Source organism: Leptidea sinapis, chromosome 34, assembly GCF_905404315.1.
Source record: "Leptidea sinapis chromosome 34, ilLepSina1.1, whole genome shotgun sequence".
NCBI lineage: Eukaryota > Metazoa > Arthropoda > Insecta > Lepidoptera > Pieridae > Leptidea > Leptidea sinapis.
In genome coordinates this window covers 11,277,112-11,349,200 of record NC_066298.1, presented here as the reverse complement: position 1 = coordinate 11,349,200, position 72,089 = coordinate 11,277,112, and the positions used below count along the sequence as shown (strand labels likewise).

The window sequence follows — 72,089 nt, the reverse complement described above, 5'->3', positions numbered from 1 at the left end:
CAAATGTCCACCTGAAGAACCATCGTGATAAGCTCTCACGATCTCGTTCACCTTCTCCCTGGGAACGACCAGTTGCAGATGGCAATCCTTTCCTTGCGGGGTTTCCCATTTCCGGCAGAGCAACCCGTCATGCATCACCAAACTGTTCCATTGTGCCCAGAGACTCTTGGTAGCCGTACTGTGTCTAGCCACTTCAGACCATTTTGGTTTAAGTGATCCACTTGCTAGCCAATGTAAAAGTGGTTGAAGATCCTTATCATTTTCCTGAGCTCTCTTCATTGCATCGTTGCTCCAGTTCTCGTCGATCGAATCTGTTCTGATCAGCCGGATCATAAAATTCTCTTTCTCCTCCTGACGAATGCAATGTTTGCATTCCATCGGACAAGGTCTTCTCGATAACGCATCTGCATTTCCATGACTTTTTCCTCCTCGATGCTCGATTTCAAAGTCATACTCTTGAAGTTGCTCAATTCATCTGGCCACGTGTCCTTCCGGATTCTTGAATTCTAGTAACCACTTCAAGGCGGCATGCTCAGTCCTTATTATTATTATTATTATTTGAAGAGGGTGGCTATTTCCTGGTCCTAGAAGGTTCCTAGTAACACCGCGTCCAGAATTGGACTATTGTGTTCGCCACTCATACTAGAGCTCATCGTCAAGCCCTACCGCCTTTACGAACCGCAGTAGTTCCTTGACGCGAGTGTTGCAAACACAATCTGGAGGTACGAAGTAGTTGCCAAAGATTGTGTTACGCTTATGCATTAGTGGGCCGCAGTCGCAGAGTAGATGAATAGGTGTTTCATCATCCTCAAGGCAGAACCTGCAAGCCTTGTCGCTTCTGATGCCGACCACACTGAGGTGCTTGTTTAGGCGACAGTGCCCGGTTAGCATCCTAGTGAGTATGCATAGATTTTTCCTGTTCAATGATAGGGCTTCATTCGCATAGCTGCTGTTGAATGCCCTTATCAGTGCTTTAGAGTGGTTTAAACCTGAAGAGTTGTTCCAGCGTTTAAGTGCTTCTTGTTTACATTGGTTACTCAGGGTGTGTCGGATGGCGCTCTTTGGCAGTCCACAAATGGGTTCCGGACCATATCGGACTGCTTTAGCCCCAGCTCTTGCGAGCTCATCGGCCATTTCATTGCCTATGATTCCGGCGTGCCCTGGGACCCATCTGAGAATCACTCTGTTTTTCATGCCTAATGAATTCAGGCATTCGACGCAATTATTGACTAACTTAGACGACGTCAAGTCAGCGTCTAAAGCCAACAATGCTGCCTGACTATCAGAGTGAATGTATATGTTATGATTGAAGTAGCCTTTTTGGTTATTGGTTTCCGCGCATTCCAGGATGGCGTACACCTCTGCTTGAAATATGGAGGTAAAGCTTCCCAGGTTTGTGCTGGATTTAAACCTGGGGCGTTCTCCATAGACCCCACAGCCGACTTCATTTTCCATTTTGGACCCATCGGTGAACCACATGAGGCTCCCGTCCTTCCACGTGACTTTGTTGTTCATCCAGTCGTCCCTGGAAGGTAATTCCACGATATAGTGTTTAACAGAGATTAATTGTGGAATCATCTGATCAGGTAACATGCCTAATATGTGGTCTCGCATAACTGAGTCCTCTAAGGTCCTAAGCGTTTGCGACATCCAGTTACATGAACCCCCCTGGGCGATTGCCCTCAGCATGCTTGCCTTCGCCTCTTGCTGTATGAACAGTGGAAGAGGCGGTAGGTTTAGCATTGCTTCAATGGCCGCACCAGGAGAAGACGTCATGGCTCCGGTTACCAACATACAGGCAAGTCTCTGCAGGCTATTTAGTCTGTCTGCAGTTGTTTTTGGTTGACTTTGTTCCACCACACAATGGAGGCGTATGTGATTGTTGGTCTCACAATTGCTTTGAATAGCCATAGGAGGATCTTGGGGCGCATTCCCCAATGTCTCCCTACCAGACGTCGACATACACCCAAGGTTGTTTTAGCCTTTTTCACGGCTTTGTCGATGTGAGAATTCCATGTGAGTTTCTGGTCGAATGTGACTCCCAGATACTTAACCTCAGCTGAGAATTCCAAAGTAGAGCCGTTCAAGGTGGGAGACTTCAGTTTGTTAAGTCTCCGTTTCCTCGTGAATGGCACAATAACAGTCTTTCCTGCGTTGACTGACAGTTTGTTGGCTGTACACCACTGTGAGATGGTGTTTAGCGCCTTTTGCAGTATAGAGCTTAGTAAGCTTTGGCAGAAACCTCTGACGATAATAACTAGGTCGTCTGCGTACCCTAGTGCATCAATTCTGAGTTCTGCCAGCTTACTAAGTAGTTCGTCTACTGCTAGTGTCCATAGAAGTGGCGAAAGAACGCCACCTTGTGGGCAACCTCGCGTAGTGTATAGCTCCAGTGATGTCCCATGGAGGGAGATTAGAGCTTTGCGATTTGAGAGCATTGACCTTACCCATTTGACAGTGGTGGAGTCTACATTTTTGTTAATTAGTCCCTTCACCAGCGTGTCTGTCGGGGTATTGTCAAAGGCGCCCTCAATGTCTAGGAACGCACAAAGTGCAATCTGTTTGTCTTGTAACGCCTTCTCGACTCTATCCACAAGTTGTAGAAGGGCCGTTTCTGTAGACCTGCCTCTACAGTAGGCGTGTTGAGAACTATGAATGGGCTTTAGGCTTAGAGCATGCTCTCTTATGTGTCTGTCCAAGACTTTCTCAATAACCTTCAGGAGAAAGGAGGTTAGGCTAATGGGTCTGAAGGAGCTTGGCAGGGAGTAGTCCTTTCTGCCTGCCTTAGGTATAAATAGTACTTTAGCCCTAGTCCATTGCTCTGGAAGATAGCCCCAGGCAAAGCTTACCCGGTATATCTTGACTAGTAGCGGTACTAGGATATCCAGGCCTTTTTGAAGAAGCGCTGGAAAAATGTTGTCTAGACCGCTTGACTTGTAGGGTTTCAGAGTCTTGATGGCGCACCTTATATCCCGGGGTCTGATTATCTTTGCCGCTCTACGCCAGGCCTCGTCAAGAGGCCGTTGTGTAGGCGTTGCTACAGTTGGTTGATAGGTAGCCCCCGGAAAGTGGTGGGCCATCAGTACTCTTACGTTTTCTACGTCGTCGGCTGTAAAAGATCCATCTGGTCTCTTAAGCAGGCCGATTTGGCTAGGTTTGTCCTTGGCGAGCAGTTTGTGTACTCGGGATCCTTGGGGAATTTTTGTTATATCCTCGCAGAACCTCTTCCAAGATGCTCGTTTGGCCTTCCTAACTTCTCTGTTGTAATCTGTTAGGGCTTCTTTGTAAGGTTCCCATTCTTGGGTTTTTTTAGCCCTGTTAAACAGCCTTCTGGATTTCTGCCTTAGTTTGTTCAAGTTTGAATTCCACCAAGGCACTTTCCTGTTTGAGTGTTGTAAGGAGAGAGGGCAGCTAGCCTCGTAGGCGTCAGTGATGCCATCCGTGGTTATTTTCACTGCCAACTATAGCTCATCCAGGGTTCTGATGCGCTTAGGGATATTCTCCAAATTACTCCTGAGTTTCTCTTTATAGACAGTCCAGTTTGTTTTCTTTGGATCCCTAAACATATATAGTTGTTTTTCGAGGCAAGTCAAGATGTCGTATGCTATGTGACGGTGATCCGATAGCGAAATTTCATCACTGACTCGCCAGTTTGATATTCGCCTGGCAATGTTGTCGGTAGCGAAAGTGATATCTAGAACTTCCTGCCTGTTTGAGGTAACGAAGGTTGGCTTATTACCTCTGTTTAGTACCTGTAGGCCGTTAGTGTCTAAGAAATTAAGAAGTTGCTCACCTCTGTGGTTGACGTCGCTGCTTCCCCAAGTTGTGTGGTGCGCATTGACGTCGGCCCCGACAATCAGTTCGGCGTTGTTGCGTCGTGCATACTCGACCACTCTCGCCAATTCTGTTGTCGGGTCTCTTTCTTCATATGCAAGGTACGCCGAGCAAACGATCACTTTGGTGCCTTCCCAACCTTCGAAACAGAAATACGCCGCAACAAGGTCGTCGGTGCAGACCTCTGTAACAGGTAAGAAATTAGTGTTCTTGTTGAAGACTATACAAGCTCTGGGTTTTGATCCGCTGGTATTGTAGATTAACTTACCAGCGGTGTTCAGTCCCAGTATTTTGCCGGTATTGACCCACGGCTCTTGTAGTAGGGCAAAGAGGATTTCACCACTCGCAAGGCATTTCTCCATTACTGCAGTAGCAGCTTTGGCGTGGTGGAGGTTTGCCTGGAGTATCCTCGCCCTATTTCTGCGGAGCGTCATTGGATCCCACCGGAGGTGGAAGGCTTAGGTCGGTCTGTCTTCTGGTATGGGTGTTTCCGCCCGCGGCCAGAATTAGCCCGACTCTGATCCTTCCCTCCCCTGAGGGGACCTGAGACGTTCCTCGACATCGGCCCTTTGCCCCGGAACGTAGTTGTGGGGGCAGCCGGCCGTAGCGGGGTCTTTGAGATCCCGGATGTTCCCGGTCGCACAGGCCCGCTGGTCTGGGTGGGTTGCTGTCCACTCGCTGCTGCGGAACCCTTAGAGACGCCCTTGATCTTAAAATTGATCTTTCTAAAACCAAGGGCAGCTCTGCACTCGGACTCTTTCAGAGTCTCCGCGGAGGGATCGTCCAAGGAAAAAGTGACCACTTGGCCTCCCTTGTCCTCCCTCGCGTGGAGCACCTTCCAGTGTTCCGTGTTCAGTCCCGCATTTTGCGCTCGGATCAGCTTCAGTGCCTCTTCGACTGTGTCAGCCTCAGTATTCGGCAGAAAAGTCGTGGCTATGGAGGGTTTGGGCAGTTGTTCCTCCGACATGCATGAGAGCTCTGCCTCCGGCCACGGCTTCAGATCCTTGACTTTGTCCACAAGCCACTCTCGGCTGAAGTCATTTTCGCAAGTCACTAGAATCCAGCCAGGCTTGTGGGCAAAGCCCAAAAATGTCGGCCCGGTACCTTGTTCAGCCCCGGTGATCAAGGCAAGAAGTGCGCGGCGCACTTTCCGCATTTCGTCCTCGCTCATAGTATGGGTATGTCGAATGCCCACACGTGAGGACCCGGTTACCTCCTTGAAGCTAGGTCTTCCCGAGGTTGACTGAGTGTCATCTAGCCTGGGTAACTTCTTCGGCTGGGTTTTCGGAGAAATCTCCTCTGACCTGCCACGTTTTTCAGCTTTCGCTTCAGGTGGTGGAGGGTTGTGACCTGCTTTCTGTAGGTCATTCCAAGGCATTTTGGCTAACGCCTTGGCTTCCTCTACAGGCATGTCCGTTTGGAGAAGCTTTCTGAATCTTTTCCGGGCTGCACCGGACAGCTTCTTTGGCTTCGTCTTTATATTTCTCAGTTTCGAGTCTGTTTCCGTAGGCATTGTGGTTTCCTTAACGGTTGCCAGCTCGCCTGGGATTAGTCTTTCGGCCTGAGGTAAGTTTTCGGTTCCCTTGGGGGCGTCTTGCCGCTCACCCTCGGGTTCCGAGATAGATAGGTTTGCACCTATGGTCGACAAAATAGAATTTAAAACGTTATTTTCCTCCACTTTGTTCCCACGAGAAGCTAGGGAAATAAAGGTCACGAACCCACAGAGCCCCGCTTACTGGCCGAAGGGCATAAAATAACACTCCGAGGTGCCCAGGTATCGGAGGTACACCGTTAAAGTCTGAGCTCTCCCCCAGACACGCAGCCCTCGTCACGGTACGTCTCACAACTTGGCTTGGATTCCCTCCTCCTTTATCCGGGCTTGGGACCGGCACCATACCAACCCTTTGATATAGGGTATTGATATTGCTCAGTCCTTACGAGGTATTTGCGACCCAACAAGTACTTTTTGAAATTTTGTAATGTCTTGACCACGGCCAGTAACTCCCTACGAGTTACACAGTAGTTTCTCTCCGGCTTTGATAAAGATTTGTTAAAGTATGCAATTACAACTTCTTGATCTCCTCTCTTCTGAGATAGTACTCCACCAATTCCGGTGTTGCTAGCATCAGCATCCACTATGAATCTTCCCTCTGTGTCAGGATGTCCGAGGATAGGTGATTCACATAGTCTTTTCTTCAACTCTAAGAAAGCTTGTTCGCATTCTTCATCCCAGGAAAAGGCTCTTTTCTCCTCCGTCAGTCGATGTAAGGGCTTAGCAAAGTCGGAAAACCCTTTCACAAAGCGTCGATAATAAGAGCATAATCCTAGAAATGCTCTCACATGTGTCTTTTCTTTCGGCGTCGGCTAGTCTTGGACAGCATTTATCTTGGCAGAATCCGTCGCAACGCCTTGCTCCGAGATAACGTGCCCCAAGTAATTCACCTGACGTTGAAAGAAGGAACATTTCTTTGGACTCAACTTCAAGTTGGCACCCTGCAGTTTTGCGAAGACTTTTTCGAGCTTCTTAAGATGATCTTCAAAACTTCGTCCCATAATGATTATGTAATCCAAGTAGACAAGGCAGGTTTCTCCCAACATACCTGCCAGCACATGCTCCATCAACCTTTCGAAAGTAGCTGGGGCGTTGCATAATCCGAAGGGCATTGTTTTGAACTGCCATAACCCTTTTCCGGTTGAAAAAGCCGTCTTCGCTTTGTCCTTAGGGTCCAGATCGACTTGCCAGTAGCCACTTTTCAAATCCAGTGTAAAGAGACACGTCATGTCACAAAGTGAATCTAAGGTGTCATCGATTCTTGGCAATGGATAACTGTATTTCTTAGTTACATCGTTCAAACGCCGATAGTCCACACAAAATCTAGTTGATCCATCCTTCTTCTTTACCAGAACCACTGGAGAACACCACGGACTCGATGACGGTTCTATCACACCATTTTCTTTCATATCCCGAATCATGTCTTCCACTTCTTGTTCGCGTGCAAACGGAATACGTCTTGGTCTTTGCCGTATCGGAACAGTGTCAGCGCGCTTGTTCCTCTTGCAAGCCCCGCAGGTGCTCCTCCTGTCGGCGCGCTTTCACCTCTTGTCGGCGCGCTTGTTCCCCTTGCAAGGCCCGCAGCTGCTCCTCTTGCATCATGGCGGCCATCTGCTGAATGATCGCGCTGATGTCTACGGCAGGAGCCTGCGGTGCTGACACGGTCTCAGTGAGGCCAGAGTCGCTGCAGCTGCTCCCGCTCGCATGGTCACTCCCTTCTCGTTCCTGGGCACTAATGGCATCTTTCCAATCCCACTTCTGACACCAATTGACACGAGAGTGGGTCAGGGATTGGAAATAATACTCCGCTTATAGGAACGAGTCTTTATTTGCGTTTACTTTTTCTCTGAACTTGCACTTCGCCGGTCTGCCGCTGTTCCTCTTGTGGTACCTTCAACGCGCCACACTGCACCGAACACTAAGTCTCTTCTGTCTTCTTCTTCTTAGAACACTTCCACTTTTCACTACTTCTTCTTTTCTTCTTCTTCTTCTTCTTTACACTTCCGAGTCAGAACTAGAACTGCCGTAGGCCACGCTTAGTACGGCTTATATACCCCCCGGATCTGTTCCATTTTCAAATTGATTCTCCCATTCCATCTTTAAATTTAAATTGTACTAGAAAATTCTTTTAACTATTTTTATCCTGCTTACACATTTTCCATCCCTTTTTTTCTGTTCGATTTGATCCTGAACTTACTAGAAATTTCCATTAACTTTACAAAAGCCAAAAAAATTCCATACACTGGTAGGTGTATCGAACCAGGGTCTACTGCGTCTAACACACTTTTACGCCAAAGCTACGAGTATTGCTGACGGAGCTGTAGAAATTATAATTGTCTTGAAGTTTGACAACTCTTGTCATGTACGTTGCTGCACGATATGAAGACAACTCTCGTCGTATACTTCGAAGCGTTGCTACGCAACAATACCTTGTGTTGGTGTGCGTGAATTGCTCAAAATAGAGGTTAGTTCTATACTCAATTGTTTCGATGTTTTCACAGTTGTCATATTTTCTATTATTAAGGATCTCAATGGTTCTGTTTTAAGGTTAAATTATTAAAGAAAAAAACAATAAAATTCTAAACTAAATAAAAAATAACATGTTCATTATATACAAATGATTTAAGTTTTCTTTAGTGTTAATTCCGCCAATATTTGTTTTTAAAACGATTCGAAAAAATAAACAAAAACATTTAATTAATTCAGAACTCTATCCCGTCCCACCACAATCAAATACCAAATATGTGGGTAGTTTGACATATATTGGTCCAATATCAGCTAAAATAGCTAAAATATTTAGGAAAAACAATATTAATTTGTCCTTCCGCACGAATCACATTGTCAGTCGAATATGTAATGGCAAAGATCGATTAAATAATTCCGAAAAATCCGGCCGAAAAAAAAAACAGGTCGAAATTTCGAAATTAGATTAAAGGAACATATTGCCGCATTTAGGAATAATCATCCCGAAAAATCACACTTCGCGAAACATTTAATTGATACAGGTCACTCACTCGGAAACAATAATAATTTTAATAATTTACATACATGTGAAAAAGGATTTCGATTAAATGTTGGATATTGGATATGGCCGGATATTTGAGTCACCTATGGTAACGTCATGGTCAAGTAATTGTTGTAGAAAATAATGGTGAACGCCTTAATGACTTACAGTAAGGGTGCGATCTGTGGCCGAACTGTCTGTAATAAAATTGCAATGCGTTTACGTTCATTGCTACATTGCAAAATTTAGTAGATCTACACAAATTTTGACAAATTATTTACATCGCAAATATGTAAAAGCTAATATTTTTAGCTTTCTCGTACACGAGATAATGAAAGAATTAGCGCCAGTTGGTAGATAGTTATAGTTCACCACTTTAAGTGGATTTAGTTTTTTGGATTTAACCACATTTAAAATTTGAGAAAAGCTGTCATACAAATATATGTCGATGTCCACTTACACTACATATACCAAAACTATATCTTGGAAAAGATATCTAAGTCTTAAAGACTAATTTTACTTAATTCAAGGAACTTAACATTTAAATAGCCAATTTAGCTAATTATTTTATGTAAATAAAAATAATATATTAGAGTATCAGTTTCTCTTAACTTATTAAATTCAAATCCCTTTAGAACGTAAAGAAGTAACAAATATAAACTCAAGCCAAAAAATAAACATACAAACATTCCCCTTTATAATATTATGAGTGTGATTTTTTTGTAAAAACCCTCGTACTGAACAGATCTTGATTGGAAAATAGGGACAGACTGACGAACGTAAAAGTTATAGCAACCCTCTTTTTCGTCTGGGTTTAAAAAAATACCTAACTGCTACTCCACTGATGTCACTGTCCAAATCGGGTTTTAAATTCAAAATACGCAGCTGAAACTATAGTGTTTACATTGCTGCCTATTGACCAATAATATTTTAAAAAACTGGACTAAACGCAGAAATGTATATAAGCAGATATGTACGACGACGTCTCATTTGTTGCATGTGCCATGTGTCGGCTTAATTTTGTATGAGGTGCATTGTCTATATGTATAGAAAGTCATTGTATTCACTTCAAAATTGGTACCATGTTTAATATACCACAACAATATAAGCTAGTAGTTGGAGATACTTTATATCTTCTCGTTGATTTTTTTTATGGAAAAGAGGAAGAAAACGAGCGTACGGGTCAACTGATTTTAAGTGATCACCGCCGCCCACAATCTCCTGCAATACCAAAGGAATTACAAGAGCGTTGCCGGCCCTTTAAAAGAGTGAAGGTGCCTACGCGCTTTTTTTGAAGGTACCCATGTCGTATCGTCCTGGAAACACCGCACAAGAAAGCTAATTCTACAGCTTCGTCGTACGTGGAAGAAAATTCCTTGAAAACCGCACTGTGGAGGAACGCCACAGAGTACTGGGTCCAAGACAATTAGAGCTCATCAGAACATTCTTCGAAACACGCTGCATCTAATGGTACAAGTATTTCTCAGTATAACCGAAGGAAAATACTGGCCACACATTTATTAGTCCAATATAGATTGTTGATATACTCTGACGTCGCAGAAACCCCGTCGCAAATGTATTGCCCGAAAAGAATATTTACTTTTTAATTGTGATATTTTGTCGATATTATAGTGGCAAGCCTTATCTTACTGGCATAAAAAACGGCTACATATGGATTTCAATTGTAGTTGATCGCCGCATGTCGTCTCTTTTTATCATACTCTTAGGTGTATTTGATAAAAGAGTGCAACTACTTAATAACTGTTCAAATAAATGCGCACTCTCCAGGCTTTATATTATTGCTCCGAGTATAGAACTATTAAGAACAAAAGTCAAAACAATGAAAACTTCAAAAACAAAGCAAACGAAAATATCACGACATGTACCTAACGGTAATGAAACTGCAAACCGTAACTGACGCAACAGGACAAGCGCGAGGGGTGTAAAGGGAACTGGAGGGGGCTTCACGTTCCACCGATGACATCATTAAACTACAAGCAATTTTGGAGCTAACTGTATTTATTAGAAGAGCTAAGTCAATAAGATAATGAAATACATAATATGTAGGTAGATTATGCGATAGTAAATTCACGTTTGAACACGATAAACTCAAGGAAAACAATTATTAATACTACCTATTTTACAATCAAACCACAACAAACAGATAACGAACCTTGCAAACGTTATATTTAATCCTTATTTCTTCAGGTAATAATTAGGTAAATACCTGCACACATTTATAATTATTCAAACGTCTGTCATTTGTAGGCGTACGCATAGTCGTTTAAAGAATACTTAAATAGGTACTTAGTATAGCATTGTTCACTCATATAGTCACCATTCATCCATCATCCATTCAAGAATTCCATAATTATAGGCCTAAGGAGTACTTAAATTTAAGTATCGTTGGACCCTTAGAATAATCACGCTCAAAGCGTGAGTAGGCCCAAGCGAAATGAAGCAATTTCAATGTGGCCTTTTAAGGCTACATACGTTTCCCGCTGCCTGAGTGTCACGCTGTCAAGTTCCTTAACAATCAACGCGCGAAATTTAATTGAAAAATGACTTACTGTGCAGTGAAAGGGTGTCACAACGCATCTCATAATAAAAATAACGATAAGAAAATCACATTTCACATCTAACTACGTTTACAACTTATAATTTAAGCTATTACATTCGTCAAAACAGCAAAATATTTTGTAAACAAAACAGACGCCATTACAAAAATATGTAGCCAGCTATGAAAGTCAATTTCAATTATAAAATATCTTTATTATCAAGTAAATTAAGTTATGTACAAAACCAGTGTAGGTAGATCCTAGTAGTACAGTATCGTGATTTTAGGTATTGTTTTGTGGGTACTTAGGCCTAATAAAAACATATAGAATAAGTTCATTACATGGTAAGAAAACGTTGTTAAGTATAATAATTATTAATTCAGCATGGTTTTTTAGTCTATGTAAGCCTTAGACACAGCATTACATTTTATATCACTGACAATTATTTGTAGTTGGAACTTAGTAATAAAAGCAATTGCGTTTTATTAGAGGATAGGAAAGTTACAGCACTTGGTGTAATAAAAGCAATTGCGTTTTATAAGAGGATAGGAAAGTTACAGCACTTGGTATGATAACATATTAATGTTTTTCCAGCTAGCAACAAGAACTCGTCACGTATTATGTCGCGTGTAGTTCACAGCATACAACCCGTAGAACACTATTACTCTAACGAGGTGCAACCGCTCGCTCCAGCGCGGTAGCCGTGAATGAGTCACGAATGCAGTGCATAGAAACAAACGCGGCCTATTCGAATTCAAGGAAATGGTGATGCGGTAACCGATATCGATGATACTTATCGATAAATGTAAGATTTTTACTGCGGGTTTTGCATAGATTTCTAATAAGTGTTTTTGCTTTTAGGATTTTTATATAAGTAAAATTTTGTTGCTAATTTATAAATGAAAGCATCGATTTTAGGAAGGCCTATGTTGTTATGCAGTTTATGTAAGTTTGTCCGAAATTTAGTACTTTGTTTTGTATTACAGTGGAGCGTCGATTATCCGAACGTCGCTCAACCGAACGACCGCTTATCCGAACAGTAGTAACGCGCGGATCAACACTCCCCCCCGCCCCGCGAGCGCCTTGCACGCCTCGCGGGCGCCATACTCGCGCCTCAGTTACTTTTGGAAAAAGAAGAGGATGGAGAAGAAAGCCTGATAAGAAATCGTAAAGATATTGATTTAAAAGACGCGTCCTATATGATCGGAGCAGCATGGGACAGTGTAAAAGTACAGAACCTGAAAAAAGCGTGGAATAAAGTTTTGGGTATTGGGGAAAATCCTCAAAATGGATGTGTAAATGAGAAACAGGAAGATAATATGTCTGAAATGATAGATATGCTAAAAAATCTCGATTGCCACAAATGTAATGAAGAACAGGTTCAAGAATGGATGGATATCGACGATGAATATCCCGGGTACCAAATTATGCAGGATAGCGAAATTTTAGACCTTATGACCAATAAGGCTGACGACACCGCTAGCACCACATCAACTACAAGTTCAGATAATGAAGATGAAAACATAGTTAGTGCTTCTGAAGCGTTTTCTTGCTTAGATAATATTGCCTTGCGCTGGCTTGAAACACAGGCCGAGAGCGACCAGTATAAAATATCTGTTCTCAAAAAAGTACGTGATCTAGCCGCTCGTAAGCTGGTAGGTTTGCTTTGGCAGACGAAGATTAAAGATTTTTTAAATCGTTTATTGTAATTAGTAAAGACAAGTTTTACTACAAGATTGTCTGCACTTTTTTTTTGTTTATTTCCTATTTATCATTAAAGATGTAAAATGTAATATGGTTTTCATTTACAGTATGTATGTAAATATATATGGCTGAATCAATATACAATAGGTAGTTCGATTATCCGAAAATACCGGTTTTCCGAACACCCACGTCCCCAATTAGTTCGGATAATCGACGCTCTACTGTATTTGTAATTTGTTTAAATTGGTTTGGCATGTACTGCTCCAAACCGGACAAGCAGCTATGCAGGGTCGGACCAAGGTGCAGTATATTCGCAGTTTGGTGTGGCTACTGAGACGAGAACGCCTGTTTAAGATGGGACTGAGTGCGTTGAGTGCCTTCACTCCTTTGATGCAGAGCTTGGAAGTATTTTCAGACCAGTTGAGTTTTGTGTCGAGGATTGTGCCCAGATATTTTACTGTGCAACTCCAAGGCATATTGAGATTATCTATTTTCAAGGTTCTTTTAGGAGGATTTCGTTATCTGGAAAATAGTGTCAAAAGCTTTTTCGATATCGAGTAGGAACATTCCTGTAGACTGCTTTAGATTAAGATTGTAAGACACGGTTTCTGCAACTCGGACAAGCTGTTGCACTGTAGAATGGGAATCCAAATTGTTCGTCAATCAGGAGGTTTTCTGAGGCTCTCGTTAAGCGCTTCTATATAATTTTTTCGAAAAGTTTCCCAATGCATGGGAGTAGACTAATGGGGTGATATGAATATGGGTCTGATAGATCTTTGCCGGGCTTAGGTATAGCTATTACTTTCGCTGTTTTCCACGGCGATGGAAAATAGCAAATAGTAAGGCATGCATTAAAAAATTTTACCAATAAAATTATACATTTTCTGGGGAGATTTTTGATTTGTAAATTTGAAATTTCGTCCGATCCTGGAGACTTTCGAATTTTTAAGGTTGAAATAAATTTTTTCACTTCCTTCGGGCAAACTAGCACGAAGTTGCTATCGGAACTGGTTTGGTTATTAGCGTTAGTAGCGATTAGTCAGTAGCGATATAGATCGTCAATAGCATGTTGTTCGAGAAAGCATTAGCTAAGACATTACACTGTTCTTGTGGGTTAGTGGTATGGGACAAATCATCCGCCTTGAGAGGAGGAATAGTGGATTGCTTGGGGTTCAAATTTTTTACAAGACGCCAAAGGTCGTCCAGGGTTGTCAACTTTATTAAGTTTATTATTCCATACTTTGTCATTGTGCCGACTGATAGCGTCATTGATCCGTACTTTTAAGTGGTTAATTTTGCTGAGTAAGATTCTGCGAAGGTAATAGTTTGGTTCTTTGGATACAGTTCTACGTAAATAGTTTTTTTGATTAATCATCATTTTAATAGATCTATGTAAATGACAACTGTTCCTAGGCTTAAGAGTTAAAAATGGGCACACTAATGTCTCTTGCCTCTAACATTGAACGTTGCAAGTCTATAATAGAAGAGTCAATATCGTTTATAGATTCGTAGACTTTGGAAGAAATTGTGAAATTGTCGTTAAGAAAACTCCGATAGTTCGTCCAATCGGGTTTTGTATAAATAATTTTTTGCATAAAATCACGGGAGGGATTACTATCAAATTTAACGGGGAAATGGTTAGAGGATAGAGCGGACTTGGTTTCAATGTCGCTAGGTGGAAAGTTTTTGCTTAAAAGTATATCTGGAATGGATGATCTGTAATCTGCACAATAATGCACTAAAGTTGGGACCTGGGGGGCGTGGAGAGTATACTCGTTGCCAAGCATGTGAGTATATAGTTTTCTGCCGTGGTTATTGCTAGGACAGGTGACCATAAAGGATGTTTGGAATTCAAGTCGCCCATGGCAAGTACCTTGGTACCAGCTGACATGATATTATCTATATCTTTAGTGATAAGTGGAAGGTTTGGGGAAAGATAAATTGAAAATATTGTGATCGTCTCGTTGGAGATATTTAGAGAGATACCAATGGTTTCTAGGTTTTCCGTGTTTGGTGTCTGGATCAGGTTGTGAACTAGATCAGAACGAATCATTAACGCTACACCCTGGCCAAAACCATTGCGATGCTTTTCTTGTCGGTAAGAAATATAGCCAGGAATATTGAGTTTTAATCGATTTGTAAGTCTTGTTTCGCAAAGTGCTATGACATCGACCTTTAATTTACTCACCGCGAGGTCTGCGAGTTCTTGTTGCTTTCTGTGAATACCATCGGCGTTCCAGTAGAGTATGCGTAGTTCGTGGTGATTAAACATAATGACCGAGCTTAGTTATTATTAGTATCACTTTCTCCATGAATGTGTTGCACTTGGCAAAATCTTTCTTTAGTGATTGAATAGTTGAAAGGATTTCAAGCATTTCAATCGTTTCTTGGTCTTGAGGGATCTTTTCAGTGTTAGCATCTATACAGTACTGAGTCGGAAAAACTTGAGGCTTCGTGAGAGGGTGTTCAGTTGGTTGTAGTGAATTGCCTATTTTATCAGCTAGGCTATGGTTAGCTGGAGTAATATCCTCAATTTGGAAGTCGGACATTTTCTTATTTTTAGTACCAGTTCGGGATGCTTCAGTAGCTAATAGCCCTACGCAGTGTTTCGCGTCTGGTCTCAATACGGGATATTTATTTTACTCTCTCACTACACTGGCCATAGTTTTCTGGGTGGTCTTGTTGGCAGTTGCAGCAGCGAGCAGGTTCTTGTCTGTCTTTATTTGGTGCATTCCCAGGCGGGGTGATTTTGTGCACACTTGACACAGCGTGGTGTACGATTGCAGTTGCGAGCAGCATGCCCGAAGCCTTGGCATCTAAAGCACTGAGTGCCTGTCTTGATACGGGGCTTGTAACGTTCGATCTGTACAGCGCAGTTGGACAGGTATTTAATTTTCTTGAATTTTGTCATGTCTGTGCCACTCGGTAGCTGGACTAAGATAGACGTACATTCGGTGGAACGAACAGTTCTTAATTCAGAAATGACGGCTCCTGCAAATCCTAGAGTCTCCAGTTCTTCAGGTAGATCACTTTGAACCAAATTAGGTAGTCCTTTGATAACCACTTTGGGTAACTTTTCGTCTTTGCGGCTGTAAGTGTAAAATTCGACTTTTTCATTTCATCGAAAATTAGTAGCACTGTACTTTTATTAGTTTGCGGCCACTGTTCTGTATATGGTAGTCTTTGCAGTGTTTCTCCATCGCTTGTTTTGTTTTTTGGAGGGTCCAAACGCCGACTAGTTCTATCGTGATTGGAGGAATATTGTTTGTTTTTTTCTTCTTACTAGCATGTTGAAATAGGCTTGCTTGCTTCAACAGCGTCAACAGGGAGTCCCTTGAACTGGTTGTGGGTAGGTGTTTCCTTGTTCTCGGAGTTGGGCGGAGCTTTAGTAAATTTGTCCATGTTGGACTAAGGTGTAATCAATCGACAAATTGTCGATAACCTTAGTCCAACCCTATTTGTGTTGAAACGGTTTAAAAGAATACGGAGTACAACTAAATACGTGCGGTCGTCGTGGCAATGGAGCACGAATGATGCTATGAAAGTACTATTTACCACGAGTTCCTCCGTTGGGATTTTTTTTGTGTTTATTGGTAGATACCTATTGATAGGAGGCTATAATGTTCGACCCCATAAATGATGTTGTAAGTATTCAAAGTCAAACAAATTTTATTCAATTTTGTTTAAACTATGCGCTTTGAATAGTCACTATAAATATTTCTTTTAAATTACTGAATTTATCATAATATGTTCGGAAAGCTATAGAAAAATTTAATAGAGTTGTACACATAGCAGCTTATGAATCGACCCCGAAACATAAATCAAGAGTTCCCAAAGAACATATCTATCCAATTTATATAAAAAATAAAATATTAGAGAGACGGGAGCTGAGAAAGGTGTGGCATAAATCCAAATACATCAGAGACAAAGCAGCATTTAACAAATCCTCAAAAGAACTGAAACGACTAATCAGAGACCTTAATAATAGTAACTTCCAGGAATATCTAAGTAATCTCAGCCCTGGCAGCGACACAAACTATTCGCTTTGGAAGGCGACGTCAAAACTAAAACGTCCTACAATGCAAATAGCCCCTTTAAGAAATCAAGCTGGAACATGCGTCAGATCGAACTTGGACAAAGCCAACGCATTTGCAAAGCACCTAGAGCAAGTATTCCAACCTTTACCTAGCACGAGTACGGAGTATGACGATGAAATACAAAGCTATATTAAATCAGCTAACCAAATGTGCCTACCAATGAAAAGTGTATCACCGAAAGAAGTCTTAAGTGAAATCAGTAAACTTAAAGACAAAAAAGCTCCCGGCCACGATCAAATAGATGCAACTCTTTTAAAAAAACTCCCGCAAAAAGGAATAGTCTTTCTGGTCTTAATTTTCAACGCATGCTTAAGACTTTCGTGTTTTCCAAGTCAATGGAAAATAGCTCAAAATTATTGTGATATTAAAACCTGGAAATCCGGCACAAGAACTTTCCTCCCATAGGCCTATAAGTCTGCTACCAATAGTAGGTAAATTACTCGAAAAAATCATATTATCCAGATTGACAAATCATCTTGAGAAGGTGCTGCCTCAGCACCAATTTGGCTTCAGAGCCGGTCATGGCACGATCGAGCAAGTCCACCGCCTGGTTGAAATAATCAACAGAACTTTGGAGAACAAACAATACTGCTCTGCCATATTTCTAGACATCAGTCAAGCATTTGACAAAGTCTGGCATGATGGTCTTCTTTATAAAATCAAGCGAAATTTTCCTCATTGCTTCTTCCAAATCATCAAATCATACTTGGGAAAAAGATGCTTTGAGGTTAAATACAACGACGAAGTATCACCAATGCATGAGATTAAGTCAGGTGTACCCCAGGGCAGCATTCTGGGACCAGTGCTTTATCTTATTTTCATAGCAGACTTACCAACCCTTGATGGAGTTACCACAATAGCTACATATGCAGACGACACAGCGCTCCTATCTGTACATGAGAAATCGCAGACAGCATCTGAAAACCTACAAAGACATCTTTCTTTAGTTCAGGAATGGTTTGATAAATGGCGCATTAAAGCAAACAAGGATAAATCCATACCGCCATTGCACATGAGGAATGACACCCTGGCCCATACGGCAAAAGAGAAAGCCGATCTCCTGTGCACTCTTTTTGCCTCCATCTCGACTCTTGACGACAACGGAAAAACACCACCGACCATCCCGCGGTGTCAGAGCTCCATGCCTGAAGTACAGTTCCGACAGAAAACTGTTAGGCGAGCTCTGTTTTCGTTGGACGTCAGGAAGTCGAGCGGTCCGGATGGCATTTCTCCAGTCGTGCTTAGAACGTGTGCCCCTGAGTTGACGCCGGTGCTAACGAGTTTATTCCGGCACTCTTATTCAAAAGGCGTAGTCCCTGATTCATGGAAGTCAGCCCTTGTCCATCCGATCCCAAAAAAAGGAGACAGTTCGGATCCGGCAAACTACAGGCCTATTGCTATTACCTCCCTACTCTCCAAAATCATGGAGAGCATAATTAACCGCCAGCTCTTGGTATACCTTGAGGGTCACCAGTTGATCAACGACCGGCAGTACGGCTTTCGCCATGGTCGGTCGACTGGCGATCTTCTGGTATACCTAACACATAGATGGGCGGCGGCTATTGAAAGCAAGGGGGAAGGCCTGGCAGTTGGTCTGGATATAGCGAAGGCCTTTGATCGTGTATGGCACAAGGCGCTCCTCGCAAAACTTCCATCATTTGGGCTTCCCGAGAGCTTATGCAAGTGGACCTCCAGCTTCCTCACTGGGCGCAGCATACAGGTCGTTATCGACGGTTATTGCTCGAATCCCAAGCCCGTGAACGCTGGAGTGCCCCAAGGCTGTGTGCTATCTCCCACGCTGTTTCTTCTGCATATCAATGATATGTTGGACACCGCCAACATGCATTGCTATGCAGACGACAGCACTGGTGATGCCGTATACACGGGCCATGCAGGTCTCTCTCGGGAAAACGTCGACCAGTGCCGGGAGAAACTTGTGTCTTCTATCGATTCCTCTCTCGAGAAGGTCGCGGAATGGGGTAAGTTGAACCTTGTCCAATTTAACCCCCCGAAGACTCAAGTTTGCGCGTTTACCACTAAAAAAAACCCCATTTGCCGTATCACCGCTCTTCGAGAACACTTCCCTTAAAGCCTCGCCTAGTATCGGAATACTGGGTCTCGAAATCTCGAGCAATTGCCAATTCCGTGGCCATCTGGAGGGCAAAGCCAAACTGGCTTCAAAGAAACTGGGCGTCATAAATAGAGCACGGCAATACTTCAAGCCGGCCCACATTCTAGCGCTCTACAAAGCGCAGGTCCGGCCTCACATGGAGTATTGCTGTCATCTCTGGTCTGGCGCTCTGTGAACGGCTGGATCACTTGGCGTTGCGTAGAGACGTTGCTTCATTGTGTGTCTTCTACCGCATTTATCACGGGGAGTGTTCCGAAGAGCTGTTCAACCTGATTCCTGCCACCGAATTTCACCTTCGCACGACACGCCACAAGTTACGATATCATCCCCAACATCTGGATGTGTGGCGGTCCTCCACAGTGCGGTTTTCAAGGAGCTTTCTTCCTCGTACCACGAAGCTGTGGAATGAGCTTCCTTGTGCGGTGTTTCCGGGACGATACGACATGGGTACCTTCAAGAAAAGCGCGTACACCTTCCTTAAAGGCCGGCAACGCTCTTGTGATTCCTCTGGTGTTGCAGGAGAGTGTGGGCGGCGGTGATCACTTAACACCAGGTGACCCGTACGCTCGTTTGTCCTCCTATTCCATAAAAAAAAAACATGTAACTTATACACTCAGGCGAGAAACATGTCCACCAGTTTTCATCTACAATGAGCCAGTGCCGCAGGCGGATGCAAAATATCTAGGGATGCACCTGGATAGACGACTTACGTGGCAGAAACATATCTGGACCAAACGCAAACAGTTAGATACCAAAGTCCTCAATCTATACTGGCTGCTAGGTCGAAAATCCAAACTCACATATGAAGGCAAAATGGCTGTTTACTAAGCCATTCTAAAACCGATTTAGACATATGGAATTCAGCTCTGGGGATCGGCAAACACAAGTAACATAGAAATACTGGAGAGATTCCAAAGCAAAACAATCAGAAACATGCTTAATATTCCTTGGCATGTGAACAACAAACTGATGTACGCAGACATAAAACTGGAAACCATTAAGCAAGAAATAGAAAAGTACAGTAAGAGCTACCAGTTTAGACTTAACAGGCATAGAAACAAACTTGCTTTTCAACTTCAGGGTCCTGACAGCCTTAAATTCACCAGGCTGAAGCGCCACTGCATTCAGGGACTAGCAGCAAGATTTGTGGACAAGAATTGAGAGACTTCTCACCGGAAAAGCCTCTCCTAAACACAACGCCAAAATACAATCATTTTCAGACAGCTTAATGGATCATTGTTGAAAGACAGATTGCCAAGACGCAGAATACAAATAGAAAAAAAAAATATGTTCGGAAAAAGTTGAGCTCGTGAAAAGAACATACAAGAAACTCAACGGCCACTCTTTTTAATCCAATCGAGTATTTTATAAGACTGTAGTGTACATAACAAATTAGTTTGTAAGGTGCTGCATCCAATATCTGAGTCTTTTTTGCTGCAATCGCTTATTTATCTGCAATTAATTATTGCACGCACACTTTTCAAATGCAAGTTCACCTCTATTTCTGCCGTGAAATGTTAAACATTAAATTAATTATTACTTACCAACTAGATATTTCACAAATACAAAAAAAAATGAATAGGAAAGTTTTTTGTCCACAAATATTTTACAACGTTATACAACACTGTAACAATTATAAATTTCATACAATGAATCAAGTCGGCCACTAGAAGGAGCAACAATTTTTCCTCCTACCCGCGATATTCTCGGTCGTAGCGATCCGCTGTACTGCGAACCGGTACTCGTATTAAGCCATGGCAAACAAGTTGAATGTTTTTGTGATCTCGTGCCACAACACGATTTTAGTACTAAATTATACTTTTATCAAATTAGTACTTTTGAAGTGATACCTACATATGGGAGGGTAAACCACTTTGTAACGTAACGCGTTACGACGCTATTCTGAAGTTAAACAATTTCAATATTAAATAGTTCAACTTAGATTTGTTTAAGTTATCACTTCTGTCGGGCGTTCCGTGAAGCACACGTTTTTTTATTTAATATAAATATACGTGGGATCTGTGCTGTAAATGCTCTCCGTAAACATGAAGTTTTTGTGACATGTACAATATGTTTTGCAACTATACGTCGTGACGGCGTTGTACGTATTTAGCGATAGAACAAAGGAACATTAAACGCTTCATTTAATAGTAGAAAAGTAAAGAAAAATTATAAAATGTTTACTTTAAATGATAAACAACAAATTCATACTAACATTTAATTGGCATTATTCAAAATGGTGTTCAATTCGAAGTACATGTATTACTAAAAGGCTAAAATGCAAGGTGTGGAAATTGTACGTTGCGAATCAAGTAAGAGTAGTTACCTAGGTATAGTAAAAATACTTATTCATAATGATACTGATTATGTTAAGAGTTATATCTACATACTACAAAGTAAGTACTTAACACAATAAAATGCAAATAGCACCTACAGCTTATTAAGAATCCACGTCAAAATAAACTTTCAAAATTCAACTACAACAGTGCAAAGGCTCAAGGCCATACAGCCAAACAATTCCACACTAATATACTGGTCCATAGAGTATGTAGGGGTAGGGGGGATTCAAGGACTCTGAAACACTGTGGAGATGTCCTTGAAAACCTCTCGCTATGGTCGCTTAAAATACTGCTCGTCGATTCGCTTAGCTAAAGCGACGAGGCTTTCATGTCGACGGACTGTGTCTGCGAGTTTTCGACACGGAAGTCGTGTTGTAATTATGGTGAACACGTGGCCAAACACCAAGGCGTCGAGCTCAGTTGGTCTGAAAAAAAAATCAGTTTTTAAATTAACACTGTCGTAACAACCATGTGTATGTCGGATCTAACTTGTACATTTAACTAGCTGTTAAAATCATCAAAATAAATATATACATATTTTGTAAGCCAATCAATATACTACAGTAATCTTCTATTGAAATAAAAAGCTGAAAAGTATTGTTTACTAATTATTTAGGTATATTCAACCGTTTGCCGGGCTATAAACTACTAGTTTTTATGCCATATAAATAAAGTACTGCGCGCCCGCTCATTGTATGAATTGTCATATTATGACATTGACTGAATTATTTGTATTGCGTAATATATCCTCTTAATACTATAATATCATCACCTTAAATATATTCTTTATTTATCTATGCCTGCCGCCATAACAAAATCCTAGCTACGCCCTTGCAGATCAGTTTGTCGTGTCAAGTTATCTTTTAATACAATATGCACCTTTTAGTCGTACTCAGTTCGCACACAATATAGTAAAACGCCAGTACTTTAACTTAATACTAGAGCGCCCGAATAGACGCACGCACATATACATGCGATTTACACGACTGCTAGCAATCTTGGGAAAACAAAAGTATTGAGTGGCACGCCGTACGCCGCCGAGAGTGGTCGCTGTCCGAGATAAATTTGCTGCACCGCGTCGTCAATCTTTTCGTATGTACCAACCCTAGATCTCCACCCAAACGTAGGCATAAATTACAATAAGAGCGCTGAGTTACGCTACTGTTCTATTACTTGTATTGTGGTTCTCATCTACGGTGGACTCCCGATACATTGATAAATCGTTTAGGCACACTACTTACTACTCTACTCATACTTACATACTTTTAGCTATAAACCGCATATTACATTTAACTGAATTTAGACAAGTAAAATCGCATTCAGCTACCTAGCTCCCTAAATTCAGAAGTAAGGATGGCTTCTGAATGACTGAATCATTTAGAAGCCTAATTAGAAACGCATTTAGGAAAGTTTAATCGCATTTAGTTACCGATTTCAGTCGCTAGTGGCATCTTCGTGCGTGGAGGACGTATTTAAGTTTTATGTTCCCGAATAATAGTAATTGAGCCAACGGCCAGGGCTCGGCAAAGACCAATTTTATGATGCCTGGACAACACTGGAGCTAGCCTCGTACTTATACGACACGTCCGAATTCGTCGCACTTTAAGTGGTGACTGATTCAGTAACGAAATTTAGGACAGTATGATCAGAAGTTTCTAATGTGTTCCTTAATTTGCTTCTGAATTTAGATGACTAAATTCAGTCAAGTGTAATAACCGTATAAGTTCTAGACATCAAAAACTTTGACAAAGCCAAATCTACCTTACAACACGCACATTGATATAAACTCGCACCAGCTTCGGATCTTGAATTTTCCGACTCAAAATATGAAGCACCACGCTAGCAAATATTTATACTTTTACCATATAACACGCCCACAGACAGGCCTCCCCCAAAAAACGCCGTCTTTGGAAAAGGTGTCGACCGGTCTAATGCTGCTCTTTCTCTGTTAAGATTATATTTTCTCAGAAAATACATCGATGTGTATGACATATTTTTTAATTAGTATTATTAGTACGAGACCATAAGTTCTTGGCTCATCAATCGTAGATAATTTTTCATCAATTTGAGTTTACTAATACTTCACTCGCAGCTTGCGTATGTTGTAAATAGTTTAGACTTTAGAGTAGTTGTGCATATCGATCTGTTGCAAGAGATTGAAAGGGTTAGCATTTTTTGCGCAATTAAAACAAGTCTGAAATCTGTGTGTGTGCATGTGGGTTTTGAGTTTGGACCTCTAATTAAGTTGCATCTTTAGGCTGCGTGTGCTTGTCATGTCAGTCTGATCAAAAGGTTTTCCACTTTATAATAAGCAAGACAAGTTAGCCAATCATTTAAAGCTTTTTTGCAAAGATGTCATTTAATATATTTTAGGTCACGATTTATTTTATGAAATAAGTAAGTACACTGATTGACAGCCAAACCATCGTTCAGCAAAAGAGTGCGGATAGTAATAGTGGGAGCTACTTATACGGAAATAGTAACAATGATGTTGTAGCTGTACCTACAACCAATAATATCAATTAATACAAATGTCTCATATCTAAATTGTAACGTAGCATTATGGATCGTAGAAATAGTAATCGTGCATAATAACTGTAATAAGCGTATGCCGAAAGATTCGTTCTGACAAAAACATTTTATTTTATAATATAACGTAATATTAGCTCTGACAAGAACATTTTATTTTATATAACGTAATATTAGCTCTGATAAGAACCATTTCATAATGCTGTACATCAACTCATAGAATCATACAGATCACCAGTAGTCATCTCAGTGAAGTTTCAAGCATCGTACTTTCTCTCGACGATCGCAGACATACTCACGTGATCAGTCATATGCTCCGCGTTACACAACCGCACAGCAAGGCCGAGCGTCCTCGAATGACGCGTCGGGACTCGGGCGTCGATCGCTATTCATGCAATTTTAATCAATGAGCAATAGCGTAGGTACGGAATGCTCATTGACATCGTATCATCGGGGTTCGACGCGAGTTTACACAAACTGCGATAGCATTAGTTTTAGAGCGTGATAGAACACATAATATTATTCTCAAATCTTATTGAATGAAACGTTTTACTATTGGTTAAAATGTAAGCTCTAGTATTGGTGTGTATTTTCTGAACTTGTAAATATTTTTTAAGTAACGATTGTAATTGGGTAACTAGTTTTAAGGATTTTGTATATATATCGTGTAACTTTTTAATAAATCATATCTTCCATATATCTTCCACATACTCCTCACAGTCAAGCAGTTGTTTTATTTAATCGCCAAACGCTCAGTCTCTAAAATGTCATTATTTCCGACATAGTGTAATGTAAAAAATATATTCTTATAAGCCATAATTAAAGTAATACATTTTCTCAAATTAATATGAATGAATATATGAAATCATTTACTTCCTTTGCATTTTATTATCTTAATATATGTATATAAATTACGTGACACGTTGTTTGTCCGATGGACTCCTAAACTAATGAACGGATTTTAATGGGGATTACTTCATGGAGTGCAGTTTAGTCCAATTTGAGAGATAGGTAGTTTTTATTTCGATTTGGGACCCACAATTATTTTAATTTCCAATATTTTTTTTTGTATGGACATATTTTCCGTGAGAGAATTTATTGACGCACGGTTTGACAGTTCTGCTGTGAAAGAATTTTGATTATAGTTAACAACAGGGAGAAATGACGTTCTATACATAATATAGAACGTCAGGGAGTATACTTTACAAAATAATTCTTGGTATTATGAAATATTATTGACAAATTCATAAAAACAGTATTTTATTTATTATGCACAGAACAACGTTTGTCGAGTCAGCTAGTAATATATATTTTAAGATAATCGTTCTAAAGGAGTAAATTCAGGCACGCGTCGTAGCTTACACGCATATTTTTTTTCTATACGAGGGGTACACTGAAATGATCGGGAATAAGAAAAACCACATGCACGGTACAATGATATTTAAAAGTAATGATAGGTTACGTAGACAACATTCGGTGTTTGAAAATAATACACTAACGCACATATTATGAATAATTTAACATTGCAATAGCACACTACATTACGATTACACGTTAAAGAAGGATATTAAATGCAATTATCGCAAGCGAAAGAGATAAATCTAATTTGCTAATTGCTTCGTATTTGTATAGAGAAAATACAGTTAATTCATCAGATATGATTTTTTACCGTACACCGTAATTATGCCTAAATTACGATTCATTCATGAGTTCATGTAGTGAAAGCTATAAAGTAGTAAAACTGCATTGAAATTAGGAAGATAATGTGTTATTGATTTTATAAAAAAAAAATAGTATTGATTATAATATATAGCCACATTGATGATATCAATTATTTATACATAAAATAATAAAAAAGATAGACACCAAAACAAAACCGAAAGGTATCCACAGTAAGGAACCCATTTTTACAATTTTTCTAACGACGGCTCCAAAAAGTTTTAAAATTATAATTATTTTTTTAATCTTATATTATTTATGAATGTCTTTTTGTTGAGGGTTTATTATAATAAGGTAATGGGAGAAGAAGAAAATGATCCATGTGTTACTGAAAAGACTCCTACGTAAATAAATAGCACTCACTGTCTACATCCGCTACCTACCCTAAGACTTGTTTTAGTAGTTTGATAGTTCAGCTACCTATACATAGGCTGCACTAAAAGTATCGGGAATGGAATGTTTCCACTGTTTCTGTCATATTAAAAAATTTTAATTGAAAACTCCTTGGTTTTAAAATTCGAATAATATTTATTTATTTAAAAAAAGATTCTCGGTATTAGGTGTAAAAAAGTTGTTTTCCCGATGGATACCGCATTTGCTCTGTGAAGAGCAAAAAGCGGCTCGCGTTACTTGGTGCGTCAGAACTATCGAAAGATTCCACGCAGGATCCTCAAATGCTGTATACAGCATCGTATCAGGTGACGAATCCTGGATATACGCGTACGAACCCGAAACAAAAAATTTTTCGTTCACCGAGTGTTGCAAAAAAAAATGGTGGCCACGTTTGTCTCCAAAATCGGCCATGTTGCGACTATTCCTCTTGAGGGACAAAGAACGGTTAATACAGACTGGTGCGCTAGCATTTGTTTGCCACAGGTCGTTTCTGAACTCCGTAAAGACAACTGCAACCGCCGCATCATCCTCCATCACGACAATGCGAGTTCTCACACCGCGCACAGAACAAAAGAGTTTTTAGAGCAAGAAAACATAGAATTATTAGACCATCCGCCGTACAGCCCCGACCTAAGCCCTAATGATTTCTATACTTTCCCTAAAATAAAGAATAAATTGCGTGGTCAGAGATTTTCATCACCTGTGGACGCCTACAAAACGGCCATTTTGGAGACCTCAACTTCGGAATGGAATGGTTTCTTCAATGATTTTTTTTATTTTTATTTATTTATAACATATATCAACTTACATTTAAATTACATTTATTTACTCGCCAAACGTTATGTTTATCGGCAAGATGCGCTCATTAATTTTATACATAACCTACTAATAACCTAATCATATACAAACATAACATAAAATGGTTCTAAAATTAAAGTATAACAATGCAAGCTGCGAATAACTATATTAATATGATATATTATATTTCTATACTTATTACCTAATATTGTCTAATAATACATTCTTAAGCTTTTTCTTAAGTAATCCATTTTTTATCATGGGGGTCTGTCTTAATATGTCTATATTATTAAATACATAAGGGTACCATATATCTATCTGTACGTTTACCGTAATAATTTGATATTTTATTATATTTTGTTCCCTAACCCTTCTAGTATTATATTTATTATGCAGAGTCTCTTTATACCTATCACTATAGTAGTATTCCACGCCTATTAAATATTCCACTTTCTGTTCAATCGGTAGTATTTCACATATATAAAATAACTTATTGTACTCTTTTTTGCATGCTATTTTTACTTTATTACTTACTAAATATTTAATCAACCGAATTTGTAGATTCTTAATGTCTCTAATGTAAGATATAAATGTTCGCCCATACACTACCAAACCATAATTAATCAATGAGTCTGCAAGCGCGTAGTATTCGACTTTTATGTGTCTAAATTTAATATTTTCTTTGAGTGATAAAATTTTCCTAGTACAGATCTCAATTTATTACACAATTTCGCGGAAAATACTTCGAAAAGCAATAAATACATTTTTAAATAGTAATGTTGTGTCACTTCCTTGATTCCCGAAATTTTCAGTGCCGCCCTCGTATACGCAGTTGTTTATTAAAAATTATTATATTTCGTATTACATTCACTGCAACAACGACTTTTTTACATCATTTCCTAAAATATTCTACCTCGATCATCCCGCAACAGACAGCATCAATATTTCGTCATTTCTGTACCTACGTCAATCTATGATCGGCTTGGCGGCGATCGGCACTGTCATGGCGACATATTTATTTTGTTAGATTAATAATGAAATCAAATAAAATGTTATAATTCATGATTTCTTAACAGTGGTATGTATGTAATTCTATGATTTTTTTTTTACTTTTGTAATTAGTGCATCTTCCGATATCACAAGACTGCATTTTAATGTTGTACCTATATGATATATCAAATTGTAAGCAATTCTGTCAACAACAAACGCGTGTGTACCGTTTTCGTATCGGGAGAGGGACTACGACCAAAGGAACCAATTGACTCCATTTAGGCGATTGATTTTCGGCGCGCTAGTGACATATCTACCTCTTTTAATACTATAATATCATTGGGCACGGTATAGCTAAATTGTATTTTATTGTTTTTCGAAGTATTCTCCGTTCAACTTAATGCACTTTTACATTCGTACAAACCAATCATTAAAACAGTAATTCCAGTTTGAAGTTGATGTTGAAAAAATGGCTGATTTGTACGCTTCCACAGCTGCTTCGCGGTCTTCAAACCGTTGACCGCGTAATAAGTCTTTCATTCTAGGTAATGTAAAGAAATCGCTTGGGCTCAGGTCAGGACTGTACGGAGGATGGCCCATCAGCTCAACGTTTTCCTGATTCAAAAAATCATTTCTCTTCCGAGCCGTATGGGAGCTCGCATTATCGTGCTGTAAGATGACGCGACGTTGCGGGTAATTTTTTCGAAGTTCAGCTATCATTTGTGGCAAACAAACCGTGATATACCACTCAGCCGTAACCGTTCTGCGTTCCTGTAAAGGAATTTTAGCAACATGCCCCTTTTTGGAGACAAACATAGCGACGATTTTCTTTGACACGCTGCGGGAGCGAACCACTTTCGTTGGTTTGACCTCGTCTTCAAAGACACAAACTGCTGACTGATGTTTTCTTTCAGGTTCGTATGAATAAATCCATGATTCGTCACCTGAGACGATATTATAAACGGCATTTGACTTCCCTTCGTTGAAGCGTTGCTGAGTATTCCGGCACCAATCTACACGAGCCGCTTTTTGCTCTTCGGACAAATTGTAGGGAACCCAGCGGGAAACTAGCTTTCTTACACACAGCTCGTTATGTAATATCGACTGAATTGTACTCATTCCGATTCTGATAACAGCCTGAATCTCCTCGTATTTCACATCACGGTCATCTAATATAATAGTTCGAACAGCTGCGATGTTTTCAGGCGTGACCGCAAACTTGGTCGACCTGCAAAAGAAAGAACTCGCGTCGGAACTCGGCATACCAGCGGTATATTGTCGTTTGACTCGGTGCTTCACCATCATAAATCGAAACAAGTTCGCTGAGACATTTATCTTGAGATAAGACGCGACGAAAATTGTGATAAATTATGGCACGGAAATGTTCACCATTCCTGTTAACGACTTGTCAACTTTAAACCAATATAGTTTTTGGTTCTGGATTTTTTTTTAGTTGTATGAATGTCATTAAGATTCTAAGAGGCCAGTATTCAAATTCTAAAAAAGGTTTTATTGTAACTCAATCAGAAATATTCTATTCCCGATCATTTCAGTGTTCCGTAACTTCTTTTACTACCTAAGTACTATATTATTTACACTTTCGAATAAAAATGTATGTTACCTTTTGTGAAAGACGTTTAAAAAGTCAATTGTTTTATATCTTAGAGCAAACATTCGTTACACACAACACTCTAAATAAAAATTAAAACGAGTTTAAATTAAAACAAACATTTATTCAAAAAAATGTCATAAAGTACTCAAACTAATCAACATCAGCTACAATTGTTTTGTTAAGAAAAGTTACATTTCTCTCCTTCAAACATTTCCACAGACTCTCCACACTTAGTTCGTTTAGCGTTGATTTAGAATCTGTAATACGTATCATAATCAAAGATGGCGTTAGTCTACTGTTTTCGATGAAAATAGTAAATTAGACAGTTTTGATTTATGAACTCTGCTGTAACGGTGCCCTAAAATAATTTAAATTTATCGAGTAGCTATTGATGTAATGGTCTGGAGTTGTGTTCATCAATCAGGGGTGTGCATTCCATACAGGCAATTAGGCAATGCCTACCATAATAAAAGACTTAAAATAATATACACATACATAGAATAATGTTAATTTAGATCCGTTTTTTCAAAATCAAATTCAAATAATTGCTTAAAAACCATAAAATTAACATTGTCAACCTCTTCGCGTTATGTGCGCAATACCTTATCTAACTATATTATTAGTTGGTATGTATATGTACAATGCCTACCTTGCTAGAAAACCCATGCACGCCCCTGTCATCCATGGAACCCGCACTTATCCATATAGGTTGATATAGGAATTATAATTTATTAAAGTTTTATGTTATTGTTACAATAACATAAAACTTTAATAAATTATTATTTATTATTAGTTATTGTTACAATAACAAAATATAACAAAGATGCAATATGAGCTGCAGTTGTCGGAGGCAAAAGAGAATCTATGTGCGCGAACAATGACGTTCTATACATATAGACTAATCACGTCGTATAAAAACAAGCTGAAATATGGAACATTCCACAAATTACACCATAATAAACTTCGACTGATATATCTATACATTGCTGCATTTACTTCAGTTCAACAATAATAAGAAGCAATGTAAAACAATTATTCACTTCAGGTTACGAATGAAGAATTTATAATCCGATTCGGACAGTGACAGTTGACACACGACTAAGTAGAAAAGTATGCTTACGTTGTCTTTAAGCACACTTTTGCCGTTCCGCTAATCAGACTGAGAATTATATGTGCTTATATATTTATAGAACATCATTGCAAATACTTTGAATAAAAATAAATAAATAAAAATAAAGAACCTCTGGACAAAATTACTCGAGACTGGCTCGAGTTCCAATTTTTTGAGATTTTATTTTCATTACTGGCATCATTCTTATCGTCGCCATTCTTTTCTGTGACCACAGTGCTGTTATAACATAAAGAATAATGAAATAAGTTGTGGTTAACATAATAATTACTTAACATTTCCTAAACTAATTTCAAACACTCGGTACCCGCGGTACAATACTTCTTCTAGCCTTATGTATTAGCAGCTCCACTACAAAAGTTAAACGTTACGTTGCGTCAATTTTAGAAATTTAATTTGCAGCACAAATTAGGCACAGCATAGCCTGTACTATATTGGTGCCAATAATTAAATACACATAAACATGATATATGCGTGGCTCGAAATGATTTTCATTATACAAACTCTTCCACATTGTTTCAACCTCATGTGGGTAATTATTACTAGTGCCGTGTGACCTTAAAGTGCAAGTCCAAAGCAAACCTAGGTTTATTTTGAACCGCTTTTAATGAAATTATATATTACCTGGAGTCACCGTCGCAATTAGTTTCTACTAAAGGAAATTGATCGACAAAAATCCCATCACTATCCTCCTCAATAACTTGTATTATATCTTCCGTAACTGTATCCACGGACAAACTATCGACTGTCTCCTCAATAGTATCGAGAAAATCAATCACTTTGATATAACTCTTATCGAGATTAGGACAAGGTATGAACTCGAAATTATTTTCGATACTTCGATCAACGATAATCTCATCGACTTTGTCGATAATTTCGCAAACTATATCGATGATCAAGTTGTGCGTCTCTTCAAGTATGTAGTGCCTTTTCCCCTCGTATTCGCATGTAAGTTTTCCTTCATCTGACGTCAAAATTATCACTTGTTTGGAAGCAAAAGGTTTGAAACCTGCCGGAATTAAATTAATAAAGAGAAATATTTAATCTTCACGTACCAACCCTACCTTTAGACATTTGCTTGCATCACCCAAGACCAAGGTTTCCCAAAGTGGTTTCCTATGTGTCGATATAAACGAAAACTAATTTTTGGGATTCAACGAGATCTAAAAAGCGACCCTAATTAATTACGTAGTATCATTGTTGTAATACACACACTTTACGAAGGCATTTAGTAAAACTATAGTTCCAGCAGATATGGTTAAGATGGTGTTTTCCTGCCCGATAGTAGAAATATATATTACAAATATTTTCAGTGTACCCTCAAAATAAGATAAAAGTTTAAACGACTTAACCAGAGATCCTTTACAAGCAAAGTACACTTAAAATCACGTAATATGAGAGTATGATAGTGGTTCAGATTTCTTCCACCCACATAAATTTTATCAATGTACCCTCGAAAATAATATAAAAATTAAAATGTATTAACCAAAGACATCCTTGTTAAAGCAGATGCTTTCATGACTGACGTTTCGGATACACATTTTCGACCTTTTCGTACGAGTGACAAGCGAGGATCGTCGTCTAACGCTAAGATTGCATCCATGTGTCACTAAGTACTCTTCTTGGGGCTGTGTAAATAGTTTATATGTTAGTTTTCTGAATTTGCAAAAAATCAACAACTAATAAAGAATTAGGAATAATATGACATATTATATATAAATAATAGTATAAAAATTCAAAGATAAAAAAGTGACTTAAAGTATTTGGCACCCCTGATTGTCAATGTACTAATACGTCATCAAGTATTAAACTATTAATACCTTCGTGAAACATAATAAACTCATGGTTTATCAATGTTGGTACAGACTAGTTTCACACCATTCGGAGGTCCTCCATCACTACGACAGTATAGTGCACCATCGGCGTAGCCCACGCCCCCCGCCCTGTCAAGCCGCGTACTACGAGCAAAAGTCCATCGCTAATTTTGTCAAACTAATCCCACGAGTTGAAAGGATAATTAAAAAAATTACTTCTGTTTTCGTTCAGCAAAAATTGAGAATGCGAATGTTGCTGGTAATTTTTATGAAATCTAATTTAATATTTCATTATATTCGCTTTTAGGCATGATACACTTGGAATTTCTTTTTTCTAAACCTTACATTCCTTTTTAAAAAGCTCTTTATCCTGCACACCTAAAGATCGCTATACATCAACGACTATGACTTCATCATATTCGAAGCTCTGTCCTTTTAAATAGTTACTCGTCAAAATTTCATTCAAGACTTTCATTCCAAAACACAAAAGATGTTCTATTTTTTAATGAGATCGTTCCAGACAAAGTTAACAGCATTTATTTTTTGTTGTTCCAAGGAGTTTGCACTTCATTAGCAAAATGTATTCAAATATATACACCAACACAGTTCTACGTTAGATTCTTCATCGATTTTCATTTTATGTTGGTAACTGACTCCAACACGTAAAATTTATGTTCTTTTTTAAGCGTTCATATTTTTTAGATATGTTTTGAAAAAAAACTAAATACAACTACGTAATCAAATTATAAATGCAATCCAACATTAGAAAAATATTAATGTTACAATTATTATTATATTAACTATATTTCACATCCTACATCTAAAGCCACTACCAAACAGAACGCAAAAAACGCACCGTCAATTTGAGAAGCGTCAAATTGGTCATCCTCAGCAGATGGCGTAACAGTGAGCTTGTAATTGGCTTTATAATAAGGGCTGCTTTAGGGCCGGTAGCTGATAGGAGTGCCCTTATATGGCCGTATATTAAGGCATCGAGTGGTGTGGGACTGGGGGGAGTAACATATATTAGTATGTATTGTTTGATGAATCACATAAGCAGCTATTTTTTTATGTTGATTAAAGACCATATCTATACTAATAAATGGAGGGCCGGTTTTTTTGTTCGGTTATACTGCGAAAACTACTGAACCGATCGTAGGTATGCTTATACCGTATAAGCAGCGTATTTTGTTGGTGATTACTTATCCGGAGCCTATTTTTTTACTCAGACTATTTTACTGACTTTTACCTACTGTTTCATACCTATTTATTCACAATACAAATAATTCAGTGAAGCAACTGAGATGAGCGGCGCGCTGTATTTTATTTATATGGCAAAACAACTTTTGCCTGGTCAGCTATAATAATAATAATAATAAAGCCATTTAATTTCGAACTAAAAAACATTTAACATTTGAATAACCAATAATCTTAACCTAAAAAGTATAAACTATAAAATGTCTCTTAGTTCTGCGTGCCGACTGGCAAAGGCCTCCTGCAACGATTTCCACTCTTTTCTGTTTTGGGCAACTCTTCTCCAGTTAGGTCCTGCTATCAATTTAATTTCATCTTCCCACCTTGTGTGCTATCGTCCTCGTTTTCGTTTGCCATCTCCTGGGTACCATTCGGTAAGTCTTTTGCTCCATTTCCCCACTTTATCTCATGTTCCCACATATCTCATCTTCCCACAGCATCATGTGCCCTGCCCATCTCCACTTTTGTTGGTCAATTCGTTTGAGTACGTCGGTAAGTTTCGTAATTTTCCTTAGGTCAGTGTTTCTTATCTTATGTAGTTTATAACCGGCCATACTCCTCTCCATTGATCTCTGTGTAACGGCAAGTTTCTCTCTCAATGCTTTGGTTAGGGTCCAAGTTTCGCAGCCATAGCTTAGGCAAGGTAATATGCAGGTATTGAAACTTCTCGTTTTTATATACATACTTAAGTCTTTTGACTTCATAATTCTTTTAACGACCAGTATTTTTTCCAACTTGTTGCAATCCTGAGATTTATTTCTTTCGTCATTTCCATAGAGATAACTTGGCCTTGGTATATGTAATCTTCTACATATTCTAGAAATTCGGCTTTGTTTTTTATATTGAGTTTTGTTGAGTTAGTCATTATTATAGTCTTACTGGTGTTCATTTTTAGTCCAACCTTCATGCTCTCTTCTTCCAAATCGTTTAACATGTACTCAAGGGTTTTAGGGCATTCTTCAAGTAATACAAGGTCATCGGCAAATCTTAGATGGTTCTATTTTGACCCATTTATATTGATTCCAAATTTTTCCCAGTTTAAATTGTGGAAGATATTTTCCAGAACTGCTGAAAATAATTTTGGGGACACCGGGTCGCCCTGTCTCACACCTCTTTGTATGCAGAATTCTTTTCTTAATGTTTCCAACTGAATTTTGGTCGTACTGTTTATATAAATAAATTTGATGATATTGGTATAGACTCTTGGTATTCCTTGTTGATCTAGGCTTTGCCATATATTTTCGTGATTCAGGGTGTCGGCTTTGGCAAAGCCTATAAAAGCTACATAGACTTTCTTATTGTATTCGTTGTATTTTTCTAATATCTGTTTGATCGTGTGGATATGGTCAATAGTTGAATACCCTTGCCTAAAACCTGCTTGTTCGACTGGTTGCTGTTCGTCTAGTAATTTGCTAATTCTGTTTAGTATAACCTTCGCAAAAACTTTGTATATGTTTGACATTAGGCTTGTATATGTTTGATTGGTCTGTAGTTTTCTATGTTTTCCTTATCTCCTTTTTTGAATAACAGGATAATGTGAGATTTTACCCATTGCTTTGGAATCATGCCGCTTATTAAGATTTGATTAAATATTTTTGTTAGGATTGGAGTTAGCTCTCCTATTGTTCCTTTGATGAGTTCATTGGTGATTCTGTCTGGTCCTGGGGACTTCTACATCTTTTGACTCTTAATTGCTTTTTCGACATCACAAGATAATATAACCGCTATAGTTTCTGATTCTGTTTCGTTAGTTCGTTGGTTAAGTGCTCTATTATGGTAACTTGGGTCTTGATGGGTATACAGTTGACGGTAGAAGCTTGTTGCTATGTCGCTGATGTCCTCTCTTATCGTGGTACTCTTTGATCTTTTCTTGAGTTTGGGTATCCATTCCTTGCCTGTTTCTCGAAATTCTTTCAGGGCTTTCTTTACACCTCCTTTTCTTTGAATGTGGCGTTCGAAAGTATCAAATTTCTTGAGTTTACGATCTTTGCGTATGCTTGCTGTTATTTTTAATTCTGCAATTGCTTTATGGTTTCTTTGTTTGAGTGGTGAGTTATAAGCTCCTTTCTTTGTGCTATAAGTTGCAAGGTATGCTCGCTTAGTTGGTACTTGTTATGTTTTTCGCTGGTAATATTTGTTGTATAGAAACTTTGTAATTCTTTTTCTAGTAGCCTATATTTCTGTGCTGTTTCAATTTTATCGTTGGAAATCTGTTTATTTATTTCTTTGAAATGGTATCCCTTTTCAAGGTTTGGCTGTCTTAGCTGGTTATTTATGTTGATTTTGATATGGTTACGAGATGGCTTTTTACGGGATATTCTGAGGGAGCAGCGCACCATGCGATGATTTGTATTGAAGTTCAGATTGGTTAAGACAGTAGTATCAGTAAAATCTTTTGGACAGTTGCTTATTATATAATAATTCTCGTTTTTATAAGAACCATCCGGAGAAATCCATGTCAATTTTTTATTTTCATTCTTTTTGAAGTTTGAATTTAGCACTGATAGGTTATGCTCCATTAGGAATTCTACTAATTACTGCCCATTGTGACTTCTTTTGCCAATTACATACTCATTACTGTTTTGCCTAGCCCCAATTTGTGCATTAAAATCCCCCATTAAAATTATATGTTTTTCGGCGTTGTTTTTTAATGCTAGTGATAACTCGTAGTAGAAAGATTCAAGCACTGATAGTTCCGCTTTTTCGGTTGGTGCATATGCCTGTATAATAGACCATGATTTTTTGTATCCTGGTAGTTTTAAATTTTATACAGCTAGTCTTTCAGATATTCCTATCAATTCCTGTATACAGTCTTTCAGTGACAGATTTATTTAAAAAACCTACGCCTCTTTGACCTGCAGTTTCTCCTTTATGGAAGAGTATGTAACTGCCATGTTCTTCTATATTTTCGCCCATTCTTCTCATTTCAGATATACCAAGTGCGTCGTATTTTATGTTTTGCAGTGATTTTTCTAATTCTAGTAAACTTTCGTGAGTTCTGAGAGTTATCGTGTTTTGTGTTGCAATGTAAAGTACATTACATCTTTTTGTTGGAGGGTAATGGTCTAGTACTCCCGCGGGGACCAGCCGTGGTGGGAGACTCTTTATTTGTAGTTGTTTATTGTGTTGTGGTTGTCCGGCATGTGGTGTCCATATCTCCATTTCTGTATAAGTTCTTGTCTGAAAGTGAATGTGATCTTTCCCGTAAGTACTGAAAGGCATCCCGCTTCCGGACTTTTATCCCCTTGATGGTTTGTGGGCGGGGTGTATCGGGACTCTTTCTTTTCTCATTTTCGTTTTCATTCTTTCCTAAGTTTCTTTTTTCTTTCTTATTTAGCAGAGCTTCTTTTGACAAATCTTGTGTGATGTAGGTATTAGGTTTCATTTTGCTTTTATTTTTTAGTATTTGAACCTTCCTTTGGAGGGTTGTTATAACCAGTAATATAGGTCTGATTTTTCCATCCCGTCCATTGTGTTTTCCCAATCTTTGCATTCTATTTCTACTTCTTTTAAATCCACGTTGATTTCAGTTATGGTGGTTATTACAAGAGCTTTTAGGTCCTGTTGGGTCTCGTACTTCTTTTCTGGAAGCCCATGTATTAATAGGTTGTTTCTTTTTCCGTTTATTTCTAGGTTTTGTATTTTCCTGTGAAGAACCTCAATTTAATTTTTCAATTATTCATTTTCTTCTATGATTGGTTTAATTTTTTCATCCACTTTTTTAAGTACCGTAGTTGTAATCTTTTCTGTTTTTGTAATCGTTTGGAGGTTAAGTTAATCTTTAATTTTTTCTAGTAGAAGTAACATCTCTGAAGAAAGTTAAATAGACATATTGCGATAAACGAAGCGTTATTTATTTATTTTTAGTGAAACGGAACGTAGTCAACCTTTATATATTGTTGATTTCCAAACGCAACTTTATGTTGGACAATAAAAAGCTATTGAATGAGCGTGTGTAGCGTCCTTAAGTTGATTCTATACTCTATGGTCTCTGTTCGTCATACGTCAAACGTGACTCAAATAAGCTGTCGTTTTGACACTAAGCCGTGACAGTATTAATGTACCTACAATTGTTATTGACACTTTAAAAGATTTACTCACGAGTTATATTTTGGAATTTCATTAATTTTGTTAATTTCTATTTTGATTCAGTTTATTTATTTCTTGATGCACTTTTACACTTTAGTCACAATATTTTCACGTTCTTTTGTTGAATTGCAAAATACTATCACAGTTTTTAGTTATTTTAACGTAGCTGTAATCTACAATGTGTTTATGTTTTGACAGCCACAGAGTATCATATAAATTATGAACTTCATTTATATGAAAATATTATCTGTTATTTATTTTCTTTGTGGGGTTGACTCCACTTTTAGGATTATTTATTAAATAATGATTTATTATTCATTACATTATTTTTTATAACAAAATTAATAGTAACATTTTTTACACTGACTTTATTTTGTTACACACACACATGTCACAATTTGAATAAAATATTTAATAATTTTTTGTTCTATTATTTCCTTATTAAGCTCAATCATTAATATTGTTTAATTCATCTTCATAACGGACATTGAAAGTCTGTGTTATCTTTACATGGAAAAATTATGATATGATCTTAAACCTGTTAATTGAAAAATAGTATTACTAAGATGAAATTTTGTACACAGAAAAACTTCACTTGTGTGCAGTTTCGTTCTTTGTGTGTGGACAAAGTCTTACAGTGATTCTAATTAAATTTAAATCACTATATTATTTTATGTCACTGAAATGACACTTATTAATGTCACAAGTTTACTTTTTTAGATTTACCTCCATTTGGTAAAAGGTTGAGCTATAAAGAGAAGAAGTGGCAAGAACATTCACCGTTTAACAAATCATTTCAATAACAATATATTATGTAAGTGATGCAACAAAAATACTCAAACGTCAAAAATGATTTAAACGAGTAAGTCAATAAAAAAAATATAAATAAACAAACAAGAGTTATTGAATACAGTAGATGCATCATCCACACACATAAAAGAATAAAGGTATTTTGGGGACGTTTTATTAGCAATTATAAAAAAATATAATAAATTTAATTTTAAGAACATGAAGCAGTTTCTGATTGGGAATGGAACAGTAAAAAAGTGATACTTACGTGCCAAAGAAGAAATCTTTGTCACCCAATCGTTGACTCAGTGAGTTACAACATTGCTCCACCTGAAAATTATAAATGATTAATAACAGATCTTGAACGGTATGAGAACTCCATCCATTTCAGCTGAAAGACGTCCACTGCTGTACAAAGCCCTCCCCCTAAGGTCGCCATGACGATCGCTTTTGCGCTGCCCTCATCCAACCTACTCCGGCAATCTTGACCTGATGAACAAAACTGCGTCGTCTGGTACGTGGTCGCCATTCCGAGGACTTTACTGCACCAAAGGCCATCTGTCCGTCGAGCTATGTGCCCTGCCCACTGCCACTTCGTGACTTTGGTTCTTCTACGGATCTCCTCATTTCTGATTCGTTCTCGCAGGGAAACTCCGAGCATAGGCCACTCCATTGCCTTCTGAGCGACAATGATGTTCCTCATAAGTAATATGCGAAATAATACAGCTTAATTCACCTGAATCTCTATAGTATATTTTAAGAGGAATATGTAAGCAATTCCTACGAGGTAGGTAGTATGTATTTTGTAGGCACGGGGTGAAGCCGAGGGCCTCAAAACAGGTACATAGTGGAATTGCTTTTTCTCTCAAGTACAATACGAAGTAATATCTATATTAATAAATAGAGAGCCGTTTTTTGCTTTCGGTCATACTGCGGAAAAGATGCAGCGTATTTGGGAGGTTGTAGTTATATATGTTGGTGATTACTTGTCTAGAACCTATACTTTTTTGACTTAGAAATGGCTATGTCTTGGCAATACAAATATATCAGTCAATGACATTTCATTACATAACATGACAATTCAGTACAATGAGCGACGGCGGGGTACTTAATTTATTTGGCGAAAAAACGTTTGTCGGGTCAGCACTTGTTTATAATAATTATTTTACCAATTAAATAGCAAATATTGAACTTTACAAACTATATGCTTCTATTTAAGTATTTTGACTGGCTTTCAAAACATTTACTAAAGGCTGGACAGCAGTTTCCAGTCAAAACATTCACTAGCTTAACAATATGGAAGAAGAGGATAAATGAAAGAGGGGTCACCTGACTCAGGAGCTTTCCTAGCCTATAGTAAGCTATACTGATAAAGGTGAGCGCACACTTATCCGAGCCGAATGCGTCGAACAAGTCGAACGAAACGAATTTTACAATTCTGTGAAATCTCATGAAACACGCACACTTCTCCGCGTCGAATCGTCTGTATCTGCATGAGATTTCATATAAAGAATTCTCAAATACGTTTCTTTCGCCGCGTTCGGCTCGCGTAAGTGTGCGTTCACCTTAAGTAATCCACTGAAGTTATACAAAAATACAAGCTTACATCAGCCAATACTTGGTCCAGGGTCTTGTCGTACCAATGTAGTGCTTTGAGCCTCTTTATAACACTGTTCCTTTTGGATCTGGTCTGCAGCCACCCAAGCGGCCAAGGATAGACAGATGAATTCCTTATTTTGGTCACCGTGTTGTAAGTTTCTTGATCCACCCAGGATATGTACAGCTGGAAAAATCAGTTTTATTGTAGTCATCTAGTGAGGCTAAAACAACCTCGGCCTTACTTAATATTATTAAATAGTATTGCGCCCTAGTTTTATGGATGTTGGTTCCGGGTGTAATTGATAATGAGACATTCCATCTTAGACAGACAGGTGTTTGTATTTTTTCAACATATTTGCGCGTAAAGTGAGTCTTATCACATCGTAATAAGGGACACAGAACGTACTATAACATACAGATGCATAATAATGTTATCTACGCACTAGATGCATAATAGAATTATCCCTACAAAGTTAGTACCTAACTGCAAATTATATGAGAGTAAACAGAGCATTTTAAATGTAACCGTGTAATACATAGTTTTTTTTTGTAAAAACAAAGAGGATTTATGCCGCTGAAAATCCATTTACATTTTTGTAACAAATAATTTTTTTCCCTAGTTAGGACGAGAAAACATTTATTTTTTTATATTTATAATTCACAACATATGCATTTTATCACTAACATTATAATTTTGAAGGCTGTATGGCTATATGTAATCAATCACCTTACATTTAGCGCGTGTAAAAAAAAAACAAAATAAGCACGCAATTTCCCATAATTTTCATATTTTGTTCGTATCGCATTTGTTGCTGTGACGTAAAAATTTCTAATTTTAGTACAGAAGATGAACAATTTATTAATTTAACCCCGCCAGAACAAAAAAAATGCAGCACATAATGTGAAATTGCCATGAAAAACAATCCAATGTTGGTTTTGACAATTGTACATTCACCAATTGTTTTTATAATTATTATTAAACGAGCAATGCAATAATACATTTTTGTTTTGAAAGTCATCGGCAACTTACTCACTAGACTCTGGGCTGATTTAACATATTTAAGTATTAACAATTCTTACCTCCGCATTAACTAAAACATTGGTAATAAGACTCATATAGGCTCTTAACTCTGCTTTCTCCTCGTTGCCCAACTTGCTGCACAGGGACACTCCTTTGTGCGCAGCAAACTGAACTATCGGTTCAAGCTCAGACACAACAAATGCTCCACACTTGATGAAAGGCACCCGACCAGACGGCGACATGAATTCTGCGTTCCACCGCATCTCCACTTCGAAAGGAAGATTACACATCTGCGAAATATATGTTTTTTTATTTGTTTGACTTGCCATTATTTTAAGTTTCAAGTAACACTGCAATAGTCTACCTAATACCTTGTGTACATTTGTGACCCAGCCTACTGAGATAGTAGAGGTCCCGGTAATTGCAAACATTTATATTATGATGAATATGGGTGTTTGCTTCGGAGAAATGGATGTTTATATTATGTATGCTTAACTATACATACTTACTATACATGATAGTAGTACAGGCTATGTCTAGTTTGGGGTAAGACAATTGGTGTAAAAGCGTGTCAATACTATATTGTTAATATTAGGTTGATTACCTTGACAATATTAATAAACCATTAATGATGGGAATTTAATAAAGAAAGTATGATGAGCCCCACTCAGTTTTATGGGTCCCTTCTTCAGATTCTGAAGTTCAATAAATGTTTATTATTGAGTGGTAATTTAAACAAAACACTTTTTAAAGCATTAAAACGCGTGTAATTGTACTAAGATTAGTTTTTGCGTAAAAGTTACATTTTTAATATTATTTTAGTTAACCAACGTTTTGTTACCTTTTCAGTGCAGTTTTATTTTAGTAAAATACTGTTTTGAATATGAACTTGACCTAGGCCGTAGTGTAAGGTGAAACGATCCCGCTGACATCCAGTGGCGGAGTTACCAGCAGGCTGAGTAGGCTGGAGCCTAGGGCGGCAAATTTAGTTCATAATTTTTTTATTTCGGTTTACAAATTTAAAAAACCAATATTACACACATAATACGAATTTCTAAATTAAAATATTTAACAAAAATCTAAATATTCTCATATACAGTGCTAATTAATAAATATTTCAACATCTCTGCATGAACAATTCCTAAACGCTTTACTAACTACTTATACATTAATGATTATGAACTTTTAGAATATCGCAATAGCGATTCGATATTATAATCGAAATTTAGTAATTTTTTACATAATATATTCTTCACTGATAACTGCTATAATTTATTCTCCGTGTACCTAATAATTATGAGATCTGCTTACCCAATTCAATCTTGATATAATATCTATGGTCTAATCATGATTGCTGCAGCAAGTTTGCAACTTCTCAAATTCAATTTCAGAAAGTAATTTTTTATGCGTAAAAAATACTGAATAAAATTGACTAATTTTTATTAAATAAAAAACTAGTTCAATATCTTATAGAGATCATATTAATCGAATAACTGATAGTTGAACGACTGTGATTTGACAATAAAAAAAATTCCCTCCACAAAATATGAAGTGAGACAATTTGCTCATTAGAAAATTGATACATTTTATAAGTTAATTATTTTATTTGTAGTAAGAAAGTTTGTAAAATCCAAATGAGCAGGCCTTAAGCGCTCATGTCGTACACGAATTATTTAAATTAAATGTTGACATCAGTAGATTTGATAACTTTTTCGTAAAGCAAACTTTTTCAGAAAATGCCAATCGGAATGAATTAATTATAATAAGATAAAACAATACTCAGCTGCAATTTTTTATTCAACGGCTTCTCTATAGTTAAATAAGTATATTAAAAAAAATGGAGTGAAAAAATGATTTTTTCGAAAGTTATCGTGTTTACTGTGAACACCATCATCAAAAATCCATACGATATGGCATTAAAATTACTACCTTTTAAATATAAAATAATTAATAATAACCGAAAAAATCATTTTTATAAGCTCAGCGATCATTTTTCTTTCTGATAAGTTGCTTTTTAAATAATATTCATGTACATCATATTTGTTAGGTACGCGCTGCGCACTTAAGGCATGCTATTGCGTAGTCGTATTTGTATTGTAACGCCAGAACAAACGACATGACGATTCGGTAAAAGTGTCTGGCTGAATGGATAACACAAGTGCAGCGCGATAGGGCTGATCACTACGTGAGCCGAAGCGGGCTACTGAGTTCGAGAGTAAGTGAAACAGATATAGTGTGGCTATACCAACGTCACTTCTCAAGGAATTCACGTCTTCTATTTAGTTCGTAACAAGAGAAAAGTCACTTTTGATGTTTGCGCCCTGCAATTTGTAACACTATATTAATGTTAATATTTAAGGGAACCCATATTTCTAGTTGTATACTATAATTTCTTGAAGTGTTTCGTGTGAATAATTTTATACCGTAACATCTCTGGTGAGTACAATAAAAATTTATCTATATATATAAAAATGAATTGCTGTTCGTTAGTCTCGCTAAAACTCGAGAACGGCTAGACCGATTTGGCTAATATTGGTCTTGAGTTATTTGTGGAAGTCCAGGGAAGGTATTAAAGGTGACTAAATATGAAAATGCTGCGAGTTAAATAAAACCAACAATTATGTTTTTCCTTCGATGTGTCCCCGTCGTTCAGAAATCAAATTGAAAGAATAGTTTAAAATGTATAACTAATTAGAATTTTTATAATTTCTAACTTTCTCAGGAGGTAAACAATAAACTTAATTTTAGCTTACTATAGTTGATGGATTAACTACAGTTGTTAACTATCTATCAGATTATGTTTATGTAGATTGATATATCTTAAGTTTTGTCACAAATTAAATTTCTGAACTATTTGAGGTACATTCAAAAGTTTAGGTCTTTTATTTATCGATTGAGGCAGCACGAAGTCTGCCGGGTCAGCTAGTATTGAATAAATAATTCTAGTGATTACGATGATTTATTCGTAATAAAAAAATTATTTAACTTGATAAGCAAAGCCTGTAAGACTTTTAATTTAATATTGTTTTGTTTCAATTTTTTTAATCAAAAATTGTTAGAATGAGTGATGGACGAAAGCGACTTAGTGGAGCTGAGTGTAATAATGAAATGAAAAACAGAAATTGGCTAGTTTATTCTGAAAGTAAAAAATCTGTATATTATATTTTATATAATACTTTTATAATACAAATATTATATTTTATATAATAATTATATAATACAAATTAACAACTAATTACAAGCTATATAAATTACACAATACTATACACGCCTATTATACAATACTATAATGAATTAGTTACAAATGAGATAAGTATTCAGAAAAAATAATGTAAGAATGGGGTTAAAAAAATCAGTAATTATTTAAATTATCACAAACCAATGATCTGAAAACATTTAACTTTTCATGAAATATGTCAATATGACTGTATGCTCTATTATAACAGCTACATGCCCGAATTATAAACCTGTTCTTTCCATGTACTGTTCTCGCATAGGCAACATCTAATACATCTTTACATCGGGATGTAGGCCTTCTGCAGTGTAATCCTATTTTACTTAATAGATATAGAGAATCAGCTATATTATGTAATAATTTATATAAAAATATTATGTCTCTATGGGTTCGACGGTCTTTCAAAGAACTTAAATCGTTGGAGTGAAAATTAAACGTGGGATCTAAATGTTGTCGGAATTCTAAATCCTTAATGAATTTATTTTGAATACGTTCCATGCAGTTTATATGAATATTATAGCAGGGGTTCCAAACAACTGACGCATACTCAAGATGTGACCTGACAAAAGCGTTGTATAAAATTAAATATGTATGCAATTTTTTAAACTCACTTCCCTGCCTTAAAATGAAACCAAGCATTTTATATGATTTATTAATTATACGATCATAGTGGGTTCTAAATGTGAGTTCACTATCCAGGATTACCCCCAAATCTCTAACCTCTTGAACTCTTTTTAATTTCGTGTCATATATCTGATAATTATACAGTATTGGATTAGATTTTCTTGAAAAACTTATGGCACAACATTTTTCAATATTTATAGTGAGACCATTTTTTAAGCAGTAATTACCAAGCTTATTCAAGTCAGTCTGGAGGAGGATGCTATCACCTGAATTCTTAATTTTTGTAAATATTTTATTATCATCAGCGTATAGAAGAGAGCTTGTATTCCGAAATAAATTGTCTATATCGTTGATGAAAATATTAAATAATAAAGGGCCAAGATGAGATCCTTGGGGAACGCCAGAAGTAATGGGGACAAAGTTGGAAGTATAGCCTTTAATCGTTACTGATTGGGTTCTATGTGTAAGGTAACTTTCTAGCCATCTTAGAAGGTTGCCATGGATACCGATGCCAGCTAATTTCTTAATTAATATAAAATGAGATATTTTATCAAAAGCTTTTGAGTAATCAGTATAAATGGCATCAACCTGATGTCCTTCGTCCATAGCCCTAATTACTATATCCACTAATTCACAAAGATTGGTCTCAGTGGATCTTTTGTTAAGAAAACCGTGTTGGTTTATTGATAAAATATTTCTTACAGCTGGGTAAATAGTATCATAGACTATTTTCTCAAATAATTTAGGAATAGTAGAAAGTTTTGATATAGGTCTATAGTTTTTTATATCGTGTCTATCACCGCTTTTAAGAATTGGAGTAACGTAACATGAAATTTGTGTTTCTTTCTGAATGTTCCGAAGCTCTGAGAAAAGTTGGTAATCAGATTCTAGACCATAAATTTTCCATTTTCTATGAGCCTTTAATTTATTTTTTATTATTTTAATAAGTCGTTTAGAGTACCAGGATGGGTATCTATGTGATTGCTTAACTTGTTTCAGAGAAACGTATTGATCTATTATAGTGTTGATAATGTTATAAAAAATATCAATTGATACTGCGACATTGTCAGAGTTTAATTCAGTGCACCAGTCAATTTTAGAAAGAGCATTATTAATCGCGTCATAGTCTGCATGGTGAAAACGGCGCACTAGCCGCGGTGCGGGAGGGAGACAAGATATTTCCTGATCCAATGCGCTACGTATTACTAATGCCGGGTGATGCTGTGCATCCTCGCTTATCAGTGGTTCAGAACAACGTGAAACAGAGCAAAGAAAATTTGTTATTACTAAGTCTAGAAGTCTACTATTATTATTTAATTGATATAATCCAGCGAAACAAAGAAAAGAGTTTAAGTTATATTCTAGATTTCCACTAGACGGATTTACTATTGACAATGCATCACTGAATACATGATTTGGAGTCTTATCCCCCCTAGCATTACTTATGTTGAAGTCGCCCAAAATTAAATATCTATCATTTGAATTATTCATGATTATATTGGACAGAAATTCGAAAAGACCTTGTTGTCCGTCGAGCTGTTCAGGGCTATGTGGAAAGTATGCACAATATATCTTCAAGCATTTCAACACGGGTGCTTTAGACAGGACAATATTGACGAAAACAACCTCGGCGTGCGGCAAAGACGGAGGCGTAGCGGAGATGTCGCGCTCGTCGACGTGCAACGTGCGGCGCACGGCCACCAGCACGCCGCCACCACGACCCGCTCCCTCGCGGTCCGCGCGATATACTAAGTATCTTGAATCGAAAATTTCGTAATCAAAAATTCCTGGCAGAAGCTTCTGTCAAACAAATAACGTCATAATCATTTGAAAGTAGATTATTTAAAAAGGCATGTGTTTTGGTTCGTAAACCACGAACATTTTGATAATAAACCTTAATACCCATAATTAAAATAAATAGTAGATACTTTATTTCTTATTAAGAGGACTGTTTCAGATTTATTATTACGAACACAGAACACTAAAATTTTTGGACTATAGGTGACTAATAATAATTTCAAATGAATTAATATGAATGAAATAATGAAATAAGCCGGGATTGTTTTCTATCTATACTAATATTATAAAGCTGCAGTGTTTGTTTGTTTGTTTGAACGCGTTAATCTCTGGTCCGATTTGAATGATTCTTTCAGTGTTGGGTAGTCCATTTATCGAGGAAGGCTATAGGCTATGTTTTTTATTTTTCAAAATTAGGGATCCGTAATAAAATTGCTATTTTGTAACACAAGGTGTAAAATCGAAAACCTATTTTTGCGTGCGCTGCAAAAACTATTGACAATAGAACAAAATGATGTACAGGCTATATATGTATAGGCAATATTTTATTACTTATAAAACTATCGCGTGAATTATACTTTATATGGCAAAACAACGTTTGCCGGGTCAGCTAGTCTTTACTAGCTGTATATTCTTTAATATAACCAAACTATAAAGGCATAAAAAGGCATTTATTTTCTCAAAATTGATTCCTTTAGAATTCTTTTTGATGTCATTTCTTATACTACTAGATACTACTACCGCTTCGGAAACAAATGGCGCTCTGAGAGAGAAGAAGCGGCGCAAGAAACTCTCCCAGCATTCTTTTTTTTGCGCTCTTTTCAAAAAAAATATACAATATTGTACAGTCATTTCTATCGCTATAAAATAATCACAATCTAGTCCCAGGCTGTCCGATCATTTAGATATTCAGCAGTGGAGTTATAGGATTTACGACAGAGCCATTTTTTTTATAAAACATTTAAATTTATTTATAGATAATGCCTGAACAGTGGCTGGGACTTTATTGTAGAAGTGTATACATTTACCCTTAAAGCTATTATGTATCTTATGAAGCCTACTAGAATTAGTTACAAGCAATCCCTTATTTCTAGTGTTATAATAATGAAAATCACTATTAAGAGCAAAAGGTGACGATTTTTGTGAACATATATTAAATTTTCATAAATGTACTGACAATGAACAGTCATAATATTTATTTCTTTAAATTTTTCTTTGAGAGACTGTCTATAACCAAGCTGATATATATCACCTGAAAATAGTGAAAATAACTAAAGTACACTAATCTAGCGGTCGCAACATTCGTGTACTCTCTAATTTTTCTAACTGCATATGCCGCAGAGCTGAGTCTATCTGCTAGATGGGTAATATGTGGACCCCACTGAAGCTTTTTATCTAACGTGATACCCAAGAAGACCGTAGTGTCCACAAGTTCCAATCTCTGGTCATTTATAAGTACTTTGGTTTGTACCTCCGCTGTGTTAGGTGTAATGAACCGTAAACACTTTGTTGTTTTACTGTTTAAGTGCAGATTATTCGTCTCAAACCAACGCACTATCTTTGAGAGTGCATTGCTTACCTCGTCATCAATATCCACACGTCGCTTCACTTTAAAAATAAGTGAAGTATCATCAGCAAACAATACAATCTCATGGCTATCATCTACCACAAACGGTAGATCGTTAATATATATAAGAAACAAGAAAGGACCGAGAATAGAACCCTGTGGAACACCTATTTCCACAGGTTTACCCGAAGACCGTTTGCCATTTACATTGACTATCTGAACTCTTTTGCTTAAATATGATTTTAACAGATTTAGGGCTCTATTTTTCACTCCATAATGCTTAGTAATGTTTCATACTATATGACATATAGAACTACCTATTTAAGTTTCACACTCAAATCATTTGTTATGTTCATTGGTCACATCACAAAAATGACCGTGTCCAAGCCACATATCTTTTAACTCGCAAAGCCGACCAATATATGAAGCTGAGAGATGGATGATATCTCCCTCACACACATTGTATTGCAGTTTTGAATCACTCATTATATTCTTATCAATTGAAAATATTATGAAAAAATATACATTTAGGTAATAACCTGTTAAACCTATCTATAAGATTGGTTTAACGGGTTTGCATAAAGAATTAGCAGGAGTGCTCTGACTTGACATTGGCCCATTGTGATTTCATATATTGATTACGCTAGAAGATCATCAGAGATTGAATTTAATTTTGAGTTGAGTGTTAGTACCAGTGGCACACGGAACAATTTGGTTAGGCGAGTAAGCAAGACCTGTAGGACATTTTTAAAAGAAATAAAAAAAGGATTTTTCAATTGAAAATGCCTTCATGACTGTTGTTAAGTTGTGTAGAAATCATATTATCGATCAAGGGATCATCGTCCCAAGGGTAGTGGAATGACTTTTCATGTGTAAGCACACTAATTAGGTTATCAATAATGTTGCCATTGGATTATAAAATAAATAATTTATATCAATAGAATTTATCATTTAACTCTGGGTTTCATAATAAGTTTACGATTTATTTAGTTCGTCAAAAAATTTGCTAATTTATAAACTATCTTAGTTTAAAATATATTTTTACATTTTAAATAATGATTATTATATTTATATAATGATTAAATTCATGACCTATTGATGAATGTCGTCGTAGACAGATTGCAATATATTATTTATATATAAAAAATGTTAATGTAAAACTTACTATTCAAAGCCACAACCTGAGAGTTGAACAAGACATCACTAGATGTACGAAGCATGTGTCACTCAAATGGTTGGCTCAGTTGTAAGAGCTCTCGGACAGAACCCGAGAGTCACACGTTAGAGTCCTTCTTAATCTTCCATAAATTTTGGTTACAAAATTAATATATAATTAATCCCAAAAGTGAGTAGTTGTAACAATGACATTCTCTACTTGTGTTTTTAACATTGTAAATGTATTTTGTAGGTTTTGTGTGCTTAAATTTTGTGATTTTAATAAATATTCAAGTGAAAATATGTTTGTTAATCCTATTTTGAATAAAAATATTTGAATTAGCTTAGGAGAAAACTTTACAGGTTAAGAGGTGCAGCAGCATCAGAGGTGTCTGGAAGTGCAGAGTAAACAGCAGTGCTGGTTTGAATCCAGCATACTCCTTAATTTTAGTTTCAATAAAAAGAATAGTTTAAAAAAAACAGACAATGCAGCACAAGATAGCAGTAAAAAAGGGAACAAACCTTTAGAAATGCTTGCACAGCAAGACAGCTAGCATTATCAGGTAACAGAATCTGCTCTACTTCATACGGTTGAAACAACTTCACATTGTCTGGCCATGGCTCTTGAGCTGAAAATTAAGTCTAAAATTTATTGTTTGATCACTTATAAATTGATAATTAACATGTTATTATCAATGAATCTATAAAGTACATAAATTTGGAAGTATATGAAATCTTACATTATTTTCTATGTGAACAGACAAGCAAGAGACACTAAGTGAAACACACCTGCCCTTCACAATGCAGTGCCACTCAGGATTGAACCAAAAATTTTAAGGGGCATCACAATTCCGACAATTAGTAGTTTGTTAATAGTTATTCAAATAATTATGGTGAGTAACTACTAAATCAACAATCTAATGCACATAGCACAATTTTCAATCAATTAGTCTCCACCACTAAATAGAAGTCATAAATTTATGTTTTGGTATGAATTATAACATGAGTCAAATCATTAAATAATTAACACAATAAATATTAAAGTTATAGTTTGAATTAATTTGCTGATGTTATAGTGTAATGTGTGAATGAAAGAAATCACATAAATATCTATCATTTGTCAAGTATTGAATCTTCTTCATATAGTATTATGCATTTCAAGGATTCAAAGTAATTATTTTATATTTAATGTAAAACAAATATTAAATTCAAAATACTTGTTAGAACATTGCAAATGCCTATTAATGGATTATCACACAATTCACAGGATTTCCATGTTGCTTTAAGTAAAACAAACATTAAAAAGTTAAAATGAAAATTTCACACAATTTCATAATCTGTATGTACCAAAGACGAATTTATCATCTAATGCCATTACTCCTGCGCTCCTGCAGTTAGCTTTACCAAGAAATGATGCAATAGGCAATCACTAAGTAGAGCAAACCGCGTCTAAAATTAAATAAATATGTCAGAGATTTGGGATAAAACAATAATTATATAACCAACAGTATAAATAAACAAAACTTGGTCGATATACACACCGCTCATTGAAGTTACTATTGTATCCTTTAGTGACATCTCAGGCATTTTAAATAGTTTCAATTAAACTATAACTAAGAATTTAAATTAATTAATATAGTTTATTTATAATTATTAGTATATCCGATTTTAAAAGTATTCGAATTTTCAATTCCAATCAGCAAATTTTGACTGTTTTGAATATTGAATCATTGATGTTACTTTGACAAATTACATTTTTTTTTGGAGTTTATGGCATGGTAATTAACCCTTTAGGCCATTTGACAAATGACATTTGAGTTGAAAAGTTGCCAATTACTTCTTTTAAAAGGCAATAATAATAATAATAATAATATGTCATTTATTTCAGGCATTTTAAACCCATTACAGTTAATTGAATGAAATAGAATAAGATGTACTTAAAAATAAAGTTGTATACATCACAGTACTTAATAATTAAATAACTTAAAACTAAGATTGCCCCAAAGGGGGGTTCGTACAAAAAGTAATGTACTGATAATACTATTTCCGGTTACGATGCACCGAAAGCCAGTAATGGAGTATAGGATTCTCTGGGTGCTCAGAGCATACACTGAGAATTTCGTTTTCGGATTCGCGAATGCGAGACCAAAAAGCAGCAACTCGTGATCTTATCACTGCGAAATAATCGGGGACTCTGGCGTCGGCAAACATGCCCGACGCACTGCAATATTTGGGCAGTCTCATCAGAATACGGTATGCATTATTATACTGCACTCTGATGCTGCTTCGTGCAGTTTTAGTGCAGTTGACCCAAAGCTGACACGTGTAGAAGCATTGACAATATGCTCTAAATAGTGTCAGCTTCGCCTCAGGACTGCACCGTGTAAACCGGCGTGCGAGCATATTGCATCGAACAGCCAGAGCCCTCCGCTCGCGTTCTATATCTTCGCTATCACACAAATTCTCAGTTAGGATATGCCCCAAGTACCTGAATCGGTCCACTCTATCTATGGATACACCGTCTAAAAAGACCATCGGAATTCTCTCCAGACCTTTCTTAGCCGGAAACACCATCATTTGTGTTTTTTTTACATTATATTTGAGGCCGTGCTGCCTTGCATATTTTTCACAGATAGCCAGCAGTTTCCTGAGGCCTCTGATTGAGGGACTTAAAAGCACCATATCGTCAGCGTAGCTGAAGTTATTCACTCACGTTTTCCCTATATGACAGCCAACTCCGGCACTCCTAAGTTCCACATTCAGATCATTGACATAAAGGCTAAAGAGATCCGGAGAGGTTAGCCCTCCTTGACGCACGCCGCACTCTAATCTAAAGTCATTAGAGATGGCTTCGCCCCATTTTACATAATTTGTTTGGTTTCATAATAATAATCAAATAATTGTGATGGCTTAGGTAATAAGTAAATAATAACTTAATCAATTTCTATAATATATTAATAATTATGTATTATTTGTTCTGTTGCTTGGTAAAAGTATTTGTTGAAAATACCGATTTTTGTTATACCGGGATGAGAACTGAAGAAAATACTTTTAAAGACGGGTTGCACTCCGGAAGTGCCAGCAGAAGTGAGAACTGGAATATTAAACCCATTCATAATTTCAACGACTGACTTACGAATTTTCAATCAGAGGCCTACCATCAACTTTTAATAAGCGATGCAGTTCAGCATAGGTACCTAAACTGAATCACTAAAATTCGTACCATGAAATGCTTTTTACTGAATGGCGTCTAGATAGCTTATGAAGAATGAACGAAATAAATTTGTCTGTGGTCCGCGGTGTGAGAAAGACATGACACTCTACAGTCGTTGCATCAGTTTGTCTCTCTTACTCGAATGCGTTTCGAAACCTAAGATGATATGATTTTAGCGGTATTTTGCAGAGAAAATACTTAAAATACATTTTAAAATTGCACTTTATAGCGTCAAATTATAAACCATTAAGCCCTTTTTTGTACTTATTAAATAATAGTAATATAAATAAATATAGTTGTTTGAATTACAAATTAAATGTTTGCTTAGGTGTTTTCGTAAAAATAACGAGTTATGAACGCACCTCGCAATTCGTTCTTGCGAACAGGCTATACACCTGGCCCTTACTGCCTCGTCTTTAGTATTTTCATTTCTGGTATTTATTTTCAGAATTTTGTTTTACAAAAAAGTCCAATAAAGTATTCTAATCTCATCTTTCATCAATAAAGTTTTTCTTTTTTGTATGTTTCCACTATTTTTTAAAAGTTATTAACAACACGATTCACTTTCCTCTGAGGAAGTAGCAACTTTTTTCGAATCGCTCGCTTTGACACATAAGCTATCCAGTTTAGGTTGAAATAGTACAAATATACGAACTAAATCAGTTTGCGATTCATTTGATATCATTTTTGACATTCAATTGACATCATTGCGATTTAATAAGTTGATTTGACGTCAACCTAAATTAGATAGCTCTAATCACGTCGTGGTACGAAATAGCAAAGCAGTTAATTTTAGGTTGTCAATTGAATCGCAATAAGAGTTCATGGTAGGCCCCCAGGTCACTTTAAAGCATTTAAAATTCTCAAAAAGTTACTCATCTAAGCTAAGGATGTTTGAATTAAGATTATATAGGTTTGAGTAATTTTGATTTAATTTATAATTAAAAGTGGTTTCGTAAATAAGAGCATGCACAATTTTTAAGGTAGGTGGTATAGGTATCTTAGCTACTTGGAAACACTACCAAAAAAGGGTGTTCCTTGATTTATATTTTATGAAGAGGACCACGCTGTGTCAGGAACACATTTAATTCAAGTGCTATTGCTGGACGTCATTTTCTGCTTCAGTGAAAAGTCATCACAATTACACACATTATTATACTACTTACTTTGCATATTTGTTTATCTTTGTACAATCATAGAAAACGCCCTATCTTGAGATATAATATAGATTAACCCAAATGCGTAACCTTTTGACAAAATTCCAGTTCAACCCAAAGGATAAAATCAATAAGCAATTGATACAGAATAAAAATGAATTGAGAAACTGTCCTTATTCAGTTAGATACTGCATGTAAACACTGATCTAGTCGAAATGGAAAAAGCTTTGCGCTTGCTCGTCCAGTCGTCCCTCAAATTATGCCAGCGAGGAAAGGCTAGATGAGGACGTCCAGGACACTTTATTTTGCAGGCATGACATCTGGCATCCTACAACAGCGCGTTTTAGGAGAAAAACTCTTGCCTTGCACAGCCACTTTATGGAATCAATTACCGGCTGCAATTTGCCCGAAACTGTGCTTTCCCCGGGGTATAAAAAGAATAGAGGAGTCCCAGGCCCATGGGTATCGTAAGAGGCGAGTAAGGGCTTTTTAGAAGTGGGAGAGTCACGCTGCCGTCTTTTGACATCAGAACAATCGGGCCAAACTCGTCCGGGTTAATTACTCACACTCACACTCGCACAGAATACCGGCGTGAAGTAGCGGTCTAGTGCCACTATGTTTCGCATGGGTTAGTGTTGAGGACCGGTGGCTATCCCCCTGTCATGATGTCATATTTAACGTACCCCGGGTACAAAATTGAGCACAATTTTCTGCCTCATGCCGGGGTATGTCTGTACGTTAGGGAGAATTTCTGTTGTCACCGTCTCGGCAATTTTGAGGGTAGGGACCTGTCCACTCTCTGGCTTAGAGGACCGCGTCCGCATCTATGCGTGTGTATACAGGTCCCATAGTGGTAACGCAGAAACCGATCATCTCATGGGCTGCGTTCAAGCGGCAATCGACCACGTGCTTGCACAGATCCCCTTCGCTGAAATCGTTGTCTTGGGTGATTTCAAGGGGCACAATGCCGAATGGCTTGGATCACGTACACGACAGACTACGCAGGCCGATCTGTGCATAATTTCACATTGGCGTATGGTCTGCCCCAATTGGTTGAGTCACCAACGCGGATCGCGGATGTGGATAGCCATATGCCGTCCTTATTGGATCTTCTGCTGACTACACATCCCGATAGTTACCAGGTCTCTGTCGACGCCCCTCTCGGAACGTCCGACCATTGCCTGGTCAGGAGTGTAGTGGCCATCCGACTCCAACGTCGCAGACCACCAGCGACCCGCCGCATTTGGCACTACAAGTCAGCAGATTGGGATAGGATGCGACCCTTTTTTGCATCCTACCCTTGGTGCAAGGTTTGTTTCCCTTCGGATGATCCTAGTGCCTGCACCGTTGCAGTAGCCGATGTGATACTGCAGGGCATGGATATTTTTATACCAAGCTCTGTGGTACCGATCGGTGGCAGATCACAGCCCTGGTTCGATGCGTCAGTTAAAACAGCATCCGACTGCAAAAAACAGACGTATCGAACTTGGGTTGTGACGCTGGGCACAAAGATCCGGCACTTTTATTCCAAAGGCGGAGTCCCTGACTCATGGAAGTCAGCCCTTGTCCATCCGATCCAAAAAAAAGGAGACAGTTCGGATCCGGCAAACTACAGGCCTATTGCTATTACCTCCCTGCTCTCCAAAATCATGGAGAGCATAATTAGCCGTCAGCTCTTCGTATACCTAGAGGGTCACCAGTTGATCAACGACCGACAATACGGCTTTCGCCATGGTTGGTCAGCAGGTGATCTTCTGGTATACCTAACACATAGATGGGCAGCATGACATTCATTGCTATGCAGACGACAGCACTGGTGATGCCATATACACGGGCCGTGCAGGTCTCTCTCGGGAAATCGTCGACCAGTGCCGGGAGCAACTTGTGTCTTCTATCGAGTCCTCTCTTGAGAAGGTCGCGGAATGGGGTAAATTGAACCTTGTCCAATTTAACCCCCAGAAGACTCAAGTTTGCGCGTTTACCACTAAAAAAACCCCAATTGTCGTATCACCGTTTTTCGGCAACACTTCCCTTAAAGCCTCGCCTAGTATCGAAATACTGGGTCTTGAAATCTCGAGCGATTGCCAATTCCGTGGCCATCTGGAGGGCAAAGCCAAATAAGCTTCAAAGAAACTGGGCGTCATTAATAGATCACGGCAATACTTCAAGCCGGCCCACATTCTAGCGCTCCACAAAGCACAGGTCCGGCCACACATGGAGTATTACTGTCATCTCTGGTCTGGCGCACCCCAGTATCAGCTCGATCCATTTGACCGCGTGCAACGCAGAGCAGCTCGAATTGTCGGGGACCCAGTGCTCTGTGAACGGCTGGATCACTAGGCGTTGCGTAGAGACGTCCCTTCATTGTGTATCTTCTACCGCATTTATCACGGGGAGTGTTCCGAAGAGCTGTTTAACCTTATTCCTGCGGCCGAATTCCACCTTCGCACGACACGCCACAAGTTAGGATATCATCCCCTCCATCTAGATGTGTGGGGGTCCTCAACAGTGCGGTTTTCAAGGAGCTTTCTTTCACGTACTACAAAGCTGTGGAATGAACTTTCTTTCAACTGAAACTTTGAATTGAAACTTCAAAAAACGCGCACACCTTCTTTAAAGGCCGGAAACGCTCCTGTGATTCCTCAAGTGTTGCAAGAGATTGTGGGCGGCTGTGATCACTTAACAACAGGTGACCCGTACGCTTGTTTGTCCTCCTATTCCATAAAAAAAAGAAACGATATGATTTAGGGACTTCAAGCATAGAGCATGCTCTCAATTTAAAAGCCGGCAACGCTTCTTTTGAGTCCTGGTGTTGCGGATATCCAAGGACGATTGCCTCACCACGCTCCATCAAATGAGCCTCTTGATCTCTTAAATAAAAACGGGAGAATCAGCATCAAGAGTGCCCGCACAGATATCCGACAGTTAAATCATCTTAGGTTTTTAGAAAACATACTAGAACTTAGTTTTAAGTACGTGGAAATATCGGGTAACTTAAAAAATCTTGAATCTTGCTAATTTTCCCGTTATAAGTGCTAATAAATTTTGATATCTCAACATAATAATTCTATAAAAGTTGAAGCAAAACAGAGATAGCTTTATGAACAAAAAACGAGAAGGATCTTTTATATAAAAGCTACTCACCCATTTGAATCAACTTCGTTATATTATCGCCAACACAAGCAACATTTTTATTTAGCAAGTCTATACCAAATGCAAACTCTTCATCATCAAAATCGAAAGGTCTCTCGAGAGGTTCAGTTTGCTTGGCATCATTCGCTAAATTTGATTTGGAGTGAATAAGCTCATTATATTTACGAAATATCGAATCACCAGCCCTACTCGTCGGTGAAGATGACCTTGGTGTTGCAATCGGCGAATCAAAACTCCAGTCATTAGAAAGAGATGACTTTAATTTAGGCTCTTTTAATTCTTTATCCCACATATTGTATACGCTCATTTTGAATTTTGTTTCGTTTTCCGAAAATGTATAGTTAAATGACTATTATAAGACTATTGTGGTCTAACTATAGGTCCAAATATCAACTATTAACTGACATTCTTCTTTCAGTTGTCAGTATATTTCGTTTTTGCGACAGATAAGTACTTGACTAGAAGATCAATATCTATGCTATCAACTTACGTCCATGTTTGAATAATGGACTTACTAACAATATAACCTACCAAACCTACTAGCGTAGCGTTTGCTAGATACTGTTATAACCATAATGTTAACACAAGGAACAGACATAAACTTTTAATGCCTACAACTCGGCTAACTGACTCAAGTTAGTAAGTCGATTGTGGGGCGATGTACGTATTTGCTTTTACAAAAATATCCCAGAGAATGTTCAAAACAAATGCATTACGAAATTCAAATATTTGTTTAAAAAACTTATGTGTTAGCTTACTATAACATAAATTACTTTCTTAATGATAACACAGATTGGGAATGGAGCGACCGCACTCAGGCTAAATAATAATTTTGATTGTACGATATTACATTGTAACCATATTTTTTATGAAAAAAAATTGAAGCCGGCTGAGTTTCTTGCGCCAGTTCTTCTCAGGCCTGAGGCATAGATACTTTTTAAAATTGTTGGCAGTTTTTGACATTGAATAAGTGACAACAAATCCTATTTTGAATAAAAATATTTGAATTTGAAAGACGAATAATGCCTGCAAGAGAGACCTAACGGAGATACAGCAAGATAGAAAAATAAAGTGATTCTATTGTAACCGATTAATTGACAAGCCATAGACTGGCTGTTGGAATTAGCTCCTTAGTATTTTGAATATTACATTAGCTAACGCACACATTAACAAAAATGGACACGCATTATCGTGCTGTCAGCTGATCTATAGTTATACGTATATTCTAACCCCTTATTCATAATAGTCTGCTAACTTAAAGCATTACTAATTCTCACTCTGTCTTCTTCTATTGACCTAAGTCAAAATGAAAAATACACTGTAGCAGCTGTTTTAAGTGAGTGGACCATTATGAATAAGGGGGTTGGTCTATACTCTATAAGAACAGCTAAAGGTCTTCCTTTAGCTATTACGTTCTCCACCGTTCTTTGCATATTTTTTTACAGGAGAGGCGGACCAAGGAGCATACGGGTCACCTGATAATAGGTGATCACTGACGCCCACATTATCTTCGCGACCAGAGGAATTCCAGGAGCATCGCCGGCCTTTTAGTAAGGGATACTTACGTGCTTTTTTTAAAGATACCCAGTCTTGCCAACACCGCACAAGGACGTTCATCCCAGTTTGGTTGTACGTGGAAGAAACTTTACTGAAAATGGCACTGTGGAGGAACATCCAGATGGTGGGGGATGATATTGTAAAATTAAAATATGAACAAGGCCTTAGACGCAACAATGAAGGGGCAGTCAGTCTATTCTATGGGTTGAATCCTTTAGGAACGGACACAAAATGACATAGCGTACAGTTTACGAAGTTATAATAACCACCCAAGCTCTCTTTGAAGTGAAAACTTCTTTAGGCAAGGCTTCTCACTGAACACTATATGTCGTAGGAATTAAATGAGACTAATTCGACACAAAAATATCAGGCACTTTGCCTTCGCGAGTTCTAAGCACGCATCTCACTTCAAAAAACTTGAAAATAAAATAACTAATAAACTGTATTTACCAGTGGGAGGCTCCTTTGCACAGGATTCCGGATAGATTATTTTTTCAAGAATCCTGAGCGGCACACGTGCCTTATTTTCATAAAAAATTGTAGCAAACGTGACAATACTGCAGATAGACGTGTGTTCCAAGTTTAGTTCTATGGACTTGCATCCCGTGTCATTATATAAATTTAAAAAAAGGTTCGTCCACAGTTTTTTTGTAAGCGGCTGAAAGTTTCTTTATAAGCGCTTGATATAGACGAACGTCACGTGGTAAAAAGCTCCTCGAACGGTTATTGAGTGATATCTCTACAAAATATTATGAGGAAATAAAAAAAACAGAGGTTTTGCAAAATTATGTTTATTAAGATCTTATTACTATCGACGCCTTTTATGCACCTTTGTAGGCCCTTTCACAAAGCACCAATCCACAGAGATCGCTTGGCCAAGAATATCAGCTCCGTCCAACGCTTCGCGTGCGCTCTGAAAGAAAAAAATATTACAACTATACTGAAATACAAAAGTAGACTACTACTATAGAAGAAAAAAGTAGAGAACCTAATTATTACAGCACTGAAAATAACTTAAAGTGAATTTGTTATTTTTAAAGTGATATTCCTCACTTCTGGGATTAATTATACAAATTAATTTATGAACGATGCGGGATTCAAACCCATGCTTCTCGATTCCGTCTGAGCGTCTTGGCTCAGATGGTATTGGATTAAATTAGTCGTGTTTTATAAAACCATATAATAATTCAAAATAGAAAACAGATTAATCAGTCGTGATAAAATATCGTATAATTATTAGTAAAATCTTTCACTTGTTAATTTGATTTGTATCGTTAGGTTCAACTCATTATAGTTATTTATATGCATTTTTCAATCTTAGTTGAGTGCTGTATAAAAGAATATAATTTAACAAAACTCCGAAGCTCATTTAAATGTCAATAAGAACAAAACGTAAACAATGAATGATTGGTAAATGAAAATCAACCTTACGACATGCAGCACCAAGTCAGAATTTATCTAGACATTGCGAAATGAAAAATCACATCCTTCTATATAATTGTAGCTAACCTGGCAAACGTTTTGCCATATAAATTAAGTAACCCACGCCTAAGTTGCTTGTTTGAATTATTTGTATTGCGAATATGTAGGGTATCTAAGTCAAAAAAATAGATTCCGGATAAGTAATCACCAACATATAAATATTAAACAGTCTCCGAAACACGGTGCATTTTATAGTGCGTACAGACAGGTGAAACGTAACATGAAAATGTTCATGTATCATACAATGAAAGAATTCGCCGCACACATCGCTGCAATGTATCATAAAAGGTAACAAACACACTTTGTAACAAATTCTCATAGTTTGCACTTGTTTCATGTTACGTTTCACTAGTCTGTACGCACCTTTATGGTATAAGTATTATTCCGATCGGTTCAATAGTTTTCACAGTATAACCGAACAAAAATACCGGCTTTCCGTTTATTAGTGTAGATGTATTATGTCATGACATTGTGTTATTATGTAAATATATTTCTATAACTGGGTAGCTGTAAAAAAATGTTTCTCAGAATTGCAAAAATAACTAACGACAAGCATCAAAATAATGGTCTCTCTTTAATAAACGCGAGGAAAACTAATTCCAAATTTCAATCTTTTTAGTCCTGGTAAGTCCTAGATAAACTGTGTCCGAAATTCAACTATTGTGTTCGCCACTCATACTTATAATAAATAAATATTAGTATACTTACCGCAGCTTGCTTGTATGTTTCATATTCCACCAGTGCATAACCTTTGAGAAAACCAGTGCGCCGATCCAAATTCAAATGTATGTTCTTAATTTCACCAAATTCAGAGAACTGATTCTAAAAATAGAAATTTAAATTTAGAACTACCTACATAATGTTCGATTTAACTGTTTTTGAACCTAATACCAACGTTAATATATTACTTTATTAGAGTGATAACTTCTTATAGGAGGGTAAACCGTTCGTAACGTAACGCGTTATGGCGCCAGTCTGTCTGGCTTCCCTTTCTCTCACGCATACGGCAGCGCTAGACGTGTTTGTTACCAAACTCCTCCAGAACGGCAAAATTTTGTATTTATTTTGGATAGGTCTGTGAATCGGCCAACATCTATTTTTCATAACCCTTAATCGGGGGTGCTCAAACGGTCGATCGCGAGTGCAGTTTTTGTCGTTCTCGAGAAAAAAATCCGATATACTATTCACAGATTTTGTTTTAGGCAACTAAAATCGGTAATTACGTACCATCTCATGAAAAGTACATGTAGTGTCTCATGTAAATGTAGGACATGTAGTGACTAAAAAGTAGACTAAAAAATGTATATTATTGTGCGCAAAACTAATATCTATGTCATTGTGACACTCTAGGTACCTACACGACAATCCTTCATCACACATACTTGAAGCCTCTCAGAGTCGATTGATTGTAGTCTAACAATTTTGAGGTAGATCACCAGCAGTTCAAGCTTGAGCACCTCTGCCCTAAATAATGTGTGACCCCACCCCTACATTATTATTTTGAATTTTTTTGACTATTTTTTTATTTTAATCTTATAATTTTTCAGCATTGAAAAATACATACAACTTTTCACCCTTCTATGGTCAACCCCTGTTTTTTAATCACGATTTTTATACTATTCTGTTCCATCCACAGATCCGCACTAGGGTTGCAAGATGGCAATCGAATTCAATAATTGTATGACGATAAATGTACAATATATTTGATAGATCTGAGAATCAGTCGTCATCTATTTTTATACCCCAAAAATTTTTGTTATTGAATTTATTATTATTAATTTATTAGGCAAAACAATGTTTGCTGGGTCAGCTAGTTATATGTACATACAATTTAAGCAATAACCTAAGCTTTTTCTCAAGTTCAAGATCAAAAACTTCAAAATTAAATATAACAATTTTTTTCTTTTAAATACTGCTTCAATCCAAAAAGAATTTGCTTCTGTTATGCCTTGTCTGCATACAAAGAAGAGGAATGAAAGCAAGATAAGTGACCCTTCCCTCTCACTCACACTTGGGATACAGCAAGAGAGAAAAGGTAATTAAAACCACTGCTACTTTGACCCTTGTTGATTAACATGCCATATTATTATTATGTATTACACAGCTACTTAGTATTTTATAAATTAAACCACTAGCTAACACACATGTTGTGTCATGTAAGTTGTATCATGAGAAACATTCTACTATTCCTAAATTATTTGAGAAAATAGTCTATGATACTATTTACCCAGCTGTAAGAAATATTTTATCAATAAACCAACACGGTTTTCTTAACAAAAGATCCACTGAGACCAATCTTTGTGAATTAGTGGATATAGTAATTAGGGCTATGGACGAAGGACATCAGGTTGATGCCATTTATACTGATTACTCAAAAGCTTTTGATAAAATATCTCATTTTATATTAATTAAGAAATTAGCTGGCATCGGTACCCATGGCAACCTTCTAAGATGGCTAGAAAGTTACCTTACACATAGAACCCAAGCAGTTACGATTAAAGGCTATACTTCCAACTTTGTCCCCATTACTCATCCCAACCCCAAGGATCTCATCTTGGCCCTTTATTATTTAATATTTTCATAAACGATATGGACAATATATTTCGAAATACAAGCTCTCTTCTATACGCTGATGATAATAAAATATTTACAAATATTAAGAATTCAGATGATAGCATCCTCCTCGAGACTGACTTGAATAAGCTTGGTAATTACTGCGTAAAAAATGGTCTCACTATAAATATTGAAAAATGTTGTGCCATAAGTTTTTCAAGAAAATCTAATTATCAGATATATGACACAAAATTAAAAAGAGTTCAAGAGGTTAGAGATTTGGGGGTAATCCTGGATAGTGAACTCACATTTAGAACCCACTATGATTGTATAATTAATAAATCATATAAAATGCTTGGATTCATTTTAAGGCAGGGAAGTGAGTTTAAAAAATTGCATACATATTTAATTTTATACAATGCTTTTGTCAGGCCACATCTTGAGTATGCGTCAGTTGTTTGGAACCCCTGCTATAATATTCATATAAACTGCTTGGAACATATTCAAAATAAATTCATAAAGCATTTAGAATTCCTACAACATTTAGATCCCACATTTAATTTTCACTCCAACGATTTAAGTTCTTTGAAAGACAGTTGAACCCAAAGAGACATAATATTTTTATATAAATTATTACATAATATAGCTGATTCTCCATATCTATTAAGTAAAATAGGATTACACTGCAGAAGGCCTACATCCCGATGTAAAGATGTATTAGATGTTGCCTATGCGAGAACAGTACATGGAAAGAACAGGTTTATGAATCGGGCATGTAGCTGTTATAATAGAGCATACAGTCATATTGACATATTTCATGAAAAGTTAAATGTTTTCAGATCATTGGTTTGTGATAATTTAAATAATTACTGATATTTTTTTAACCCCATTCTAACATTATTTTTTCTGAATACTTATCTCATTTGTAACTAATTCATTATAGTATTGTATAATAGGCGTGTATAGTATTGTGTAACTTATATAGCTTGTAATTAGTTGTTAATTTGTATTACTTTTGTTTTGTGGTTTTTATCTTACTGTTGCTTACCTTTTAACTAAAAGTGTTGTATAAATTGTTGGAAACTTCACTGGTTAAAGTGCAAGTTTAAAGATTTGTTAATATTTAAGTATCATAATACTGTTTGTTTCCTATACATGAATAAATAAATAAAATAAATCATTCATATCTCATTACTTCTTTTAGTAAAAAATAGGATCCACTCTCAATCAACTCACTCAATCATAAAAAAAATTTACCAGGAGGAGGCTCCTTTGCACAGGATGTCAGTTAGATTATAGGTACCACAACGGCACCTATTTCTGCCGTGAAGGAGTAATGTGTATTACTGTGTTTCCGTCTGAAGGGCGCCCTAGCTAGTGAAATACTTGTAGTGAAATTACTGTGCAAATGAGACGTAACATCTTATGTCTCAAGGTGGCGAGCACAGTTGTAGTGGCTCTCAGAATTTTTGTTTTTTATAAAAATTCTGAGCATTGTAATGGGCAATTGGGTGTATCAATTACCATCAGCTGAATGTCCATTATTTATCGTCTTGTCCCTTATTTACATAAAAAAAATCTCTTAGAGTTAATATGTAACATAGTAATTTCATGTGAAACCTGAATATCTTCTTCTTGTGCCTCCTCATGCACATTACTGACAAACAAGATCCAACCCTCAACTGATCTTTGTGGGCCTGGAGTATTTCCATCACCTTCTGGAGCAAGACTATCATATCTGGAAGTTTAAAATATTGTTATAGTGGTGGCCATCAACAGTCTTGTTGTTTATGAATTTTTTTCAAATAAACTTCCATTTATGATCTTTAGTGATATAACCTTAAAAGTGAATAAGCCCGTCCATATGCAAGACTACTATTACAGTGCTCTAATCTACTAAGAGTACATAGATAAAGATGTCAAACTTTAAAATCATCTCATTTAGAGATGTTACACGCCACACTCTTGGCCACAGTACTGAATATTCAAGAAGGAACAGTTACTACCTGTCTTACAGCAGTCCCTTACAAATATGTCAGATCATATCAAATCACTAACGGCCATTCCCGATATTCAGCGTAATTATCATTTACTTTTCTGTCCCAATAAACTAATTGATGGTAGCTCACCTTATATGTCACGGTACATGTTGTCTGTCAATGGGATGACATATAGCTTACCAGCGATGGAAGTTTGTATGGATATTGCAATTCACAATTCCCAATATAAGGGGATAAGAATGACTTATCGGGTATATTGGGACAGCTTCAGATTATTGACAGCTATTTACTGACAGGAGAAGGTAGTAATTAATCTCTATCTGTAGATATTATATTGGGAACTCACAAAAAACAATAATACCTATAATTGCCCCTGAACAGGCTATAATTTATGATGAAAAGTCTGTTACAATACAAATGCTGAAATTTGCTTCTTGCTTCATTTTCAGTATTCATTTGTAATGTTTTGTTGCTATACAATATAACAGTTTTTTGTATAATATTTGTAATTTATGTCTTTTAAGCTGAACACAATATATCAAACACAGACTTTACACTGGATGCAATCTGAGTCCTTTTCCTTTCTTACACTTATATTTACTTTTATAAACTTACTTATTTAAGATTCAAACTTATTTTGGGATGAGCACCATCAACTCACTAGCATGGAAATTACTCAATGATACTTGACAACCCATATAGCTGAATGGTTAGTGACCCTGACTACTTAGCTAGAGGTCCTGGGTTCGAATCCCAGTAATCATTTATATTATGAATATGGATGTTTGTTTCTGAGTCATGGATGTTTATATGTATATTAAGTAAATATATTGTATTAAATATATTGTTGTCTTGTACCCATAGTACAGGCTATGCCTAGTTTGGGGCAAGATAATTTGTGTAAGTGTTTCAATATTATTATTTATTTATATTACCTGCCACGACTTCCCCTTTCGTTACCACCACCGCCACCAGATTCGGAACCAAAACCACGTCCCTTACGTTTACGTGCTTTCTCCTTCAAACGAGCAATTCCCTCTGTAAATTAATTAATAAGCTTCATTTCTGTATTCTTTTGGGAAATCAGAGTTAACTTGCCCCTAGCCATCAAGTAAGTTATAATTATTGATATTAATAACTTACGGAGGAAAATATTTAAGCGCTCTTTAATTAAAATAATATGTAAAAATCAATAACTGTATAAAAATCACAGAAGTTGTTGATATAAACTTACGTTCACCGTCTTCATCAACCTCAAACTCTTCAGAATTTTCAATGTCTAACACATCCGCCATCGTAATTCACAAACAAACAGAGGCCTTTTCAAGTAACAAAATTAGAAGATTATTTTTATTCTGTTCTTAGAAATAATTGATGAATTGAATAATGAATTATTTTCAAGCGAGTGCAAAATTATTGGTCTCAATTTTCACCCAAAAAAACATAATCCAAACCACCGAAACATTCCTGCACTCATTCACATTTCACATGATTAAATTGACATTTGAGTTTTGACACTGACTTTAACTTTGGGAGCTATAGCTCCGAGGGTCTGTGCTCTGAGGGGAGTTGGGACAATGCAACTTGCAGGTTTACTGCATAGTTCAAGATTATAATATTATCTTAGTTCAGAATACAATACACAAATAAAAAAACATTGCGTGCGTACAAAGTACACATGTCAGAAGTGAAACCTGCATGGTGCATGAACCTCTAAGCTGTATATTATGAATTCCTGGTACGTGTTGCTAGTATGCTACATGATTTCAACCGCTATGAAAGATATTCCTATCACCACTAATATATATAATAATATGTTCTCCTGGTGTCTATGTAGTAATACGTCCTGCGCTTGGAGTCAGAATATGTTAAGGTATACTCGCGCCATACCTAAGGCAATCTCTTCTTTAACTATGATCGCCTGGTACCAAAACATTGTATTATGCTTCCCATCTCATTATCTTAATGTTAAATATTATGAATTGATGTTACTGCTCTTTTTACTGTCGCTTTTTCGTTTCATCGACTTTCAAATCACAACGATGATAAAGTTTTCACTTCAATAGTATGCATATTTGTGTCTCATTCTTTGCCGGCATCATCCTACACATTTTTGTATTTGTGTCTCTTACCTGACGTTTTTTCCGTTGCATCCGGTTTGAAATCACAACGATTCTAAAGAAGTTTCACTTCAAAAAGATTTTGCAATCAAGCCATTGTTATGGGCTTAAGTTAATAAGCTTCTGTCACTATATTCTGTACTGGGAAATTCTATTATTTGTAATATAATTCATAAATATTGCGGCACAATTTAATTATATATTATGTATATATGATCGCATTGGGACGTGTCCACACACAAAGAAAAAAACGTAGGCAAACAAACGTCTCGCTTCTCTGTCACTCGCTACACTTTAGTCTTTCATTCCATTGCAATTTTTGGCGGTTTTCGTTATATGAGGAGCCTGCCTCACATATTCTCACCATCGGTTGTTTTGTTTGACTTATGACAAAGACCATATTGACCATTGCTTATCGATTTGACATTGCTTGTGCCTTATTTGTTCGCTCATAAAAAGCTATATACTTGGTTGCGCCAGGGAATTTAAACTGGGCTGTATTAATAAAAGGGGGTACTCAGGTGAAAAGAACAGGAATCATTGAAGTAAAGGGAATAGCCGGTACTCACCTCTTCTGCAAGATCCTGGGTTCTTCTATATTCGCCTGAGTGTGCTGGCGAACCACAATATATATATCGCGGGACACTTAACGAAGAAATCACTACGATCTCACGGCGGCAAATCAACAGGAATTGAGGATTTCCTGGATTTATGCTTAAATGTTGCGGGAGCTCAACCTTCGCGTGTGGTTACTTGACGGAATGTGTGTTTAGCCATACGACCGTAGATGTCGCGGCTCGCGGTCTGTTCTTAACTTGTACCGGCTAAGTTGCTAGGATAAAGGTGTAAGGGGTTAAGGAAAAGGTTGTGTGTTATTTGGACAGCTGGCGTTACCATTTTCATCCCCCTTTAATGGGTCACCATTAAAAACCCTTCATAAGATAAGAAAAATACTATGACTCTAGGAACGCACGATATGTGAATACACATACAGATACAGAATCACGGCGGAACGGTACAATATTAATTATGCTACAAACTAAAGCGGTTCGCGTTATTTAAAAAAAAATTAAGTAACAAGACTTATTCTAAATATAACTAAAAACTAGCGGTATTATAAAATATTTGCGGTTATATTTACTGTTTAGGCAGAGGACACAAACGAGCGACCGGACGTAGGTAAGTTTCTTTGACGGTTCTTACAGAGCAAACGCGCGTGACGCCGTCCTTCGAGGGATGAACCTTCTCTATGAGCCCCAGGGGCCAAGATAGAGGAGGAACACTATCATTCATTATAATTACTACTGTCCCTGGCTCTATGGATGCGGTAGGACTATTCCACTTCTGCCGAACTTGAAAGCTGTGAAGATATTCCATTCTCCAGCGGTTCCAGAACGACTGAACCGAATTATCTAATAACGAATGTCTATGAAGTAAGCTGACTCAGTCAGACTCCACTTCAAGCGCGGGTATAGAGTTTAATGGAGCGGTATGTAAGAAATGAGCTGGCGTTAGATCCGAGAGCTCAGCGGGGTCAGAGCTCAGTACTGTCAGCGGTCGCGAGTTGAGTAGACACTCTATCTGAGTGAGGACAGTACAGAGTTCTTCATATGATAAAAGTTATTGTCCGATTACACGGAACTTCACTACTTTTACAACGCTTTCCCAGGCACCTCCGAAGTGCGGAGAATTTGGACATATAAACTTCCACGTTATTCTACTCTCCGCGTACTCTATTTCTAATTTCGGGCGGTATTCTACATCGAGGAATTTATATAAAGTTTGTTGCGTTGTCTGTATACATAGTTTGTACCGGACCCCTCCTAGAAAGAAACCTCTTCAACGCTGCGAGAAAGCTCGGAGTGGTGAGGTCTGTGGCTAACTCAACATGTACAACACGAGTAGTGAGGCACGTGAAAATACAAAGATACGCCTTTTCACTGCGAACGCCACGGCGGCGTATCGATGTATAAGCGATAGGACCTGCATAGTCGAAGCCTGTATGTGTGAATGCCTTTATAACTTGGCGTGTACGACAATCAGATAAATTTGCCATTAACGGGTAATTAGGGCGCGCTTTTAAACGAAAACAAGAAATGCACATGTGGACGCGCTGTCTCACAATGCGGCGTGCGGACAAGATCCAGAACTCTTGGCGCAAGAGGGTCATCAGTAGGTCTGGTCCGGCGTGTTTTTACGTGATAGTGGTCGATAATCATACTTACTATGTGATCACTGCGCGGTAATATAACGGGATGCTTATGAGCATAATCTAAAGCGGAATTGGATAGTCGACCACCTACAAGAATTAAACCGTTGGGAATGAAGGGCCTCAGTCGATTAAAAGCTTGTGAACAAGGTTTATTATTTTTTATGTTATTATATTCTACTGCAAAATATTTACTTTGCAGAGCGCGGAGTATTTTATTTTGAGCGGAGTTCATTTCACTGGCAGATACTGAGTCAGTTCTGCGGCGATCTACAGACGCTATAATAGCGCTGCGGCGTGATTTTACATTTATAAATCTATAAACGTAAGAAACAATGCGAAGTAATTTAGGCCACGATGAAATACGAAGCGCTAAATCATATAGCATGCAATACTTTATTGGTGAAGACACCATATGCGTTAAAAGCTTTTGTTCAGGTACTTTACTAATTATTTGTCCCTCTAAATCTTTAAGCGGCCATTCTGACGTATTTGACGAAGCCCATGGTGGTCCGTGGAGCCATAGAGGATGCGTGACTAACTTCTGCGGCAAAATACCACGCGAAAGTACATCAGCAGGATTCTCGATACCTGAGACATGATAGAAGTTGTCAGCCGGAATGTTTTCCGTAATCTGAACAATGCGGTTGGCAACAAATGTTTGCCACTTATGCGGTGAGCTTTTAGTCCAATATAACGCTACCTTAGAGTCGGTAAAGGCGTATACATCAATCGGACCATAATTGGAATAACTGTAGAGGACAGCGCGGAGTAACTTGGCCATTAAAACCATAGCACATAGTTCTAAACGTGCAATTGTGACGGGTTTTGTCGGGCTGACTTTAGATTTAGCACATACTAATCGAACAGTGTTGCCTGATGACGCGTTAACATGAGCGTAGATCACTGACCCATAAGCCCGTTCACTAGCGTCAGAAAATCCTAAGAGTGTAACTTTACAACCGATAAATACACCAATGTGTCGCGGTACGCGGACGTCATTAAGAGACGGCAATTCTAAACAGAATTGTTTCTACTGTTTTATAATATAAGAAGGCGGTTCATCATCCCATTAGAGCCCGAGCTGCCAAAATTCTTTTATCAATTACTTGGCGTATACAATGGTGGGAGCAACGAAACGTTAAGTGATCACCGCCGCCCACACTCTCCTGCAACACCAGAGGAATCACAGGAGCGTTGCCGGCCTTTAAAGCAGGTGTACGCGCTATTCTTGAAGGTACCCATGTCGTATCGTCCCGGAAACACCGCACAAGGAAGCTCATTCCACAGCTTTGTAGTGCGAGAAAGAAAGCTCCTTGAAAACCACACTGTGGAGGACCACACACATCCAGATGGTGGGGATGATATCGTAACTTGTGGCGTGTCGTGCGAAGGTGAAATTCAGCGGCAGGAATCAGGTTGAACAGCTCTTCGGAACACTCCCCGTGATAAATGCGGTAGAAGACACACAATGAAGCAACGTCTCTACGCAACGCCAAGTGATCCAGCCGCTCACAGAGCGCTAGGTCCCCGACAAATCGAGCTGCTCTGCGTTGCACGCGGTCAAATGGATCGAGCTGATACTGGGGTGCGCCAGACCAGAGATGACAGCAATACTCCATGTGAGGCCAGACCTGCGCTTTGTAGAGCGCTAGAATGTGGGCCGGCTTGAAGTATTGCCGTGCTCTATTTATGACGCCCAGCTTCTTCGAAGCCAATTTGGCTTTGCGCTCCAGATGGCCACGGAATTGGCAATCGCTCGAGATTTCGAGACCCAGTATTCCGATACTAGGCGAGGCTTTAAGGGAAGTGTTCTCGAAGAGCGGTGATACGGCAAATGGGTTTTTTTTTAGTGGTAAACGCGCAAACTTGAGTCTTCTAGGGGTTAAATTGGACAAGGTTCAACTTACCCCATTCCGCGACCTTTTCGAGAGAGGACTCGATAGAAGACACAAGTTTCACCCGGCACTGCTCGACGTTTTCCCGAGAGAGACCTGCATGGCCCGTGTATACGGCATCACCAGTGCTGTCGTCTGCATAGCAATGCATGTTGGCGGTGTCCAACATATCATTGATATGCAGAAGAAACAGCGTGGGAGATAGCACACAGCCTTGGGGCACTCCAGCGTTCACGGGCTTGGAATTCGAGCAATAACCGTCGACAACGACCTGTATGCTGCGCCCAGTGAGGAAGCTGGAGGTCCACTTGCAAAAGCTCTCGGGAAGCCCAAATGATGGAAGTTTTGCGTGGAGCGCCTTGTGCCAACGATCAAAGGCCTTCGCTATATCCAGACCAACTGCCAGGCCTTCCCCCTTGCTTTCAATAGCCGCCGCCCATCTATGTGTTAGGTATACCAGAAGATCGCCAGTCGACCGACCATGGCGAAAGCCGTACTGCCGGTCGTTGATCAACTGGTGACCCTCAAGGTATACCGAAAGCTGGCGATTAATTATGCTCTCCATGATTTTCGAGAGTAGGGAGGTAATAGGAATAGGCCTGTAGTTTGCCGGATCCGAACTGTTTCCTTTTTTTGGGATCGGATGGACAAGGGCTGACTTCCATGAATCAGGGACTACGCCTTTTGAATAAGAGTGCAGGAATAAACGCGTTAGCACCGGCGTCAACTCAGGGGCACACGTTGTAAGCACGATTGGAGAAATGCCATCCGGCCCGCTCGACTTCCTGACGTCCAACGAAAACAGAGCTAGCCTAACAGTCTTCTGTCGGAACTGTACTTCAGGCATGGAGCTCTGACACCGCAAAATAGAAAGCATCCTGATCGTTATGCCAATGCAAGCCTAATATCTTATGTTGCATGGATTTATCAAACTCAACATCACAGGGAATTTTATGTGAGTCGGGAATATGTTTTAAAACAGTTTGACTGATACTATTCCATTTGACGAGATCCCACTGTGCGCCCTTGAACAAGTAAATAAGTTGACGTGCAGTTCGACTGCTTCTCGTTCAGTGGGAACCGAGAATGCGTGATTATCCATATATTGAGACGAAAGCGCGATAGCACTCGCGAGGGGGTATTTTTCTCCGTCGTCTTCTATGAGTTGCCTTACTGTACGCAACGCATGGTACGGGGAAGATGCTAAGCCGAAACAAACTCTTTGAAAACAATAAAACTGCAATGGTTCGTCAGGATGAAAGCGGTATAAAAAACATTGATAGCGGCGGTCAGACTCGCGCATACCTAGCTGCAAGAACTGTTGGCGGCAGTCTGTCGTCATAGCAACGGCATGAAAACGAAAATTCAAAATATTTTTTATTAAGTCGCCTTGCAAGTTCGGCCCTGTATGCA

The 72,089-nt window shown here is 37.7% G+C and overlaps 2 protein-coding genes across 8 annotated transcripts; both read right to left on the bottom strand.

Moving 5' to 3' along the window:
* Window positions 1-21,084: 21,084 nt before the first annotated feature.
* LOC126974898 (metaxin-2) lies at window positions 21,085-57,230 on the bottom strand. 7 transcript variants are annotated; one of them, XM_050822617.1, is made up of 11 exons: window positions 50,875-51,045; window positions 50,681-50,782; window positions 49,856-49,962; window positions 41,015-41,245; window positions 39,942-40,118; window positions 38,604-38,665; window positions 33,060-33,210; window positions 31,876-32,017; window positions 31,014-31,398; window positions 30,502-30,608; window positions 29,361-29,517 (listed from the first exon to the last, which is right to left on the bottom strand). In XM_050822617.1, the coding sequence occupies exons 2-11, from the start codon at window positions 50,706-50,708 to the stop codon at window positions 29,411-29,413; spliced, it is 1,497 nt and encodes a 498-aa protein (XP_050678574.1). In that variant the 5' UTR covers window positions 50,709-50,782; window positions 50,875-51,045; the 3' UTR covers window positions 29,361-29,410. The 7 variants fall into 7 exon arrangements, with proteins under 7 accessions (XP_050678576.1, XP_050678571.1, XP_050678574.1 ...); XM_050822612.1 differs by lacking the exons at window positions 50,681-50,782; window positions 50,875-51,045 and adding an exon at window positions 56,849-57,229; XM_050822616.1 differs by lacking the exon at window positions 50,681-50,782 and having other exon boundaries at window positions 50,875-51,063.
* Window positions 57,231-59,189: 1,959 nt separating this feature from the next.
* On the bottom strand, window positions 59,190-65,946 carry LOC126974899 (RNA-binding protein 8A). The gene is made up of 5 exons (XM_050822620.1): window positions 65,684-65,946; window positions 65,385-65,487; window positions 64,070-64,187; window positions 60,605-60,718; window positions 59,190-59,327 (listed from the first exon to the last, which is right to left on the bottom strand). Exons 1-5 carry the CDS (start codon window positions 65,742-65,744, stop codon window positions 59,223-59,225), a joined length of 501 nt encoding a protein of 166 aa, XP_050678577.1. The 5' UTR covers window positions 65,745-65,946; the 3' UTR covers window positions 59,190-59,222.
* Between the last annotated feature and the right edge of the window lie 6,143 nt (window positions 65,947-72,089).

Coding starts and splice junctions, on each gene's coding strand:
- LOC126974898 (XM_050822612.1), bottom strand. CDS start 57,164: ATGAGCGTATACAATATGTGGGATAAAGAATTAAAAGAGCCTAAATTA. Junction 31,399..31,875: donor CTTTAACAAGGATGTCTTTG/GTTAATACATTT, acceptor TAATTCCGGCAG/GTTTCAAACCTTTTGCTTCC. Junction 29,518..30,501: donor TCGAGTAATTTTGTCCAGAG/GTTCTTTATTTT, acceptor TACGTATTACAG/ATTCTAAATCAACGCTAAAC.
- LOC126974899 (XM_050822620.1), bottom strand. CDS start 65,744: ATGGCGGATGTGTTAGACATTGAAAATTCTGAAGAGTTTGAGGTTGAT. Junction 64,188..65,384: donor GAAAGGGGAAGTCGTGGCAG/GTAATATAAATA, acceptor TTAAACTTCCAG/ATATGATAGTCTTGCTCCAG. Junction 60,719..64,069: donor CACAAGAAGAAGATATTCAG/GTTTCACATGAA, acceptor TTCTATTTTTAG/AATCAGTTCTCTGAATTTGG.